The following is a 72089-nucleotide window of genomic DNA, read 5'->3' as shown; positions in this document are numbered from 1 at the left end:
CCATTCTCCTATCATAAGGTACACTCGAGTTCGGGTATAGAACTCATCTCACAAAGATCACCAAGCAAGCAAGCAATTGATATATCAAGCAAATCCATCATTACAAACAATACAGTAATCCCAAATTGCACAAAAAATATGTCATAAACAAATATAATACAACAATTGTGAAAAGTAGGCAAACCCACTAGGAAGGATTTTGTCGTCCCCAGCAGAGTCGCCACTTTTCTGTAGCGGTGTATTCGTCACTTTATGATTTATTGACTAAATCAAAAGCAAAGCATACAAAGATAGAGTCGCCACCGCACTTCTATTTATCCAAAGGAATGGCTAGAAAGCGAACAAAAGCCTAAGAAGTTTTACAAAGAAAACTAATAAAAAAGGGTACAGAGATCTGGGTAAGGGGGTAATTATGCAAAGGGAAGGTGTTAGGCACCCAATGCATCCTAGGTACTCCTAGGGAACCCTTTTCACAACTTGTTGTAAAATTATTTGTTTATGACATTATTTTGTGCAAACATTGATTGAAGGGATGAGAAAAGAATATACAATTTTTATTATTTTTGTGTTTGGATGGATAAACCCATTGCCTACGTACCTTTCATGAAAGATAAGGATCAAAACGCCGTAGTTCGGCTAAAAGATTTCCAAAAAGTGAGTGGATTGATTTTAAACAAAAGCCTTAAGGTCTTTCATTATCAACGGGAGAAAACTCAACCTGAACCAACAATCCACCATGTGAGAACAGCTTCAGCATGCTAGTGAGGGGTTAACCCTATAATAAGCATGGAAGTCTTACAATTCAATCACTAAGGATGTGGTGAGATTTACATCAACCACTATGATAATTCATATCTATGGCTAATGCATGAAAACTTGATAAAGAAGTGGACAAGGGCCACAAAAGCAATTGAGTGGGTTGAATTAACCAATTAGAAATATTCACAAAGATAGTCAAAGTTGACATTAAAGTTCAATTCAAAAGAAGTATTGTGAAGATGAAGTTTGAAAATCAGAGGCTTAAGGCCTAGGTTTCTAGTTTTGAAAACAGGTGAGAATGTTTGCACAAAAGTTTTCTGGTTTGGGTTATGGATGAAAATAAGGATCAAGGTTATGCACAAAAGGGCGAGGGTTAAGGTTAAGGGACAAAGCCACAGGCAGGATTGCTTTCTCAAAATCATAGAAATGATTCAAGGAAGTTCCTTTGGAATTAGGCAACACAAGGCAAAAGCAAATAAGTAGGGTCTCAAAGGAGCAACAAAACTGGAAATGGATTGCCAATCAATGGTCTTATATCCAACTCCGACAACAAATGGGAAACGGAGTGCCAATAAATGGTCTTACGTCCAACTCCACAAAGCAACATGGGAAACAGATAGCCAATCAATGGTCTTACATCTAACTCCACAAAAGAAACAAAATAGGAAACAGATAGCCAATCAATGGCCTTACATCTGACTCCACAAAAAAACAAACACAGGAAACAAATGGCCAATCAATGGTCTTACACCTGACTCCTCAAACAAAACAAAATAGGAAATGGAGTGCCAATCAATGGTCTTATATCCAGCTCCCCAAAAGGAACAGGAAACAGATAGCCAATCAATGGTCTTACATCTGACTCCTCAAACAGAACAAATAACAAATGCAAAAGCAAAATGCAAACAATATGCAAAAGCAACATGGAGGATGCACAAGTAAGCAAACAAGCAAACACATCAATCAATTATACACGCTATACACAACCAAGAGGCTCATACAAGGCTGGGATTTAGTCAAGGGGTCATATCGACCTTGACAAACAAGCCAAATACTGGAAGGGGTGTTCAGGCTCTTAACCACTGACATTGACCGTCAGGGTGAGCAGATGAAATGGGAAATGAGGATTAGACCTCATAGCTCTTAACCCTGGCCGGGGTGAGCTTGAATCAAAGAAGGTGTGGGAGTCCAGAATGAGGAACTCTATTCCATAATGACTGACTCTATATATAAGATTTTGGGTGTTTATTCAAAATGCATCAGCACTTAGTGCGAGCAAGATGAAAGACTCAACTGATTAGCAGGGGATGGATTGCACATCCCTTCTATCTTCCAATTGCCTCTTCACTTAGGAGGACTTGAAGTACATGGCACAAATATAAACAATCACAGACATTGCCTCTTAAGGAGGACTTCAGCCAAATGCCTGTCAAACAGAAACGACAGGGCTTCCAGACTACATGGAGTTAGAGAAATTACCTATGTGGTAAACCAACCACAAGCAAAGCAAAGTAACTCAAGTAATGAGTTAAAGCTACTAAAGTACCTGTAAGAAAATCAAACAAGTCAATATTCACATTCAGACAAACCAAACAGACAGTCAACAGTGAGACAACCAATATACACAATGTGCAAGTCATAAAAGGCACTCATTCAAGTGAGTCCACCACCAAAAGACCTACAACACAATCAACATTAGTTAAACAAAGCAAATTGTATCTCAAGCAAGGAGATCACATCATCCATTAGGACTAATTGCTTGAACCTGAAAGGCAAAGCTCAAATTGTGAGTACAAACCCCTAGGGCAAATCCTAGGGTCAAAGGCAAAGCAAAAAGTCAAAACAACAACCAATATTCAACATGAAGCTCATTTAATCAAGTAAGAACATGTCCTAAAAAGGACCAAGTCAAAAGCATCAAGCAAAGTCATTACATGAGCAAGATATGGCAAAGACAATTTCAAAGCACACAATTGGTCATCAAGAATGAAAATTCCATATTAAAATAGAAATGAATCAAACAATCCTGGGAATTTTTATGTGCATACAACATGTCAAACATAATCATCCTGCCAAAACTTAGAATCAACAGAGTTCATTTGACCTAGAAATGAAAATGCACAAGTATGACATCAAATTGTGTGATACACATTGTCACACCATGCAATCATGTGCATAAAACAGAAATGGAAAATAAGAAAAATGCATAACCAAGCTTCAAAAATCAATCAGCATGTTAGGAATCATCACACCAAATTTCAAATCAATTGGCCAATGTATGAGCATTTCACAATAGCATGAATGAAGCATGTCACATTTCGCATACATGTCCAAAGAATCCAACACATTTAAAATTCCAGAAATGATAAAATCCAAAAATCAACACCATAAAATAATAGACAAATACATGAAAATGTAGAAAAAAAATTGGGAATTAATTGGAATCATTTTCAATTTTTAGTGATTTTTCAAAGTTGGAAGAAAATAATGAAATAAAATGTGAAACATGTACATGATATTTGGAGGGAAAGAAGAAATGTGAATTAATTTGAAAACACGGTCTCAGCTGGAATCGAACCGTGTATGCGCTGGAAAAAGAAAAGAAAATCACAAAAAGCAAATGCCAGGAATCGAATGGTGGAAAGGCCAAAACGATGTAGTTTCATTAATGAGGTGGCGCTTACAGTCAGCGAGTCAAAGGCCATGTGGAAGCGGTCAAAGGAATGGTAGCCTATGGATTCGCCACTATCGCGTGGATGCACACGCTGTCAAAACCCTAGCCAGCTCACAAAATTTGCAGACGGTGGCGCTAATGGTGGTTTCCACCGTCTTCTTCGCGAAGACGGCGGAGCTACAGTGGACGCGCATGAATTTTTTTCCAGAATCCACAAACAAGTATACCAATCGAAAGCTCTTGCATCCTACTTTCCAAATCCAGGCTCAAATCAACATAATTCCTCCTAATCAATGTGAATCGAAGAAATACATTTTGATCTACCAAACTTCTACTCAACATAACTCAGCCATTTCTCAACCAAATTTCATGAAATCTATACCAGAATTCTTAGCATGAGAAGCTCTACAACATTATGCACATAAAAAGGAGAATTAAGAGACTCGAAAACCTAACCTCTTGAAGAGCAGTCACTGAAAATTGCAGAATCCAGGCCTTGCAAGTATCCAAATCCAGTCCTGAGATGATGTTATGAAGCTTTGTGAGTGAATTGAAGCTTGGAGATGCTTGGATCTAGCTCAAAAGTCAGTTTCCATCTTCATGTTCTTGCTTGGAGTATGCACGAATTCTGGCCAAAATCATTGTTCCAATGCTTGATTCTTCATCCACTACACTCAATGAACCAGAATATGGAAGAAAATTGCTATGCTATGTGGAGAATTTTCAAGTTTTGATTGAGAGAAAATTTTGGAGGGAAGAAGAATTTAAGATCTAGAATGTGATGTTATGAACAATTCTGTTAGGATTTAGCATTTATACCATGTGTTAATCCTACTGAAAATGTAATTAGGCATTGGTTAATTAGAGATTAGTGAGAATAAGGTGTATGACAAAAATTGGAAAATGTGGAGGTGCATGGAGAATTGGACGTGAACAGTACCACATGCATGATCAATTTCACTTAAAATCATCTCATAAGCATAATGGCAATGGTATTTTGTTCGTATGATGCACCAATTTTCAAATTTGCAAATTTCCCTCCAAAATGAGCATGAATGAGCAAATGGTCATGTGATGAAATTTCATGCAATCTGATGAATGATTTGGAAAATATAGGTCATGAGAAGCAATATGCAAAAAGAGGCACTCAATTTGGAGTTATGAGTCAAAAGTTATGGCCTTTTGAAGTTCCATGCACACTTGGCAATTATTGGATCATATCTCCTCAACCATTCATCAGATGCTCATGATCTTGGACTTTTTGGAAATGGGAAAGAAAGATCTTCAACTTTCATGTTGGACAAAATTTCATTTGAAGCCTCTTTGATGTTGGAAAGTCAAGTTGAATTTGGACTGAAAACTTTCCATTTTTGGAAACTTGAAATTACAGGTCACTTTCCATTTTGGGAAACTTTTGCACTGGCTTCAAATTCTTCAACATAAGTGTTTGACATGATGAATAAGCTTTATTTGAACATGAATGGGATGAAGAAATTCAATTCCCACACTCAAAGCCTTCAGTTGACTTGCATTGGTCCTTAGATGACCTGAAAATGTTCTGATGAACTTGGGCCTTTGCCACTTGGGGAATTTGCTCCAAAATGGACCTATAACTCACATAAGCTCAAAATAATGATCACATGATCCATATCTCAATGGAAAACCTCATCTCTTGCTCAAAGGATTCACTTGAATTGCCTTGACCTGTTGACTGCTTAAGCTGCAAGACAAATGTTAGATGACATATTTTTGATGCTTTTAGTTAGTGATTAAAAGAAAAGCAATGATATACAAATACAAGCAATGCTTGGTGATCAAGAATCACTCTCAGGAAAGATCCCACCCACAGAGAAGGAAGCAAGATGTCCAATGATCCTTGAGGCTATTCAATGTTATGATATGATGCCATGAGGGATCTTAGGGACAAAATTGGGGTCTTACAAGAAGGATGCATTGATTGAGTTTCTTGAGCATCAGGTTATTGATGACCCTGATGATGTATGGACTTCTCTATTTCCTCAGTCTTCTAAGTTCTGGAAGAGGAAGTATGATCGACTCGCCAAAGAGAAGGCCGATATGGAGGCAGCCTACGAGAGGGAGGTGAAGAGGCTTTGCGCATCTTATCTTCCTGTGTCCCGAGCTTTAGATGATTGTTTCTAGGGATCCATAAGACGATTATTTTCCTTTCCTCTTGTATATGATTGACGATGCTGCACTTCTTTTCCCTGATATTATTTGATGAGATATTTCCATATGTGATAAAATGCTTAATATTTCCAGAATTTGCAAATAAAACTCTAAAGTTCCTTTGAAATAAAAAAAAAACAAATCATATGCACAAACATTGCATGCATCATATGCATAAGCAGGTTCTGTTTCTGGTCCCTTGCCCTGTGGTCTAACTCTGTGTCCTTCATTTATTTTGAAGACAAGCTGACTCACCGGTACTACACTAAAGCCAACATTTCAAGACTGATGGATCACTTAGAGCAAGAGAACCGCGAGCTGAAAGAGGAAGTGGCCAGATTGACTGCCCTAATGGAGTCACTCATGGCTGCCCAGAGCCAGTCTTCTCTGACACCTTCAACTCCTCCCCAGAGGACAGTTATCTCCGAGATTGTCTCCTCTACTGTGCCCGCTGCCAGTGCACACTTTGTTCTAACAGCCATGCCAACTGGGTTCCCGTGGGGGATGCCTCCCAATTTCATGCCTGAGGATCCTGTTCCTACCTTTGCTTCTCTGCCGGCATCTAGCCCGGTCCTTGCCGTTCCTCCTCCTGTCGTGCATACTTTGCCCAGGGTAGACGACACCATCTACCATTCTGAGCCGTCTGAGGGTCCAGATGTTTATGAGAAGATGGATGCTATGAACGATCAATTTCTTGAGCTTCGCAAGGAATTGAAAACTCTCAGAGGGAAGGATCTTTTCGGCAAGTCTGCTGCCGAACTCTGCTTGGTTCCAAATGTGAAGATCCCTATGAAATTCAAGGTCCCTGATTTTGAAAAGTACAAAGGAAATACTTGTCCTCTCAGCCAGCTGGTCATTAATGCCAGGAAGATGTCGACTCAAACCGATAATGACCAACTACTCATCCACTACTTTCAGGACAGTCTATTCGGTGCCGCTTTGCGTTGGTACATGGGTTTAGACAGCGCGAACATCCGATCCTTCAATGATCTCGGCGAGGCCTTCGTCAAGCAGTACAAGTACAAGGTGGATATGGCTCCCGATAGAGATCAATTGAGAGCCATGTCCCAGAAGGATAAAGAAACATTTAAGGAGTACGCTCAGAGGTGGCGAGAGGTGGCAGCACAGATCGTGCCTCCGCTAGAAGAGAAAGAGATGACTAAGATCTTTTTGAAGACTTTAAGTTCTTTTTATTATGAGCGGATGATTGCTAGCGCTCCTTCTAACTTCACCGAGATGGTGAATATGGGGATGCGTCTAGAAGAAGGGGTCCGTGAAGGACGGTTAACCAGAGAAGAAGGCTCTTCTGCCAAACGTTATGGGGCGTTTGCAAAGAAGAAAGATGGAGAGGCACATCCTGTGATCTCCCATGAGAAACTAAGAAGACCCTCTGTGAGGAGGAAGATTGTCCGTCCTGCCAGTAACCAGCACCAGGTGGCTCATATAGCACCTGTTTTTAGAGACAATCAACAGTATCAGCAACATAGTAACAATCAGCAACCACATCCGCAATATCAGCAACAACAGCACCGACCGCAGCAGCAAGCCTACCAGCCTCGAAACAGTAATCAAACCAGCACGAGTTACGAGAGGAAAAGGGTCACCTTCGATCCTTTTCCTATGACGTACATAGAGTTATATCCCTCTTTGATAGAAAGGAAGTTGATTACTCCGAGAGACCCACCGGCTATACCTGTTAACCCCAAGTGGTAGTATAAGCCTGAGTTACATTGTGTTTACCATTCTGGTGCTCCCGGCCATGACGTGGAGAATTGTTACCCTTTGAAGACCAAGGTTCAAGACCTTGTGAGGTGTGGTATTTTATGTTTTGAGGACGTAGGCCCTAATGTGAAGAAGAACCCATTGCCCGAACATCGGAAATCTGTCAACATGGTCCAGGGTTGCCCTGGAAAATACAAGGTCAAATATGTTAGTCATATTCAACAGTCTCTGGTCCAGATGCATAGTTTGTTGTGTGACTACAGTCATTATGAGCATGACCATGATAGATGCCGAGTCTGCTCTGTTAACCGATTGGGTTGTTGTCAGGTGCGCAAGGATGTTCAGGAAATGCTGGACGAAGGAGTCATTGAGATCCTTCAAAACAGGAATGTTGATGAAAATGAGCCTGAGGTCAATGTGATTTCCCCAGTGTTCTGGATACCCGAGCCTGTTATCATCAAGTACAATGGTAGCAAGCAGAAGGCTTCTCCCGCTCTGATCATTAAGCTTGCTGGTCCTGTGCCTTACTCTTCTGAAAAGGCAGTTCCCTATCGCTACAACACCGTAGCAGTAGAGAATGGGAAAGAGGTGTCCTTGCCCTCTTCTTCTGTTGTGAATATTGCCGATGTTAGCGGTTTGACCCGTAGTGGCCGTGTATTTTCAGCACCGCCGAAGCCTCAAATTAATGCTGATTTTGTTGAACGCCCGATCGGGAACACTGCGAATTCTCCGAATCCGGCACCTGTTGTTAAACCCTCCTCTACACTGAAAACTCCTACTTCTGTTGACCCGAGTGGAAATGTGAAAGAAGACTGTGATGACATGCTGAGACTCATCAAGAAAAGCGAGTACAATGTTGTAGACTAACTTCTACAAACGCCATCCAAAATATTTGTGTTATCCTTACTCTTAAATTCAGAACCACACCGAGAGGCTCTGCAGAAGGTGTTGGATGTGGCATATGTGGATCACGATGTCACTTTGGAGAAATTCGATAGCATTGTTGCAAACATTACTGCTTGTAACAACCTGAGTTTTTGTGACTCTGATCTCCCTGAGGAGGGAAGAGACCACAACTTGGCATTACACATATCTATGAATTGCAAAGACGATGCCATGTCCAATGTACTGGTGGACACCGGGTCATCATTGAACGTATTGCCAAAGTCCACTCTCTCAAAGCTATCATATCAAGGGCCTCCCATGAGGCAGAGTGGAGTAGTTGTGAAGGCTTTCGATGGGTCTCGTAAGACCGTGATTGGGGAAGTTGATCTCCCAGTCAAGATTGGACCAAGTGATTTCCAGATTACCTTCCAGGTTATGGACATTCACCCATCGTATAGTTGTCTCTTAGGTAGACCATGGATTCACGAGGTAGGCACCGTGACGTCCACCATACACCAGAAATTGAAATTCGTGAAAAACAAGAAGTTGGTGGTGGTAGGGGGAGAAAGGGCTCTCCTGGTTAGCCATTTGTCTTCCTTCTCTTATATAGATGCTGAGGTTGAAATTGGAACTCCTTTCCAAGCTTTATCTATAGCTGAGCCTATTCAGAAGAGAACTCCTTCATTTGCTTCCTACAAAGATGCAAAGTTGGCCATTGAGTGTGGTGCAACCACTGGTTTAGGAAAAATGATTGAGTTAGAAGACAACGAGTCCCGGGCTGGCATAGGTTTTTCTTCTGGTACTTTCAACAAGCAAGGGCTATTCAAGAGTGGAGGTTTCATCCACACTGGTCTAGATGAGGAGGCTGTTGCCGTTTTAGAAGAAGATACAAAGGATTCTGGCAATTTCATCATCCCTGGAGGGGTCTGCAATAATTGGGTCGCTGTGGATATTCCTACAGTTATCCATAAGTCAACGTAATAATCACTTTGTTTAAAAACACTTCTCCCATGCCAAAAGGAGGAGTGATGACATTGTTGGCGCATAAATACCATGATATTTTCATTCAATAAATTCATGTTAAATGTTTGTTTTTCCAATTATTTTCCCTTTTCGTTTTTGCATGAAATTGGTGATCACATAAAACCCTAAAAAATAAAATAAAATCAACCTTCTCATCTGCATAATGATTTGCCTTGTTTGAATTCTAAAGCTTTTCATATCCAAAAATCATTATGCAGGTTGATTTCTAAACCCATTGAACATAATGACCCAACACCATCCCCCAATTTTGAATTCCCTGTATTTGAGGCAGAGGAAGATGAGGTTGAAGAGATTCCTGATGAGATCACCCGGATACTTGAGCATGAAGAGAAGATCATTCAGCCGCATCTTGAGAATCTAGAAACAGTCAACTTGGGGTCTGAAGATTGTGTGCGAGAGGTAAAGATTGGGGCACTTCTGGAAGAATCTGTTAAGAAGGGGTTGATTAAGTTGCTACGAGAATATGTTGACGTCTTTGCCTGGTCATATGAAGACATGCCTGGTCTAGATACTGATATTGTGCAACATTTCCTACCTTTAAAGCCTAAGTGCGTGCCTGTAAAGCAGAAGCTCAGAAGAACTCATCCTGATATGGCAGTGAAGATCAAAGAGGAAGTTTAGAAGCAAATTGATGTGGGGTTCCTGGTGACTTCTATATATCCTCAATGGGTGGCCAATATTGTGCCCGTGCCTAAGAAAGATGGAAAAGTCCGGATGTGTGTGGACTATAGAGACTTGAATAAAGCTAGTCCGAAAGATGATTTCCCTCTACCACATATTGATATGTTGGTAGACAATACAGCTAAATTCAAAGTCTTCTCGTTTATGGATGGATTTTCCGGATATAATCAGATTAAAATGGAACCCGAGGATATGGAGAAGACAACATTCATCACTCCTTGGGGAACATTCTGTTATCGAGTGATGCCCTTCGGTTTGAAGAACGCCGGAGCCACGTATCAACGAGCTATGACCACCTTGTTTCATGATATGATGCACAAGGAGATTGAGGTATATGTTGACGATATGATTGCTAAGTCAAGAACGGAAGTTGAACATGTAGAGCATTTGTTGAAGCTTTTCCAGCATTTGAGGAAATATAAGCTTCGTCTGAATCCCAACAAGTGTACATTTGGAGTCCGTTCTGGCAAGTTATTGGGCTTCATTGTTAGTGAAAGAGGTATTGAGGTTGATCCTGCAAAGGTCAAAGCAATACAAGAGATGCCTGCGCCCAAAACTGAGAAGCAAGTCCGAGGCTTTCTTGGCCGCTTGAATTATATCTCCAGATTCATATCCCACATGACTGCCACATGTGCGCCTATATTCAAGCTCCTCCGGAAAGATCAGTCCCATGATTGGACCGAGGATTTCCAGAAAGCTTTCGACAGTATTAAAGAATATCTGTCTGAGCCTCCGATTCTGTCTCCGCCTGTAGAGGGAAGACCTTTGATCATGTATCTGACTGTTCTTGAAGACTCGATGGGTTGTGTCCTTGGTCAGCAAGACGAATCAGGGAAGAAGGAGTGTGCTATTTACTACCTGAGTAAGAAGTTCACTGATTGTGAGTCTCGATACTCAATGCTTGAAAAGACATGATGTGCTTTGGCTTGGGCTGCTAAGCGCTTACGCCAGTATATGATAAATCATACGACTTGGTTGATATCCAGAATGGATCCAATCAAGTACATCTTCGAAAAGCCTGCTTTAACAGGGAGAATTGCCCATTGGCAGATGTTGTTATCTGAGTATGATATTGAGTATCGAGCTCAGAAGGATATTAAAGGTAGTATCTTGGCTGACCATTTGGCACATCAGCCTATTGAAGATTATCAGTCAGTTCAGTATGACTTGCATTGGTCCTTAGATGACCTGAAAATGTTCTGATGAACTTGGGCCTTTGCCACTTGGGGAATTTGCTCCAAAATGGACCTATAGCTCACATAAGCTCAAAATAATGATCACATGATCCATATCTCAATGGAAAACCTCATCTCTTGCTCAAAGGATTCACTTGAATTGCCTTGACCTGTTGACTGCTTAAGCTGCAAGACAAATGTTAGATGACATATTTTTGATGCTTTTAGTTAGTGATTAAAAGAAAAGCAATGATATACAAATACAAGCAATGCTTGGTGATCAAGAATCACTCTCAGGAAAGATCCCACCCACAGAGAAGGAAGCAAGATGTCCAATGATCCTTGAGGCTATTCAATGTTATGATATGATGCCATGAGGGATCTTAGGGACAAAATTGGGGTCTTACAAGAAGGATGCATTGATTGAGTTTCTTGAGCATCAGGTTATTGATGACCCTGATGATGTATGGACTTCTCTATTTCCTCAGTCTTCTAAGTTCTGGAAGAGGAAGTATGATCGACTCGCCAAAGAGAAGGCCGATATGGAGGCAGCCTACGAGAGGGAGGTGAAGAGGCTTTGCGCATCTTATCTTCCTGTGTCCCGAGCTTTAGATGATTGTTTCTAGGGATCCATAAGACGATTATTTTCCTTTCCTCTTGTATATGATTGACGATGCTGCACTTCTTTTCCCTGATATTATTTGATGAGATATTTCCATATGTGATAAAATGCTTAATATTTCCAGAATTTGCAAATAAAACTCTAAAGTTCCTTTGAAATAAAAAAAAAACAAATCATATGCACAAACATTGCATGCATCATATGCATAAGCAGGTTCTGTTTCTGGTCCCTTGCCCTGTGGTCTAACTCTGTGTCCTTCATTTATTTTGAAGACAAGCTGACTCACCGGTACTACACTAAAGCCAACATTTCAAGACTGATGGATCACTTAGAGCAAGAGAACCGCGAGCTGAAAGAGGAAGTGGCCAGATTGACTGCCCTAATGGAGTCACTCATGGCTGCCCAGAGCCAGTCTTCTCTGACACCTTCAACTCCTCCCCAGAGGACAGTTATCTCCGAGATTGTCTCCTCTACTGTGCCCGCTGCCAGTGCACACTTTGTTCTAACAGCCATGCCAACTGGGTTCCCGTGGGGGATGCCTCCCAATTTCATGCCTGAGGATCCTGTTCCTACCTTTGCTTCTCTGCCGGCATCTAGCCCGGTCCTTGCCGTTCCTCCTCCTGTCGTGCATACTTTGCCCAGGGTAGACGACACCATCTACCATTCTGAGCCGTCTGAGGGTCCAGATGTTTATGAGAAGATGGATGCTATGAACGATCAATTTCTTGAGCTTCGCAAGGAATTGAAAACTCTCAGAGGGAAGGATCTTTTCGGCAAGTCTGCTGTCGAACTCTGCTTGGTTCCAAATGTGAAGATCCCTATGAAATTCAAGGTCCCAGATTTTGAAAAGTACAAAGGAAATACTTGTCCTCTCAGCCAGCTGGTCATTAATGCCAGGAAGATGTCGACTCAAACCGATAATGACCAACTACTCATCCACTACTTTCAGGACAGTCTATTCGGTGCCGCTTTGCGTTGGTACATGGGTTTAGACAGCGCGAACATCCGATCCTTCAATGATCTCGGCGAGGCCTTCGTCAAGCAGTACAAGTACAAGGTGGATATGGCTCCCGATAGAGATCAATTGAGAGCCATGTCCCAGAAGGATAAAGAAACATTTAAGGAGTACGCTCAGAGGTGGCGAGAGGTGGCAGCACAGATCGTGCCTCCGCTAGAAGAGAAAGAGATGACTAAGATCTTTTTGAAGACTTTAAGTTCTTTTTATTATGAGCGGATGATTGCTAGCGCTCCTTCTAACTTCACCGAGATGGTGAATATGGGGATGCGTCTAGAAGAAGGGGTCCGTGAAGGACGGTTAACCAGAGAAGAAGGCTCTTCTGCCAAACGTTATGGGGCGTTTGCAAAGAAGAAAGATGGAGAGGCACATCCTGTGATCTCCCATGAGAAACTAAGAAGACCCTCTGTGAGGAGGAAGATTGTCCGTCCTGCCAGTAACCAGCACCAGGTGGCTCATATAGCACCTGTTTTTAGAGACAATCAACAGTATCAGCAACATAGTAACAATCAGCAACCACATCCGCAATATCAGCAACAACAGCACCGACCGCAGCAGCAAGCCTACCAGCCTCGAAACAGTAATCAAACCAGCACGAGTTACGAGAGGAAAAGGGTCACCTTCGATCCTTTTCCTATGACGTACATAGAGTTATATCCCTCTTTGATAGAAAGGAAGTTGATTACTCCGAGAGACCCACCGGCTATACCTGTTAACCCCAAGTGGTAGTATAAGCCTGAGTTACATTGTGTTTACCATTCTGGTGCTCCCGGCCATGACGTGGAGAATTGTTACCCTTTGAAGACCAAGGTTCAAGACCTTGTGAGGTGTGGTATTTTATGTTTTGAGGACGTAGGCCCTAATGTGAAGAAGAACCCATTGCCCGAACATCGGAAATCTGTCAACATGGTCCAGGGTTGCCCTGGAAAATACAAGGTCAAATATGTCAGTCATATTCAACAGTCTCTGGTCCAGATGCATAGTTTGTTGTGTGACTACAGTCATTATGAGCATGACCATGATAGATGCCGAGTCTGCTCTGTTAACCGATTGGGTTGTTGCCAGGTGCGCAAGGATGTTCAGGAAATGCTGGACGAAGGAGTCATTGAGATCCTTCAAAACAGGAATGTTGATGAAAATGAGCCTGAGGTCAATGTGATTTCCCCAGTGTTCTGGATACCCGAGCCTGTTATCATCAAGTACAATGGTAGCAAGCAGAAGGCTTCTCCCGCTCTGATCATTAAGCTTGCTGGTCCTGTGCCTTACTCTTCTGAAAAGGCAGTTCCCTATCGCTACAACACCGTAGCAGTAGAGAATGGGAAAGAGGTGTCCTTGCCCTCTTCTTCTGTTGTGAATATTGCCGATGTTAGCGGTTTGACCCGTAGTGGCCGTGTATTTTCAGCACCGCCGAAGCCTCAAATTAATGCTGATTTTGTTGAACGCCCGATCGGGAACACTGCGAATTCTCCGAATCCGGCACCTGTTGTTAAACCCTCCTCTACACTGAAAACTCCTACTTCTGTTGACCCGAGTGGAAATGTGAAAGAAGACTGTGATGACATGCTGAGACTCATCAAGAAAAGCGAGTACAATGTTGTAGACTAACTTCTACAAACGCCATCCAAAATATTTGTGTTATCCTTACTCTTAAATTCAGAACCACACCGAGAGGCTCTGCAGAAGGTGTTGGATGTGGCATATGTGGATCACGATGTCACTTTGGAGAAATTCGATAGCATTGTTGCAAACATTACTGCTTGTAACAACCTGAGTTTTTGTGACTCTGATCTCCCTGAGGAGGGAAGAGACCACAACTTGGCATTACACATATCTATGAATTGCAAAGACGATGCCATGTCCAATGTACTGGTGGACACCGGGTCATCATTGAACGTATTGCCAAAGTCCACTCTCTCAAAGCTATCATATCAAGGGCCTCCCATGAGGCAGAGTGGAGTAGTTGTGAAGGCTTTCGATGGGTCTCGTAAGACCGTGATTGGGGAAGTTGATCTCCCAGTCAAGATTGGACCAAGTGATTTCCAGATTACCTTCCAGGTTATGGACATTCACCCATCGTATAGTTGTCTCTTAGGTAGACCATGGATTCACGAGGTAGGCACCGTGACGTCCACCATACACCAGAAATTGAAATTCGTGAAAAACAAGAAGTTGGTGGTGGTAGGGGGAGAAAGGGCTCTCCTGGTTAGCCATTTGTCTTCCTTCTCTTATATAGATGCTGAGGTTGAAATTGGAACTCCTTTCCAAGCTTTATCTATAGCTGAGCCTATTCAGAAGAGAACTCCTTCATTTGCTTCCTACAAAGATGCAAAGTTGGCCATTGAGTGTGGTGCAACCACTGGTTTAGGAAAAATGATTGAGTTAGAAGACAACGAGTCCCGGGCTGGCATAGGTTTTTCTTCTGGTACTTTCAACAAGCAAGGGCTATTCAAGAGTGGAGGTTTCATCCACACTGGTCTAGATGAGGAGGCTGTTGCCGTTTTAGAAGAAGATACAAAGGATTCTGGCAATTTCATCATCCCTGGAGGGGTCTGCAATAATTGGGTCGCTGTGGATATTCCTACAGTTATCCATAAGTCAACGTAATAATCACTTTGTTTAAAAACACTTCTCCCATGCCAAAAGGAGGAGTGATGACATTGTTGGCGCATAAATACCATGATATTTTCATTCAATAAATTCATGTTAAATGTTTGTTTTTCCAATTATTTTCCCTTTTCGTTTTTGCATGAAATTGGTGATCACATAAAACCCTAAAAAATAAAATAAAATCAACCTTCTCATCTGCATAATGATTTGCCTTGTTTGAATTCTAAAGCTTTTCATATCCAAAAATCATTATGCAGGTTGATTTCTAAACCCATTGAACATAATGACCCAACACCATCCCCCAATTTTGAATTCCCTGTATTTGAGGCAGAGGAAGATGAGGTTGAAGAGATTCCTGATGAGATCACCCGGATACTTGAGCATGAAGAGAAGATCATTCAGCCGCATCTTGAGAATCTAGAAACAGTCAACTTGGGGTCTGAAGATTGTGTGCGAGAGGTAAAGATTGGGGCACTTCTGGAAGAATCTGTTAAGAAGGGGTTGATTAAGTTGCTACGAGAATATGTTGACGTCTTTGCCTGGTCATATGAAGACATGCCTGGTCTAGATACTGATATTGTGCAACATTTCCTACCTTTAAAGCCTAAGTGCGTGCCTGTAAAGCAGAAGCTCAGAAGAACTCATCCTGATATGGCAGTGAAGATCAAAGAGGAAGTTTAGAAGCAAATTGATGTGGGGTTCCTGGTGACTTCTATATATCCTCAATGGGTGGCCAATATTGTGCCCGTGCCTAAGAAAGATGGAAAAGTCCGGATGTGTGTGGACTATAGAGACTTGAATAAAGCTAGTCCGAAAGATGATTTCCCTCTACCACATATTGATATGTTGGTAGACAATACAGCTAAATTCAAAGTCTTCTCGTTTATGGATGGATTTTCCGGATATAATCAGATTAAAATGGAACCCGAGGATATGGAGAAGACAACATTCATCACTCCTTGGGGAACATTCTGTTATCGAGTGATGCCCTTCGGTTTGAAGAACGCCGGAGCCACGTATCAACGAGCTATGACCACCTTGTTTCATGATATGATGCACAAGGAGATTGAGGTATATGTTGACGATATGATTGCTAAGTCAAGAACGGAAGTTGAACATGTAGAGCATTTGTTGAAGCTTTTCCAGCATTTGAGGAAATATAAGCTTCGTCTGAATCCCAACAAGTGTACATTTGGAGTCCGTTCTGGCAAGTTATTGGGCTTCATTGTTAGTGAAAGAGGTATTGAGGTTGATCCTGCAAAGGTCAAAGCAATACAAGAGATGCCTGCGCCCAAAACTGAGAAGCAAGTCCGAGGCTTTCTTGGCCGCTTGAATTATATCTCCAGATTCATATCCCACATGACTGCCACATGTGCGCCTATATTCAAGCTCCTCCGGAAAGATCAGTCCCATGATTGGACCGAGGATTTCCAGAAAGCTTTCGACAGTATTAAAGAATATCTGTCTGAGCCTCCGATTCTGTCTCCGCCTGTAGAGGGAAGACCTTTGATCATGTATCTGACTGTTCTTGAAGACTCGATGGGTTGTGTCCTTGGTCAGCAAGACGAATCAGGGAAGAAGGAGTGTGCTATTTACTACCTGAGTAAGAAGTTCACTGATTGTGAGTCTCGATACTCAATGCTTGAAAAGACATGATGTGCTTTGGCTTGGGCTGCTAAGCGCTTACGCCAGTATATGATAAATCATACGACTTGGTTGATATCCAGAATGGATCCAATCAAGTACATCTTCGAAAAGCCTGCTTTAACAGGGAGAATTGCCCATTGGCAGATGTTGTTATCTGAGTATGATATTGAGTATCGAGCTCAGAAGGATATTAAAGGTAGTATCTTGGCTGACCATTTGGCACATCAGCCTATTGAAGATTATCAGTCAGTTCAGTATGACTTCTCGGATGAGGAAATTCTGTATTTGAAAGTGAAAGATTACGATGAGCCTACACTTGATGAAGGGCCAGAGCCTGGTTCCAGATGGAGTATGGTGTTTGATGGCGCTGTAAATCAGTATGGAAATGGTATTGGGGCCGTGATTATTACTCCTCAGGGCGCGCATATTCCTTTTACAGCAAGGCTAACTTTCAAATGCACGAATAATATGGCAGAGTATGAGGCCTGTATTATGGGATTGGAGGAATGTATTGATCTAAGGATCAAGCATCTTGATGTATATGGTGATTTGGCCCTCGTTGTTAATTAGATTAAGGGTGAATGGGAAACGAATCAGCCTGGCCTCATTCCATACAGAGATTATGCGAGGAGGATTTCAACGTTCTTTACTGAGGTTGACTTCCATCATATTTCTCGAGATGAGAATCGGATGGCAGATGCTCTTGCTACGCTTGCTTCAATGATTGTGGTTAAATTGTGGAATGAAGTCCCCAATATCACCGTGATGCGCTTGGACATACCAGCTCATGTATTTGCAGTAGAAGAAGTAAAAGATGATAAGCCGTGGTATTATGATATCAAGTGTTTCCTTCAAAGCCAGATTTACCCGCCTGGGGCATCTGTAAAAGATAGGAAGACTTTGAGGAGATTGTCAGTCAGTTTCTACCTCAATGGCGAAGTGCTTTACAAAAGAAATTTTGACATGGTTCTGCTCAGATGCGTGGATAGACACGAAGCAGACCTGTTGATGACTGAGGTCCATGAGGTTTCATTTGGTACTCATTCCAATGGACATGCCATGGCTAGAAAGATGTTGAGAGCAGGCTACTATTGGCTGACCATGGAGTTTGACTGCTGCAAATTTGTGAAGAAATGCCACAAGTGTCAGATTTATGCTGATAAGATTCATATTCCCCCGACACTTTTGAATGTGATCTCATCACCATGGCCTTTCTCCATGTGGGGAATTGACATGATTGGCATGATAGAGTCGAAAGCGTCCAATGGATGCAGATTTATTCTCGTAGCAATTGATTACTTCACCAAGTGGGTTGAAGCGGCGTCGTATGCAAATGTGACCAGGCAGGTGGTCGTGAAGTTTATCGAGAATCAACTCATATGCCGATATGGTGTGCCAGATAAGATCATTACTGATAATGGATCTAACTTGAATAACAAGATGATGAAAGAGATGTGTAGTGAATTCAAGATTGCACATCATAATTCTTCTCCGTACAGACCCAAGATGAATGGGGTTGTTGAAGTTGCTAATAAGAATATCAAGAAGATTATCCAGAAGATGGTTGTCACGTATAAGGATTGGCATGTGATGTTGCCATTTGCTTTAAATGGATATCGTACGTCTGTCCGCACTTCAACAGGGGCAACCCCTTTCTCTCTTGTTTACGGCATGGAGGTTGTACTCCCTGTAGAGGTGGAGATCCCATCAATGAGAGTCTTGATGGAAGCCAAGTTGAATGATGCTGAATGGGTTCAGAGTCGTTATGACCAGCTGAACTTGATTGAAGAGAAGAGATTGACTGCCATGTGCCACGGTCAGTTATATCAGCAAAGGATGAAGAAAGCTTTTGATAAGAAGGTCAAGCCTCGTGTGTTCCGAGAAGGTGACCTTGTGCTCAAGAAAGTCTTGTCTTTCGCGCCCGATTACAGGGGCAAGTGGACTCCAAACTATGAGGGTCCGTATGTTGTTAAGAGATCCTTTTCAGGCGGTGCTTTGATACTTATAGCTATGGATGGGGAGGATTTCACTCGTCCTGTGAATTCAGATGTAGTCAAGAAATACTTCGCCTAAAAAATAATATAAAAAAAACTGAATAGCTCGCTAAGTTGAAAACCCGAAAGGGCGGCTTAGGCAAAAATGAGCGTCTCGGTGGATTGAAAACCCGAAAGGGCGGTCCAGGCAAAAGTTAGAGACATGAAAAATGAATATAGGTATCCCTCTAGATTGAGTACCTCATCCTGGGGCAATCTAGGAAAAAATTAGGGATTTGGCAAGTAACTGCATCCTGACAAGACTTTGTTCTACAACTGTCGTCCGTCAGAGATCCTTGCTCATTATCAGCCAAAGCTTCAAATACATCGGATTCAGAATTGGTGGAGAAATGGTCATTATGTTCAATGTAGCCCTTTTCTAATATATATCACCAATTTCAAATTTGTAAAGATCTATGGAGTCTTGCCATCCGCAGACTACCATTCTATCAAATAAATTTGAGCCTTTTATCCAATTATTGGCACTCTTATCTGTTTCTATTCAACAAATGTTTTGCATGTTTTGATTAAGAAAATATTATTGTTTTAAACGATCAAATTTTTTATAGTTTGTTTTTAAACAAAGTGAACATTCACAATGACGAAAGAATACTTAGGAGATCCTCAGTGCTCTCCCAAGGGTGGTACGATCCCCAACAGTGTAAGATTTTTGTCCATATTCCTGGCATGACTGTATCTCCTTCCTCCGGAACCCCTTGTGGTTTATCCTACCAAGTGGATTGCTTGTTGAGAGTCACATCTCTTCCCTTCAGCAGAGTAGCAATCTTTCTTCCTCAGTATCTTGGATCTCTTTAGGCAAGAGCGGTATTTGGTGGTTGATCCTGATAAATCCTTTATCTCCTCGGATAAATTCCCCAGTAGAGTTGTTGGTGTGGTAGACCTTGTCTGTGATAACTCTCGTCCCCAACTTGGAATGATTGATGATTCATCCCCTACAGAGTTCTTTGCTTCCTGGTATCTCTGATCCCTAGCAGATTGGATACTCTCCGGTGAACTTGGCTTTCTCTCTTGAGATGTAGTATCGGGTGGTTGATTCCTGGACCTGGTTGTGTTAGATATGTTTGTTTGTCAGCATACATCATACATAAACCACGCATATACATGCATAATAATAATAACACTCAGATATTCATGTTGCATTCTTTGCCATATATCGTTGTTTGTTGTCTCCTGCTATTTGGTGATATATTTCCCCAAGCAGATGTGTGTGTCTGATCTCTCCATATAGAGTCAGCTCCATAAGAAGAAAGCGTCTATCCTTTCTTCCATATTCCCCACCGGGTTATATCCTCGTGGATGTTGATTGTTTTTGTTCCTTCCCAACACATATACTGGGATGGTTTTCCCCATTGAGTTATATCCTCACCGAGACAAGTCTTGATTTGGTGTGCCTATCTAGTTTGATTCTAGATCGGTCTCTTGAGACTCTTTTCCTGTTTCCCCGTGGTAAATGAATAATTGCTCAATAATTAGTAATTATTATCCCCGGCGGAGTCTGTGTTTCTCTACCCTCATACCGATAGTTGTAAACCCTATTTCTTCCCTTTTTGCAGAGTAACTATTTTTGCTCATCTTTAATTGGTGACAGTTATCTTCATCCAATATTCAGTGATGATATCCTCTCATCTGCTTGGATAATTTCCTTGATTATGCAATTTATCCCCAGCGGGTTATCTCTCGTCTACCCTGTTGTTGTTGGTGACGATTGTTTCTCTCTTGAATTGGTCATCATTATATACCTAGTTTCGGTATCCCGATGCCTTTTCTTTTCGGTCGATTTATCCTTTATTAACCCAGTAACCGGTTGTGGATAATCATCCATGCGAGTATATTATCTACGTTCTGACGGTAATAGATAGTATATCTCATGCACTCTCGGGTCTGAAGCCTTTTGTTCTTCCCAGTTGAGTAAGATTCGTATCCCCTTTGTGGAGTCGAATATCCATCCTGTAATCGAGTTTGCTTTTAGCCCTCTTTTGGATGATGAGTGTTTTGGGAATATTCCCCAATTCACGCCTTGGTTGGTCACCTATTATATGCCCAGTAACCGGTATCCTGGTGTTCCTTCCTCTCTGCTCCCTATTATGACTTTTTGTCCCCTGTGGAGTCAGAATCCCTGAGTTGAAGTATACCTTTTAGGTTTTCCTCAGATGTTTTGAAGTTTTGATATCTCTCACCCTTGTGCCGGTCTTGGATATTCATCTCTTCCTGAGCATGTTGTATCTCTCACCCTCATACCTAGCGTTCAGATCACATGTCTCCTTGAGCTTATTACCCAGTAACCGGTAATACCTCGTCCCGTTGCTTCCCCAGGAGTGTCCTTGTGGACATCCCCAGCGAAGTCCCTTAGTGGATTTTTTTCATCCGGATTTTCTCCGAAGTATCTATTGTGGATAGTTTTTGCTGTATTGGCATATTCCCCAATAAATGCATCTTCGAGTCAGCTCGAGTCTTTCCATTGGATCTTTTCCCTTTGGAATTCTGTTCCCCACGCTTTAAGTCGTGACCTGCTCGCGCATTTTTATCCCTTTTCTATCCCCAGGAGAGTCCCCAGGGTCTTGGTCCCATGGAGTGAATTGCTCATATGGATTATCAGTGGCTTCTGATTTCTTTGCTTTTGTGGACACATATCTCCACAGAGTGCTACCATTTTTCATACCTACATTTGCATCATGAGGTCTCTTAGGGACCAAAATTCGTCTCTTTGTTATTATTTAAGCCCATTCTACCCCGTCGAGACGAAGATTTTAACCTTCACTTCTCCGGCTAGAATGACCTTAAATAGGGGCATCTGTAAGACCCCAATTTTGACCCTAAGATCCCTCATGGCATCATAACATTGCATTTGCATTGCCTCAAGGATCTTTAGCATTTTGGTTCCCTTTGCCTTTGGGTGGGACTCCTTGTGATTGGTTTGAGATCACCAAGCATGCTTGAATTATACATCATTGTTTCTCTTACTTTTGTTTACTAACCAAAAGCACAAAAATGTGTCACTAACATCTTTTGTTTGAAGCTTGAGTATCATCCAAGACACTTTGTAGGTTCTATTTAGATGATCAGTCAACACAAGGGAATGGCTTGAGATACTTCCAACAGGTTCAAATGGGGTCTATTCGTCAGTCAAAACGTTAATCTTGAAGGAGCAAAAGTTTGTTCATGAGCTGTCATGCTCGCTAGGCGAGCAGAATGGGTCGCCTAGCGAGTCCCAAGAAAAGCCACCAGAATCACCTACGCTCAGAGGAATTTCTTGAACTGTCATGCTCGCTAGGCGAAGCCCACGTGTTTAAAAAAAAGAACGAAATAAATAAATAAATAAATAAAATATAACAGAAAAATTTTGGACTTGGGCCTCTCTCATTTGAGCCCACAGGTCCACAAAAATCAGGTTATAAATTCAGAGTTTCAGTGAAACAAAAGAATTTTATTCCTATTACCCTGGCAGGGAAAAAGATAGTGAGAGAAGAGCTAACAGAGTTCAGAGCAACCTCCAGAGACTGAAGGGAACTCATCGGCAAAGAACCAATTCCCTCTCATATAAACCCTCAGATTGCTTTGCAAACCCAACCGGGCAATTCAATTTCATTCGATCTCTCCAGTCAGGTTTGCCTTATTCCCATTACTTTATGCTTTTAATTTGAATTCTCTGAATGTATGAGGTATTATGGGTGAATTTGATACCCTTTTGATGCATGTGTTTGACAAGAGGTTTAGGCCTCCTACCCTTGGTTGCTTTTTGTGAATTTTAATGGCATGATTCATGTGGTTACATTTTGATTTGGGGGCTACTCTTTATTACCCTATCTTGTTTCTCTAACCTGTTTGTTGAGTTTTGTTTTGTGAGGGCTCATATGACTCTTGTAGAGATGGCTTGCCTGGCGTTCCACTTTATTTGTGGGATACCACCTGGAGGTTTATTCCGATTACCTGTACTGACTCACTTTCTTTGATGGTGCTAGCTTGAGAGATCTTTGGGTTTCTTATTTATCTAATTGTTGTTACTTTGGATCTTTTCCATACGGTAGATCTCTCGATCCCTTTACTTTTCCCGCATGTTACCAATTTCTTAGGTTTCGTATAGCCTCTCGTGGCATGTCAATTAAGGTTGCGCGGTTCCTTCATCTAGGACTGCCTTTTTGCATAAGCATCCCTAAAACCCCAAACTCATTGATTTTTCTTCTCCTAAGAACACATTATCTCCTTCTACTACAGGCGAGTAAGTCTCCAAAGGTCGAGCATCCGGTAGATTGCATAGTAACGTCGTTCACCCCAAAACACAACCCTTACCCTGTAGTTAGTCGAACTACGTTTTGCTCTGATTTTCATCCCAGATGAGATACGTAGGCATAAGATGCGATATCTTAGCGAGCACACTCCCTTTAACCCCTAGGTAGCCGAGCTACGAAGACTCTGATTCTCAAATTCAAATGAGATAGGTATGCAGTGGATGCGACATCCGTGCGAGTCATTTTCTTTTGACCCTTCTTTTAGTAAGTAGTATATTAGATAAACATACACGTTTTTCTCATCCCTTCAATCATGTTTGCACAAATAAATTTTCAAAAAAAAAAACAACAACCTTTGCAACAAATGTGAAAAGGGCTCCCTAGGAGTACCTAGGATGCTTTGGGTGCCTAATACCTTCCCATTGCATAACCAACCCCCTTACCCAGATCTCTGACATTTTTACTAGTTTTTGATTCGATAAAACTTTTAGGTTTTTGTTTGCTTTCTAACCATTCCTTTGGATAAATAGAAGTGCGGTGGCGACTCGACTTGTATGATTTACCTTGGATTTAGTCAATATCTCTAATGGTAACGAATACCCCGCTACACTTACCTCATTTCCTGATTAAATTATTCAGTGGACCCTTCGTGTGCATATTTTCATCTGTTTGATTCATCTTTATCTTTTATACTTGTTTCTCTCATTCATGCTTTCTATTACTTGATTATTTAACATGTTCATACTCCCATGCATTATTTAAATGCTCCATTATTTGATTCTTTGGTTTGATTATATATTGTTTATTTATCCGATCTGATTGATAACTGTTGCCTACTTGTATGATGTATGAGGCATATATTCTTATTGTTTGTTTGCCATGAACAATCCCCATTCATAACAAATGTACCCCTCTCCCATAAAGTGTATAATATTTATTTCTTTATTTCTTTAGTCACCTGTTAATATAAGAATTAAAACGAACATCCAATAACCATTTCAAAATAAGATCAAAAGCTCGATCCAACGTCGAGTAATCATTTTCAAAACTTAACAGAACCAGCACGCATTCATTCATCCTCTTGTAAGTCGATTGCCTCAGGAATCGCCATCTACCTGTAAGTCGATTGCCTCCGGCATCGCCATCTACCCTTATCCGTAACTCCTCTCCGCGCTCCATCCGTCGACTCTTGTTCCGTTTAGGTAGCACCCATTAGGTAGAACCCTTTGTATGATAACATAGGTAGAATTCCCCTATTATTTGCATGTTAACATTAGGTAGATGTTCCCCTTTGTAAATCCTAACACATAGGTCCATATTGCATGACAACTCTAGAGCAGAGCTTCCCCACTTTTAGACCTTCCGTGCGTCCTTGTGGCATGTCAGTTCGTTCTATTGCAAAGACGTAACTGCCTAAGACTCGATTCAGCGAGCTGCGACACCTACTGCTAGGACGTTGAACACATTGCCCACCCTCCTTTGACACAGCTGGTGTCCTCTTTTGTAAGTCCATGTTCAGATGGCAATCCTTAACCCCTAGTTAGCCGAACTACGTTTTGCTCTGATTCTTATTCCATATGAGATACGTAGGCATAAGACGCGACGTCTTACCGAGCACACTTCTCTTTAACCCATAGGTAGCCGAGCTACGAAGACTCTGATTCTCATACTCATATGAGATACGTAGGCAGTGGATGCGACAACCTTGCGAGTCATTTTCTTTTAACCTTCCTTTTAGTAAATAGTACTTTAGATATACCTGCACCCTTTAGACTAGAACAACACTTATGAAAAGGGGCCCCTAGGAGTACCTAGGATGTTTTGGATGCTTAAAACCTTCCCATTGCATAACCAACCCCCTTACCCAGATCTCTGACATTTTTACTAGTTTTTGATTCGATAAAACTTTTAGGTTTTTGTTCGCTTTCTAACCATTCCTTTGGATAAATAGAAGTGCGGTGGCGACTGGACTTGTATGATTTACCTTGGATTTAGTCAATATCTCTAATGGTAATGAATACCCCGCTACAATGTGCATCATAATCCAAAACCAAATAACATACAAACAAAGCCTATCAATAATCATGGACATGTATTCCAAAAATACAGAACATACACAGTTTATTAACAAAAATGCAACTCTTTAGTCATAGGTTAATCTTGAAAATAGCAGGGAAGGAAACAATCCACAACATCATCAAATTCAAACGACGCCATACAAAAACAAAAACCAACATAATGTAATAGTAACGGGAGAATGGTCATCACAATGTCATTGGATTGTACAAAATATATAACAAGTTTGATGCTTATGCTTTATTTGTAATACCTATGTAGGAAATCAAAGGTGCAGCAACAATACGGCGCAACCGACTCGTTGTTCCCGGCTTTGAAACTCTATTTGGACTTGGTAATAACTTGACTCGTTCGCTAGAATGGAGAGCTTCGTCGAGCTTACGATGTACTCTTGAACCGGTGTTGTCGGCAACCGTAAAAAGTTTTCAACTCAGAGGGTGTTGGATCCAAAACTACAGCAAATAAAATCACCTGCAAAAAACAGCACCCATAAGTGGAAACAGATTACAATAAACGATGAGTCTCAGAAACATTGGATCGATATTTTCCGAAAGAGTATCAGTTGATATCCGGCACAACTCAGCAGTTGTGTTGAAACTAAATCGATGTCGAAATTGTAAAGTAGACTTGTGAAGGCCGCAAGCGAGTTTACGGCGTGGCAGGAGTTGTCGTGGGCGGTGGTGGTTGAACAATTATGTTGCAATTTATTGGTGGAGCTGCGAAATTGACGGAAATCTTGTGGAGGTGGAGACGGAGCGGAAAGATTTTGAGGTTTATGAGGTGTAGGAAGGTGGGTTTCCGGCGGAGGGAGATGAAAGGGTTTGGCGACACAATTTGTGTGGTGGTTCGGCGGTGATGGTGGTTTGTGGAGAAGACGATGGGGGGTGGTGGTAGGTTAGGTTTGCCGGCGGCGAAGGTGAAGGGTTGTTGATGACGGTGTGTGAGCGAGCTTTTTGCCGGAATTGGTGGCGGATGGAGAGAGGATGGTGTTTGGTTTTTAAGGTCTGTTTTCTTTGTGTTTTTGTTTGTGAGATTTTCAATGAATAGTTGGCTTTTCAGTAGAAAAAAACAAGGTTGTTGTTGAGGTTAAGGAGGAGAGATTGGGTGGTTTTTTTTTTGTTCTATTAGAGAGAAAAAAATGAATATATAAAGAATGTGTTATGGTGTTTTCAAAGTGAAGGGTAACATGTGAGAGAGAGGAAGCGTGAGGGAGAGAGGAAATGTGTTTCTGAAAAATGGGGCGGCCAAGTAATGATGGGAAATGAGTGTGCTAAGTACCAGCTGTAAAACAAATAGGAATCCAATGCCAATTTCATTTATATTTTTTTTAAAAACAATTACTATTATTTAGAATTTCCTATTTAAAATTTCTAATAAATATTTTGATTTGAATAAATTCTAATTATTTGAGTTGAATAATTAACCTAACAAAAATAGTGATTGATTATAAATATAAGTCGGATAAAAATTTGCTCGAAAAATTAAATCAGACACACTAAAATGATCAGCACAAAATATACTTATTGAAAAAATACAGCGTTTCTTCAAATTCTGAAATAAGTTTGCACCGGTTAAAAGGCTCAGGCGGGTCAAAACGCAACTGAAACAGCTGCTGAAAAATACAACGAACACACCAGGTTAAACTACATGAACTGTAGATTAATAATACTGGTGTCTGTAATTTTAATTCTAAAACTTTTTACCCGCTGATTTTACATGTTCTTGAGAAATGATTTAACCAATTTGTCTGTATTTTTAATAAATTTATTCTGACTGATATTTTAGGTTTTATTCATGATGAAATGCATGTCATGCTGTGCGTATGATGCAAATTAAAAATGAAATCAGATTTACGAAAATTTAAATATGGCCGGACAAAATTGGGGTATGACAACAAGCATAAAGAAAAAAATTAAGAAAATCCAACATTTATCACAAAGTTAACTAAATTAGGATTGACTCTCTCTTGCTTGGAGAAATCCCCAGCATATTCATTAGCTGTCGCATCTCGAAAAATACGATCTTTCCCAAAGTTGCAGAAAAATAGTTCGAACAGAGTCGCCACCAAACTTTATTTTATTCCAATTAAGGAAAGGGAAAATGTCGATAAAACCCTTAAGAGAAAAACAAAATGGTCATCGTAACCATATTCGGATTCGGGAGTCGATTACACAAGGGGGAGGTATTAGCACCCCTCACGTCCGTTGTACTCAACGGGAACCATTAGTTAAATTTGCGATTAAATGTTAGCTTATGTTAATTGTTTATTCAAACCGTAAAAATGTATAAGGAAAAGAAAAGGAGTCACAAAAATGTTTTTTATTAATGTGCTTGACAAGATTGTGGTTCTTGCTCCTACGTATCCTCGGGTACAATGAGGAATTCAAAACGATGTAGTTCTGGGCAAGACAAAAGATATTTTTGGTGCTTTTTATTATAGTGCTTGATGAGATGTTGGATCTCGCTCCTACGTATCTCTAGGTGCGATGGAAAACTCAAAGCTACGTGGTTCTTGGAGGCAAATAAGTTTTGGTTGATTTGTTTTAATGAACGAATTTTTAGGTCGCATTCTAACAATTAAAAATGGCCTTGTTTTGCTCTCGGTGGAGACTTAAACGTTAGTTTGTATACACATTAGAAAGGACTAAACAATGTTATTTTGTGAAAAGATTTCGATCGCATGGGGGCGAGAAAAGATATGTATGATTGGTTGAAGTTTATTTTATTGAACAAGTTCTTAGATCGTATTCTAACAATTAAACGTTGGCTGGCATGCTCGCAGGGGAGACTAAAGTGCTAGTTTGTATACACATTAGAAAGGATTAAACAATTTTCTCTTGAAAAGGAGTTGTTGATTGCACGAGGGCAAGAACATGAGTTTGATGTGTTGAGTTTTTTTAGGCAAATGATGAATGCTCGGTGAGAACGAGAGTGAGCCTTAGAACCAATTACTCGGGGATTATTGGAATGCTAGACTCAAATGATCCTTTTTCATTCAAAGTATTTATTACATTTATTTGATGGATAATGAACATTCAACAAGAACGAGACGTGTGTCTCATAGTTGATTGTTCAAAGGTTCCACTAGAATGCTAGACTCCAACGATCCCTCTTTGTGTCCAAGTTTACATTTGAGGCTTCATGGAATGTGAGACTTCAAGGATCCTCCTTTTCGCATTTGTTAAGAAAAGAGTTTTAAAGTTATGCATATTCAGAAGAAAAAAAATTGAATTGTGTCGGATCGATTTAATCAAGTTTAAAAAGATCACTTGGCGTTGAACCAAGTTTTTGCTTATTGAAAATGACTGAGAAGTTGGGATAGTGGAAATGATTTTGATTTGGAAAATTAGTCGATGTTAGATCGGGCGTTTATTTTTTCCTTTTTGAAAGCAATTTATTTTAATCTGGAGTTAAAATTTAACTAAGATAACAAAGCAATCAAAAGAAAGGCGATTAAAATATAAGTCCATTAAACAAGTATATGTAAATAAAAAAGGAGCTCGTTGTAAGAAGGCCCAAGAGAAAGCCAAGAGATCAAAAATAAATCGGAGTCTAAGATAATGAATTTAGAACTATGTTAAGCTAACTTAAAGTGAGTTCATGCAGGAATCGCTCTATAAGATGTCAGTCAACAAAATCTATGCATCTAAGTGGTTTCTGAAAGCTAAATTGAATTTTAAGCTCTGAAATTGCGACACAGTAAAATCCAACAATCACTTAGTGATAAAAACAAATGATTAATTAAGAACTAAATGACTATTAATAAAAAAAACATCAATTAATCAGACACTAAATTAATTTAATTAAGCAAATAATTAAAAAAAAAACAATAATAGCACAAGGGAGGTATAAATTATATGGAGTGTGCAAAGATCAACATGGTCCAAGGCCCAATCAACCAAAACCTTATTTTAAAATTTAATTTTAACAACAACAATAATAATAATAATAATAATAATAATAAATAAATACAAAAAAATATAAAAAAACAAAAAATAGAAAAAAGAAAAAAGGGTGGGATGACTGCAAATGAAAGAGAGAGTGAGAGAGAGAGAGTGAGAGATCATGACTTTTTTCAAAATCTATTCTGGCTCCAATAAGAATGGGACATGTGGATCTTAGAAAATTGAAACCAAAATCTCCTCTCACTCTCTGTGAAGGTGATTCCCCTTTCTCAATATAAACTTTTGAATTTTACTTTTTTAAAAGAAACAAGCAGATATTTCATCAACAAACAAAGAAGGGAAGCTCTCCCAATCATCACACATGAAGCCAACATAATTTTCAAAAACTAATCAATGGATAAACAAAGAAACAACGAAAACGGAAATAAGACCTCACATGGAGATGACGAAAATGGTTTATGGTTCGAAACAACGGGCATGACAGATGTTTTGAGGTGATGACCGACGGTGTATGGCGATGGTGGTGAACCTCGATTACTCGAAGGTGTAAGATGGAGAGGTCGCGGTGTGATATTCTACAACGTCGACGATGACTTTAATGGGTGTTACACGGTGGTACTGAGTGGAAAAATAAGAAATGGTTTTTTGAGAGTGATTAGAGGATATGAGGGATCTTATGTGTTCAGCATGAGAGCAAAAAGAGTATCCACATTTTTTCAAAGAGAGTATATCAAGAAAAATGTGAGGTTGAGTTATTTTTGCAGGTTAACATGAATATTGAAAATGAGTGAAAAAAATAGAAAAGGTGGAGAGGTATGTTTTTGTATGTTGGTTTGTGTGAAAAGGTGAAGAAAAGTTTGAAGAGGAAAGTCTGTATGTTCACGTTTCTTCACATGAAGAATAACCCTTCCTTTCTTCTTTTCTTGTTCTTTTTTTTTGTATTATTCTGAATTCAAAGAGAAAAATAGATCAGAAAAAAGTGATTGGGCGGCGGGTATGAGCCCTCCTCATTTGCCAATATAAAGTTCCCACTTATAGAAGACATTTAGGGTTCCATATTTTAATTAAATCCAATAATCCCCTTTGGTCCAAAATGTGTGATCAAAAATGTAATTAATTAATAAAATAAAATCCAAATATATTTTTAATAAAAACAAATAAAACAAAATAATTATTTTTTATTTCTATTTAATTTTTCTAAATCATTTGATAAAAGAATAAAAATAAAAGGGATTAAAATGAATACAAATTGGGCGCCAAAGTGCCCGGAAAAATAAAATGAATGCACTACAATGATCAGCGTAAAATATAATTCTAGAAATGTACAAGTTTTGATCAAATTTTAAAGTAAAAATGCTCGGTTGAAAAGGCTTGGGCTGATCAAAATACAATCGAAAAAGTAGTCGAAAAAATAAAACGAGCATGCCAGGTAAACTACACAAACTGTAGATTAAACTTGGATCATGATCATCTAATCTCAAATCTATATCCATCTTCATTTTTTAGGTGGGTTCTAGATAGTTTAGCTTTTGGGGGAAAGATTTACATGAAATGGGAAATTAAGGTTTAGGTATTGTTGTTATGATCATGGAAATTGATATTGATACATGTTCTATTGATTGTTTCATGCTTGTTTTTTAGTTTTACGTTGTTGAATGTTATGTTGATATTATGTTGTTGTTATTGATATGTTGAATATATTATATGTGAATAAAGAAGAATCATGGTTGCATATATGTCTTGCTCTTGAGCTTATGGCTCATAATCATAAGAAGTTATGATGGTCTGTGAAAAATTGGATGGAACGACTAGACCAATCAATTGGCCATCCTAGGCAATCGATTGGTTCCCTTGTGTCTTGCCAAAATCACTTCTTTGATGATCCTAAGCCATTATAGGTGTATTATAACTTATATTATGATATGATATGTATACATTGAATTAACAATAATGGATTGAAATCCACGAAACGTGTGAGCTTTAACCTAGAATCTTGATTAGGTTAAATGTTAGGAAGATAACTTATGGTATGAAGATGAATTAGATGGTGATGCTTGGATGCGAAGGTACCTCGGTGTGTACCATGGACGAGTAGGCGTTTGATATGTGAATCAATAGGCGTTGTATGGAACATTTTTTGATGATATGAGAATTTGGTGAATATAATCACCTAGTGATTGATGAGTGCAAACACGGTGATGTTGGAACCTAATCACATATTCGAAAATAACCTTTGATCATGCACATCCCAATTGAGATACTTATATAAAGTAAAATTAGGATGTATGCACCAACGATTCGTGCCTCATAATGGAGTTGAGTCCCAACTATGAATTGAGTTCATAGAGAAGAGGTGGACCTCTAAGTGGGTTCGAGTCCCATATGAGGAAAGATACCCTAAGTGGGTTCAAGTCCAATATGGATGATGGTTCTTGAAGTGGGTTAGAGTCCCATGGAGAACCCGAATCCACATGAAGTTCAAATCATACAAACATATATGACTCGAGCCTTGCCCTAGACGTAGGTCTGGTTGGGGAAAGATGTTTTGTGACATTTTTCGGATAGTGATTTATTGAGTTATGTGAATTCAAGTTACATGTTTCCATAGAATGAGATTATCCTTTAGATACTTAAGTCTTTCTCTATTGTCTAAGTGTACACAAGTAGTATTTTATCGAGAAACTTAAGTTGAGGATTTGATATTAACCCTTTAGAGTCGAGTGGACCCATAAGTTAGAGAACCTATTAAGATTATTATCACACCCCATTATTATTGTTGCATGTGGTACTATGCAGGTGAAGGGAAATGGTAAGTTTTTCTGATGATGTTTAAGAGGTTTTTGATATGAAGATCCTTCCCTGTAGCTTGTGTATATATATGGATATTGTACATAGATCTTAGTTTTGTCTAGGCAACTTTGTATAGCATGTGTCATATTGTATATTATTATTTTAGATATGTATATATAATATTATCGATAAGCAGTTATGTGTATCAGTACCAAATTAACTTATATGTTGCAGTGTGCTTTCCATAGTCTTAACTATTCTTGGTAATATGACACATTTTTTTGTTAAGGTTGCTTCATTTGGGGGGGGGGGGGGGGGGGGGGGGGGGGGGGGGGGGGGGGGGGGGGGGGGGGGGGGGGGGGGGGGGGGGGTGGGGGGGGGGGGGTGGGGGGGGGGGGGGGGTGGGAGGGGGTGGGGGGGGGGGGGGTCTTATTCAACGAAAAAAATTCTTTATAATGTTTCTGGTTTAACTATGAAATATTTGTCTAATACTCGTTGAGAAAGTCAAATCAAGAGTGTTAAAGCCATTCGATTTCAATATCTTCAAATAAGATTGACTTTATTAAAATTATATGAATATTGTGATGATGTAGCAAAGACAAAGAGTGAGGGGGGACTTTGATTAATGCACTATAAAATTTTGAATTTTTGATTGGTATGGTTATTTGGTATGATATTTTATTTTCTATTAATATGGTGAGCAAAAAGTTGCAATTTTCTATTAATCAATTTTGGTGTATTAGTAAAAATTATTTTTAATATCTGAACGTATATTAATCAATTTCATTATTTTATTAATCAACTTTTTATATTTTATTAACCAATTTTATTTCATTATTTTAAAATTATTATTCACGATCATTGTTCATCGATACTGTTCACATACTGTTCATAAAAAATATTTTTTTTATTTCAAAATATAGTATTCACGGTATAAATACGATGAAAAATTTAGACAGAATATTTATTTAGTGTAACAAATGGGATAGGAATAACATAACCGAATTCAAATATATGGACATGTTTTAGAGGCCTATAGAGGACAACATAGTATATAAACACTCACAAACCACATACAATTAAGATGTACTTTTGGCTAACCAGATCCCACATGTCTATATCAAGGCAATAAATAGTATATAAGGCAGAAAAATCTTATCCATGTATAGTTCAAAGAATGACCAAAAATTTACATCATTAGACCACTTTACATTGTTTCATGATTCATATCCACAAAAATCAAAACCGAAATATCTCGACAAAAATTATTACGAGAAAATTTGATAGGACTTGATCCTATAAAAAGCAAAGCTAACCCGCCTAAACCCGGTTTTAAATCCGGGTAAAAATCCATGCAACCCGACTCCCGTATGAAAATATTTAGAAACTCCATAAAAAGGAATCATGAATTATAAACTCATCCATGTTCTCTTGTTCATAATCAAATTTTGTGAACTCCGGCACGTAAAACTCGCCACAAAAATCATCAAACCCCGGAAACATAGTGTAACCCGACCCGGTGTCTGAAAACAAATCACTAAACAATCCGTTATCCGTTATGTCACTCTCCGTTTGAACAGTAACATCGGAGAGAGCAGGAGATGGCAAATCCATAGGCAACAATGGAGTGATTGGTGTTCCCACCGAAGAAGACGGTGTTTGATCTGGAGTATTATCGGGTCGACACGAAAACTCAATACAGGGCTCAGAATTGGCAAAACGGGCGGCGGCGGCTTGAATCTCAGAATGGGTCATGGACCTTCGTCCGGCAATTTCCGGTGGATTATTTGGGAAATTAAACCTGGCACCACTGCCACGTAAGCAGAACATAGCCGCGTCAAATGCACGCGCCGCTTTTTCTGCGGAGTCATAAGAGCCTAACCATATTCTTTGACGGCTGTTTGGTAATCTAATTTCCGACACATATTTTCCCCACTTCCTCTTCCTCACTCCTCGGAACAATGAATCACTTCGTTCCGCCGCATGTTTCTCCACATTCGATTTCACCATATTGACAGTAGAAAGTTAATGTTGTTAGAAAGGTGTTTTTTTAAGAGGAATATGATCTGTATTGTAGTATGATGTTTTGGCTGCGTTTGATAGTTGAGTTTTGCGGCTGAAGATATATATATAGGTTGCATAAGTGAAGTGAGTGATGAAATTTGACTAGTTATGAAAGGTCAGCTCAGTTCGAATGCGTGTTTGATTGTACACGTGTGAGATGAGGAGAGAAGAGATGAAGCTCACTACGCGGCCAAGGAGACAAGAATTGCAAGATTTGGACCACCTTTACTTATTTTTATAATTATTAATGATGATAATAATAATCCACGTGAACATATCTATAAAGTGTAAAAGGGTTGGTTGATGAAGCTGATGGTATATTACGCTTTAAAATCATAAAAACGATAAGGTTGGATCACTCTCACTCTTCACTATATATATATATATATATATATATATATATATATAATTCTTATATATATATATATATATATATATATATATATATATATAATATATATATATATATATAGATATATATATATATAGATATATATTATATATGAGAGAGAGAGGAAGAGGAGATAGGAGAGAGAGAGATAGGAGAGCAGAGAGAGATACTATATTAGATATATAGAGGAGTAGAGAGAGAGGGAGAGAGAGAGAGAGAGAGAGAGAGAGAGAGAGAGAGAGAGAGAGAGAGAGAGAGAGAGAGAGAGAGAGAGAGAGAGAGAGAGAGAGAGAGAGAGAGAGATAGCGAGAGAAAGAGAGAGGAGAGAGAGAGCGAGAGCGAAGAGAGAAGAGAGAGAGAGAGAGAGAGAGAGAAGGATAGAGAGAGAGATCAACGAAGTTTATTTGAGCACATGAGTTCTTTGAGGACAAGTTGTCACGATAATCGAGTATGGTAGGGTTAACAGATCAAATAATTGGGTTGTCATCAAGCAATCAGATTCCGACTAGGACATCATATCTATTAATTGAAATCCGATCAGGATATTCGAATAAGCAAGGTGGAGTCGATCTCCTATAGAGCCGAGAATGGTCCAATTAGTAAAAATCAGATCCGATGACAAGGCCAATATGTCATTTGAAGGGTCATAAGAAACGATTACAAGGTGATACATTATGACAGAGAGTTATAATTAGTGAAAAGGAAGACGTTACATGACAATTATAAATGCGGCAAACGTTATTGATAGATGAATTTATGGAGGATATGGAGAGTCGAGCAAAATGGGAAGAGAAAAAGATGGAGACCTATAAATAGGAGGAAGTTTTGAGGATAAAGGATAAGCAAAACCGAGACAAACACACATTACAGACACCCTAACCATTCATTTTAGGCTCTCATTGACTTAGAACAAGGAAGTCAATCTTTTAGTGTTTTTAGCAAAAACATTTGACGCCCATCGTGGGGCCTCGGTAAAACTTGCCCAGGCTACACAAAACCATCATCAAACCCACGCATTTAAACTCTTTAAAACAGGAAAATCTGGCTTGTTGGTGGATTCGGTCTTCCAGTTGTTGCGTGCGACCTCCTTTATGACTCTGTTTGTGGCCAGTCATGAGGCAAAATTTTCAAAATTTGAAAGGGAATGTTCTAGGATGCGCCATCGTTTGGATCAAATGTCTCCCTTCTTGGGGGAGGTGAATCTGGTTGGGTCTCTCACGACTTTAGCCTTCCGTATGGCGTACTTAAGGGTTTTCTTAAAGAAAAGAAGTGAGGCTCCTAAAAGGCGGGGCTAATGCTAGAGGCTTCGTCTTCGAGCACTTAGGAAGTCACAATGAAGCTTGAATAAGAGAGAGAGATACCCATTCTAGAGAGGTGGGGGATTTTCGAGAGGAACTTGATGATTGAAAAAACAACTAATGGGCCTTTATAACAATAGTCTAGAAGATGTTACCTTCGGAAAAGTTGTACATCAATTAGAGTCACTTGACCTAATTCATTGTAATTTTCTATTACTATTATGTACATCAAATGATGTTATTTTTAGTGTTTATTGATTGTATTTAGCTTTCACGATGTTTATGTGTTGTTTTCCTTTCCCTAAGTGGGGATCAGAGAGACGTGGTCATAACTTTGCAATTATATTCTGATGAGTTTTCTACGTCATAGAGGATCGTCCTCGGGAAAGGGTAGGATCCTCGTCCCTGTCCCTGAGTTATGACTCAGATTGAGGTGGACGTTTCCAGACTCCACCGCCTACATCCTTGGAGTGACTAGTTCTGAAGAGGGGTGCACCAACTATGCAGAAATGCGTTTAATACTTCTCTTCTTTCGTATCATAAAAAGGGAGAAGGACAGAAAGCAAGCAACATAAATAATATAAGAATAATATTCTCATTCATAAATATGTGAATCTGTTACATGGAAACAGTAGGACAAGTAGATACTTAGTCCTTTTAGCTCTAATATCGTTTTAGTTTGGCGACGTTCCAAGTCGTTGGTACTTGTTTTCATGCGAGGGATTCCAAGACGTGGGCTCCTTTTCTCAGTGTTGGATATCACCCGCTAGGTTCCTTTCCAATTTTCTTCCAGTTCGCCATCCCGAGCATTTTCCCTTCCTATGTCAATTCTTTGCAGCACCAAGTCTCCTATTTGGGATTCTCTTGGTTGGACACACCAGTTGTACCTAAAGACCATGGTTTGCTTGATGGTGGTGCTGGTGAAGGTGGCTAGCATCCTTTTTTCATCTAAAAGATTGATCTCTTCTCTGATTGCTATGTTATATCACCTACTAGCAAAGGGTTAGTCGTCCTCCAACTCAGTTCTTCAATTTCCATTAGAATTGTACATGAGCTAGAATGGATTTTCTCATGTTGTCTACTAGAGAGTTGTACGTTAAGCTCACCGGAAGTGTGGAAATTCGCCTTTCTAGTTACCATTGGCCTTCTATAGTCTCCGCTTTAGGCCTATAACTAACACCTGATTGATCGCTTTGACTTGATCGTTCGTCTAAGGATGCTCTATCGACGTGAAGTTTTATTTGATCCTCAACTCCTCCAATAAGATTTTCATCCTTTCATTAATAAACTATATTCCATTATCTGTCAAAATTCCTTGGGGGGGGGGGGGGCTATCCTAGCCAATATGTTTCTCTTAAAGAATTTAGTACATTCATTGTCGTGATATTTTCCAATGCCTCTGCCTTGATCCACTTGGTAAAAATGTCAATGGCTATGATCAAGTTCTTGAGTTGCCCCCTGATCAGTGCATTTCGATGCATATTATTCTACTATTATACTTAGGCATTTCTCTAGTTTGTTTTAATAATTTTACTATTTTATTGTGTTTTTTGATTTAAGTTTATTTTTGTCTTTATTTTAATTTCATATTTTATTTTCAGCATTAACAGTTATTTGATATTTGTTCATTATGCATACCATAACTTGAGCTCCGAAAATCGGATTGACGCGTTCTAATTTGCGTTGGAAAGCTAATAGAAAGAGATACTAGTTTCATTTTGAAGTTGTTGTAATTGGAGTTTTCTTTCAATACCTGCTTGTTTAATCTATTTTCGTTTGCTATTTTCAATTTTAGCGGTTATTTAATACCTGTTCACTGTTCAGATCATAACTTGAGCTACAACTTTTGCATTGAAGCCAAAAGCAGATTCGGAGTGCAGAAGTCTCACATAATTCGTTGAACTTTCATACTTTAGGAAATAATTTCTTTTGGCCATTTGTTGGGCCGAATTTAGGTTTTTCGGCCCAATTTGAATTATAAGTGAAACCCTTATTTTGTTTAAAAGGAGAAGCCGCGGTACTGTAGCAAATTACACCTTATTCACGATAACTTTTTGCTTTGTGCGATCATGAAGAGGAACTAATCTTCTAGAGTCAATATGCTGTAACCGAATTTCCAAGGCTTTGAGGTTTTTATCCTATCAATTTAATTTCGTTCTCTTTAAATTCAATTCTATGAAAATTAATTTTCTTAATCTTTATTTTATGGAATGGTTTTGATTAAATTCATATGATTGCATTCCTAACTGTTGAACGCCGTTTTTGTCGCTTTGTCGTTAAATCGCGTTTGTAAATCGTATTTGCTTAATCACATCAATAAGCGGAATGTTTACCGCCACTTTTCTGAATACATCTAAAATCTCTCTCTCTCTCTCTCTCTCTCTCTCTCTCTGTATCCATCATCAGTCCTTTTATTTGTCAGTATTCTATGTGAGAAGGGAACTGGTGGCACATACTCCTTCTCTTTTTCTTTTTCAGTTTCTACCATAATAGAAGGTTCAGTTTCTATCACAACGGAATATGGTTCAGGTGTTACCTCAAGAATTTTTATTTTTTTTGGGCTGGTTCTGTTACCTTCCCGGATCTCAAGGAAATTGCACTCACATTAGCATTGGGGCCTTTTGGATTCACAAAATCAAGAGTGATGTCAAATATTATGTTTGGGATGATTCATATCTTTGGAAGTTTGGTAGTGATCGGGTAATTAGGAGATGTGTCTCCGACTATTAGATTGAATTTATTTTGCATCTTTCTCATGTTTCTCAAGTAGGGAGCACTTTGGTCCTCAAAGGACTACAAGAAAAGTCTTATACTCAAGTTTCTATTGGCCCACTATTTTTAAAGATACCTATGAGACCTATCGAACTTGTAAATAGTGCCAAATAACAGGTACATCCATTACTCGTAAGAGTGAAATGCCTCAGCAACCTATGCTTTTCTGTGAGGTATTTGATGTATGGGGAATCAACTTCATGGGCCCCTTTCCTATATCATTTGGTTTTCTCTATATTTTGCTTGTTGTTCATTGTGTTTCAAAGTGGGTGGAAGTTATCCCCACTAGGACTAATTATTCTAGAGTTGTTGCATATTTTGTCAGGTCTAATATTTTTTGCAAGTTTGGAATCCCCCGATCTATCATAAGTGACCCAAGCACTCATTTCTGTAACCGCACCATGGAAGCTTTGCTACGGAAGTATGGAGTTGTGCATAGAGTCTCTACCGTATATCACCCACAAACTAATGGGCAAGCTGAAATCTCAAACAGGGTGATCAAACAGGTTTTAGAGAAAATGATGCAACCAAACAGGAAGGACTAGAGTCGTCGTCTAGAAAACGCACTTTGGGCTCAAAGAACAACTTTTAAGACACCAATAGGGATGTTTCCCTATCGACTTTTTTTTGGTAAGGCATGTCGCCTTCCTGTAGAGATAGAACACCGTGCTTATTGGGCGGTAAAAAGTTGTAATTTGGAGATGCAACAAGCAGGTATTGAAAGAAAACTCCAATTACAACAACTTGAAGAACTTATGCTAGAGGCTTATGAGAGCTCTAGGATTTATAAAGACAAAACTAAGCACTTCCATGATAAGATGATTTCTAGGAAGGAATTCTCTGTGGGCCAACGGGTTTTACTGTTTAACTCCCGCCTTAAGCTTATGGTTGGGAAACTTCGACCCAAGTGAATTAGCCCTTTTGTTGTTACTAATGTTTTCCCTCATGGTGTAGTAGAAATAAAAAGTGCAGGTACTGACAAAACCTTTAAGGTCAATGGATAGCGCCTGAAGATATTCCATGAAAGTTTGGTGCCTGAAGATGCCCCCTTATAAGAGCTTTATTTGGAAAATCCCACCCACCCTACAACTTGACCAGGGAGAATCTTTTCCCTTTATCTCACTCTTATTTAATAATTATGTCCTTTCATTAAGGATAATGCATGTTTAAATGTGGGGAAGGGAGCCATTTATTTGTTTTGTTTTCTTTGTTTTGTTTTTAGTTTTTCTCTGTTTTGGTTTTTGTTTGCTTTCTTAAAATTAAATTGCATGCTATTTCCTTTGGTTTTTTAGTTACAATTATGAGTATTTTTCTTAGTTCTCTTGACTAATGTCTTGTGGTGTGATGTGAAAATTTTGTTGTGCATTTTTAGTATGATATGTAGGATTAAACTCTAAATTGTACATCATTTGTGGTAGATCAATTAACCTTGTGAGCATTTGTGGTACATCATTTGAGTCTTATATGGACAACATACAAAAATCCGTCTCTTTATTTCTTGTGTGATTCACTCATGTCTGTTAGTCTCTAGAGCTTGAATTGAGTATTGTTGATGCTGCTGTTTACTTGTGCACACTGATATGGTAAAGATAGTTTTGTTTTTTGTTTTTTTAGTCAGTTAGCCAAAAATCCAACTCTGAAATAATATCATCCCTTGTTTGAAACCCCCTTAAGCCTATTATCCTTTTTTTGTTTAAACCTCATTACAAACCGAGAAGTGAAAAACAATGTTATCACCATATTCAAAGGGTTGAAAGAGTCTTGTTTGGAGTTGCGTGGGGTTGAATAGTTATGTATGTAATATTTCAGAAGTTGGTAGAAAAAGAAAATAAAAAATAAAAAAAATGAAAAGAAATAGAAGGATGTATACATGTCAATACATACTCCTTATGAAAAGAAAAAAAGAAATAAAAAGAGAAAGGAGAATAAAAATATGAATGAAAAAAGTTACTATATAGTTGTTGAAGTGAATGAATCATTTTGTAAATTCAACTCTCGCAGTTTATTTGATATCTGTTCATTATGCAGACCATAACTTGGGCTATGCAAATCGAATTGACGCGTTCTAATATGCATTGGAAAGCTAATAGAAAGAGATACTAGTTTCATTTTGAAGTTAGAAGAAGATTCAGAGTGAAGAAGGGTCAAATAATTCTTTAGTCTTATATGTTTTAAAGACTCAATTCAAGTTCTAGAGACTAACAGACATGAGTGAATCACACAAGAAAGAAAGAGATGGGTTTTTGTATGTTATCCATATAAGGCTCAAAATCTCACAAGGTTAATTGATCTACCACAAATGATGTACAATTTAGAGTTTAGTCCTACCTATCATACTAAAAATGCACAGCAAAAGTTTCACATTACACCACAAGACTTTAGTCAAGAGAACTAAGAAAAATACTCATAATTGTAACTAAAAAACCAAAGGAAATAACATGCAATTTAATTTTAAGAAAGCAAACTAAAACCAAAACAGAGAAAAACTGAAAACAAAACAAATAAATGGTTCTCTCCCCCACACTTAAAACATGCATTGTCCTTAATGAAAGGACACAATTATTAAATAAGAGTGAGAGAAAAGGAAAAGATGCTCCCTGGTCAAGTTGCAGGGTATGTGGGATTTTCCAAAGAAAGATTTTATAAGGGTGCATCTCTAGGCACCAAACTTTCATGGAATATCTTCAGGCGCCATCCATTGACCTTAAAGGTTTTGTCAGTACCTGCACTTTTTATTTCTACTACACCATGAGGGAAAACATTAGTAACAACAAAAGGGCTAATCCACTTGGGTCGAAGTTTCCCAACCATAAGCTTAAGGCGGGAGTTAAACAGTAAAACCCGTTGGCCCACAGAGAATTCCTTCCTAGAAATCATCTTATCATGGAAGTGCTTAGTTTTGTCTTTATAAATCCTAGATCTCTCATAAGCCTCTAGCCTAAGTTCTTCAAGTTGTTGTAATTGGAGTTTTCTTTCAATACCTGCTTGTTTAATCTATTTTCGTTTGCTATTTTCAATTTTAGCGGTTATTTAATACATGTTTACTGTTCAGATCATAACTTGAGCTACGGGATGTTGTTTTGTGCGTTCTGACATCTATTGGAAATCTAAGATAAAGAGCTACAACTTTTGCATTGAAGCCAAAAGCAGATTTGGAGTGCAGAAGTCTCACATAATTCGTTGAACTTTCATACTTTAGGAAATAATTTCTTTTGGCCATTTGTTGGGCCGAATTTAGGTTTTTCGGCCCAATTTGAATTATAAGTGAAACCCTTATTTTGTTTAAAAGGAGAAGTCGCGGTACTGTAGCAAATTACACCTTATTCACGATAACTTTTTGCTTTGTGCGATCATGAAGAGGAACTAATCTTCTAGAGTCAATATGCTGTAACCGAATTTCCAAGGCTTTGAGGTTTTTATCCTATCAATTTAATTTCGTTATCTTTCAATTCTATTCTATGAAAATTCATTTTCGGAATGTTCATTTAATGGAATGGTTTTGATCAAATTCTTATGATTGCATTCCTAACTGTTGAACGCCGTTTTCGTCGCTTTGACGTTAAATCGTGTTTTCTTAATCACATCAATAAGCGGAAACTTTACCGCCATTTTTATGAACACATATAAAATCTCTCTCTCTCTCTCTCTCTCTCTCTTGTCTCCATCATCAGTCATTTTATTTTTAAGTATTTTATGTGGGAAGGGAACTGGTGGCACATACTCCTTCTCTTTTTCTTTTTCAATTTCTACCACAACAGAGGGTTCAGTTTCTATCACAACGGAAGATGGTTCAGGTGTTACCTCAAGATTTTTTTTATTTTTTTCTGGGGCTGGTTCTGTTACCTTTCTGGATCTCAAGGAAATTGTACTCACATTAGCATTAGGGCCTTTTAGATTCACAAACTCAAGAGTGATTCCAAATATTATGTTTGGGATGATCCATATCTTTGGAAGTTTGGTAGTGATCAGGTAATTAGGAGATGTGTCCCCGACTATGAGATTGAATCTATTTTGCATCTTTCTCATGCTTCTCAAGTAGGGAGCACTTTGGTCCTCAAAGGACTACAAGAAAAGTCTTAGACTCAGGTTTCTATTGGCCCACTATTTTTAAAGATGCCTATGAGACCTATCGAACTTGTAAAGAGTGCCAAATAGCAGGTACATCCATCACTCGTAAGAGTGAAATGCCTCATCAACCTACTTTTTTCGCTGAGGTATTTGATGTTTGGGGAATCAACCTCATGGGTCCCTTTCCTATATCATTTGGTTTTCTCTATATTTATCTTGATTTTCATTATGTTTAAAAGTAGGTGGAAGCTATCCCCACTAGGACTAATGATTATAGAGTTGTTGCAGATTTTGTCAGGTCCAATATTTTTTGCAGGTTCGGAATCCCCCGAGCTATCATAAGTGACCAATGCACTCATTCTGTAACCACACCATGGAAGCTTTGCTCCGGAAGTATGGAGTTGTGCATAGAGTCTCTATTGCATATCACCCATAAACTAATGGGGAAGCTGAGATCTCAAACAGGTTTTAGAGAAAATGGTGCAACCAAACAGGAAGGACTGGAGTCGTCGTCTAGAAGACGCACTTTGGGCTCAAAGAACAACTTTTAAGACACCAATAGGGATGTTTCCCAATCGACTTGTTCTTGGTAAGGCATGTCATCGTCCTATAGAGATAGAACAATGTGCTTATTGGGCGGTAAAAAGTTGTAATTTTGAAGATGCAACAACCAGGTATTGAAAGAAAACTCCAATTACAACAACTTGAAGAACTTAGGCTCGAGGCTTATGAGAGCTCTAGGATTTATAAAGAGAAAACTAAGCACTTCCATGATAAGATGATTTCTATGAAGGAATTCTCTGTGAGCCAACAGGTTTTACTTTTTAGCTCCCGCCTTAAGCTTATGGTTGGGAAACTTCGATCCAAGTGGATTGGCCCTTTTGTTGTTACTAATGTTTTCCCTCATGGCGCAGTAGAAATAAAAAGTGCAGATACTAACAAAACCTTTAAGGTCAATGGGCAGCGCTTGAAGATATTCCATGAAAGTTTGATGCCTAAAGATGCACCCTTAAAATAACTTTCCTTGGAAAACCCCACCTACCCTGCAACTTGACCAGGGAACACCTTTTCCCTTTCTCTCACTCTTATTCAATAATTGTGTCCTTTCATTTAGGACAATACATGTTTTAAGTGTGGGGGAGAGAAACATTTATATGTTTTATTTTCTTTATTTTGTTTTCAGTTTTTCTATGTTTTGGTTTTTGTTTGCTTTCTTAAAATTAAATTGCATGCTTTTTCCTTTGGTTTTTTAGTTACAATTATGAGTATTTTTCTTACTTTTCTTGATTAAAGTCTTGTGGTGTGATGTGAAAAATTTGTTGTGCATTCTTAGTATGATAGGCAGGACTAAACTCTAAATTATACATCATTTGTGGTAGATCAATTAACCTTGTGATATTTTGAGCCTTATATGGATAACATACAAAAATCCATCTCCTTTTTTCTTGTGTGATTCACTCATATTTGTGAGTCTCTAGAACTTGAATTGACTCTTATTGATGTTGTTGTTTACTTGTGCATACTGATATGATAAAAATAGTTTTGTTTTTTGTTTTTTTAGCCAGTTAGCAAAAAGCCAACCCTGAAATAATATCATCCCTTGTGTTGAAACCCCCTTAAGCCTATTATCCTTTTTTGTTTACAACTCATTACAAACTGAGAAGTGAAAAACAATGTTATCACCATATTCAAAGGGTTGAAAGAGTCTTGTTTGGAGTTGTGTGGGGTTGAATAATTATGGTTGTAAATTTTAGAAGTTGGTAGAAAAAGAAAAGAAAAATATAAAAAGAAAATAAAAAATAAAAAAAATGAATGGAAAAAAATAGAAGGATGAATACATGTCAATACATACTCCTTATGAAAAGAAAAAAACAAGAAATAAAAAGAGAAAGGAAAAGAAAAATATGAATGAAAAAAGTTATTATAAAGTTGTTGAAGTGAATGAAATATTTTGTAAATTCAACTCCCGCAGTTTCTTTCAAGTTCTTTTTTCTCTTTGAATTTTAGCCTAGTACCCCTTAGGATTCATCTCACCCTTACCTTGGCCAAATTACAACCAAATGATAGTCCTTTTGATCTTTGTGTGCATGTATTTCAATTATTGATGTTAGAGTTTTTTCAAGCTTATGGTAGTACTAACTTTCATTTGTGCTTTGAGTGTAAACAATTAATGTAAATACTTGAGAGTTGAGTGAATTATATACTGTGAGGATCTTATTATTGTTGATGTACTCTTTGGTAATCTATTTTCCTATCTGCTTTGAATGTCATAAAAAGTGGCTTACTAACACCATATTCTTGAAGCTTAGACTTAGAATTATGCTTGTACTTTGCATCTTGAAAACTTTTGGAAGTGCATGCTCTATTTTCTTTTCTTTTGTTTTGAAATTGTAATTTTGCTCGGAGTGCAAAAGTTTAAGTGTGGGGGAATTTGATCAGTGCATTTTGATACACATTCTTCTATAATTGTACTTAGGAATTTCTCTAGTTTTTTTTGATTATTTTACTATTTTATTATGTTTTTATATTTAAGTTCATGTTTGCCTTTTATCTATTTTCGTTTGCTATTTTTCAGTTTTAGCGGTTATTTGATACCTATTCACTGTTTGGATCATAACTTGAGCTACGGGACGTCGTTTTATGTCTTCTGACATGCGTTGGAAAGATAAGATAAAGAGCTACAACCTTTGTTCTGAATCCAAAAGTTGATTCGAAGTGAAGAAGTCTCACATAATTTGTTGAAGTTTCGTACTTTAGAAAATAATTTCTTTAGGGACATTTGTTGGGATGAATTTAGGTTTTCCGGCTCAGTTTGAATTATAAGTGCAACCCTTATTTTGTTTAAAAGGATAAGCCACAATACTGTAGCACTTTATTCACGATAACGTTTTGCTTTGTGCGATCATGAAGAGGAACTAATCTTCTAGAGTCAATCTGCTGTAACCGAATTTCTAAGACTTTGAGGTTTTTATCCTATCAATTTAATTTCGTTCTCTTTCAATTATATTCTATGAAAATTCATTTGCCTAATCTGTATTTTTTGGAATGGTTTTGATTAAATTCGTATGATTAGATTCCTAACTGTTGAACGCCGTTTTCATCGTTTTGTCGTTAAATCACGTTTGTAAATCGTGTTTGCTTAATTCACGATTGTATTAATCCGTTTGTTTAATTCGGAATATAGGAATATAAATATGTCATATATCTATTACGCTTGTCAATCAAAATTGAATCGAATAGAGATCGAAGCTTCTTAGGGAATTAGTAGGTAAAAACCAGTGATTAGCCGGAAACCGAAAATAGTAGATTGGCTTATTTTATAATCGCTTATTTTAATCACTTTTTTTGCTTTGTTTTCTAAATCGACCACTAAAACATAAATCCCCTCCCTAAATCGATTTCATTATGTTAACAATAATACAAGAATCCTTGCGATACGATACTCGAGTTTTCGCTTCCGCTAAACTACAGTTTTCTAATTACTCGTTTTGACCTGTGCACGACAGCGAATCAATTGATATTGTGATCGAACAGGGATAGATTCCGCTTAGGGAAGTGAAGTTGTAATAACCGATGATAGGTAGGAACCGAGTCAGTAGATCAACTTATTTTATAATCACTTTTCATAATTTCTTATCTTATAATCACCTATTCTTAATCGAAAATATAAACCCCACCAAATCGATTCTAGTAGGTTAATAATAATCCAAGAGTCCTTGCGATACGATACTCGAGTTTCACTTCCCTTTTTACTATGTTTTGTCTTAAACTTGTTTTGACCCGTGTGCGACAGCGGATCACCCCCACACAAGAGAAATGGGTACAAGGATGTTTAGTCCTCATTGCAGAAATGACCATGGCGACGTTAAAACATGTAGCTTTGTGGATGAGGCGTTAAAGATATCCCCATGCCACTAACATTGGTCGCACTTTTTCACATATTTTTTGGCATCTTGAACCATAGTCAACTAGGAATACCCTGGCCTTAGAATCTTTTCAGCCAATGCCCTGGCCCCGAGATGTTACTTAGTTATACCCTCGTGTACTTCTAAAAAGGGCGTAAACAGATTCCTCCATTCTTAAGAATTTCAACAATGGGGTAGATAAGCCTCTTTTATAGAAAGTTCCTCCAATCACAGTATACTTACAAATCCTTCTTTTCACCAGGTCAAGTTAACTATAATAGGTGATCAGTTTTGATGATAACAACACTTGAAGTCATGCAACTGCTGAAGATAGCTCAATCGATCAATGATGCACAAATGGTTGGTAAAGATATCCTCTTGAATCAAGCTAGACATCTGGTTTAAGTCAAAATTGTAGTCCAACGAATCTCAAGTGAAGACTTAGGCTCACCGATGGTTTAACATTTCAAACTCTTAAACGATGGTAGTCAACGTCAAGATATATTTTCCTAATAAAAAAGACTTAAGATTCTTGTGTGATGAAAAAGTAAAAAATATTGACGTCAAGACTTGAAGCTTCAGAGTGTGAAAAAGAGAACTTGTGAAAGCTTGTCTAATTGTATCTGACTGAGTGGCCAGTGTCTTGTAAAGACACAAGGGTATTTATGAAAACAATATGTATAAATCACACACACTAAAAATATTGAGAAGCCTTTCAGCTTTATAACTCACTATGTGTGAGGAATTCTATCCCTTGATAACTGCTTTAAGCCTTGTTCATTGTTTGGTTAAAAGTTAGTCCGAAACTTCATTTTCTTGTATAAGAGGCTTCATGAGCATAACTTTCTAAAATAATTCAAGCATAATGGAAACTCTCAAGAATAATTCGTGGGGACAAGTTTTGGTCTTATTGGTCAAATTTTTATAACTCTCCAATGTTATTTCTCATCCCTTATCTCTTTTTATTTTTCAGTTATTTTTCTTTATTGTTAATTCTCGTTGCATATATTCAACTATTTTATAAAATGATTTTAAAATATGATTTCTCAAATGATTTTTTAAACCAACATTTTTTAAACCTCCATAATTCACCTTTCTCTCTTGTGTATGGAGTTATATGTCTAACAATGCTAACTCTTTTTTCTCTAGGGCTTTTAACAAAATCTCTCTAGACACTATATGCTACGTCTTCTCCAAGTAAACAAAAATTATGTGCAAGTCATGTTAGTCAATCTGATACTGTTTCATCACATGTCCTAATATATAAACTAATTTTATTATCTACCTCACAAGCATAAAACCAATTTAATTCTCAGTAACAAGAGTATTTTGTCTTACTCTTCGCTCAACCATTTTTCCCATAACTTCATGTATGACTCATAAGTTTAATCCCTCTATAATTTGCATAAGTTTGTATATCCCCTGTAAGTTATAAAGTGTCTCTTCTCCATACATCTAAAATTTGCTTTGACATCATAATTTTGCTAAAGAATTTGGTGAGTCACTCAATACTTCTATCTCTAAAAATTTCCCACACATCAATATGTATGTTGTCTGGTTTAATTGTCTTACTATTACTCATCATTTTCAACACTTATTTTACTTTTTGTTTATGAATATGATAGTAGTAATTATAGTTTTGTTCTTTTTCTCTAATGTCGAGTATATTCAAGTTTGGTGAGATATCATAAAATTTATTAAATAAATATTAGAAATATGTCTTCCATTTATTCTTTATATCATTTTTTCTGAGCCTGATATATAAAATTTTCTATCTCTTCACTTATCCTATATATATATATATATATATATATATATATATATATATATATATATATATATATATATATATATATATATATATATATATATATATTATTGGAAGTCCTTAATAATTCAAATGCTTGATAGAAGCTTTAAAAAGCACTGCAGTGAAAACAACTTATTGGATAAGTTGTTTTGGAAATAAGTTGTTTTTGCAATTCTGTTTTTTTCTGTTATTCTTGGGCCTGCTTGTGGTTCCAATTTGTATCCTATAAATAGACATTGTATATCATAGTTGAAAGGTTAATGCCATATGATTCAATTCTCTCAATCTTTCTCTATTTCTCTATCTCTCTCTATTCACATTATCATCTTCATCTTTCCCAAACACACTGTTTTTCACCACTCCATTTCTGGTTTTTTCCAACATTTGGCATCAAGAGCCTTGGTTCTGATCCAATTCCGCTGCAATCATGTCCGTTTCAAACGATAAAATACCTACCAATCTTCCAATCCTTGACTCGAAAAACTATGACAAATGGGCGAAGCAAATGAAGATTTTGTTCGGCTATCAAGACGTTCTTGAGGTGATCAAAGATGGTGTTACGTCTCTCGTCGAAGGAGCTAAGGATGCTCAAAAGGCTACGTTCAAAGAAGAGAATAAGAAGGATTACAAAGCGCTGTTCTTGATCCATTCTTGTGTCGATGGTGACAACTTTGAAAAAGTAGGCGATTGCGATTCCGCAAAGCAAGCGTGGGAGGTTCTTGAGAAGGCTTATGCAGGGGCTGCCAAAGCCAAAGTGGTGAGGTTACAAACTCACAAGCGACAGTTCGAGTTAATGCAAATGGAGGACAAGGAGTCGATAAACGATTATGTGATGCGTATTACACGTGTGGTGAATCAAATCAAGTCGTGCTGGGAAACTACGGTAGAGCAGAATGTTGTGTCAAAGATCTTGCGTTCTTTAACGGCAAGATTCGACAACATTGTCATTGCGCTTGAAGAATCGAAGGATTTATCGTCTTTGTCGAAGGAGGAGCTTTAAAGCTCACTAGAAGCTCATGAACAACGAATGTATGAGAGGGGAAACGATAAAGCGAAGTCGGAAATAGCATTGCAAGTGCGACTTCGTGAGAAGAGTAAACGATCGGAGAGGAAAGGGAATCCGAGAGGGAAGTCCAATTTCCAGAATTTTGGTGGTAGAGATTCACAAAATTCAAAGGGGCAAAAAGGTGAGGGAAGCTCCAAGGAGGGTGATCAAGGAACCCACAAGCCATTCGACAAAAGTAACGTGAAGTGTTACAATTGTCAAAAGCTTGGGCATTTCGCAAAGTATTGCCACGCGAAACGAAGAGAAAATCGCGCGGATGAGGCGAAGTTTGCTAGGGAAGAAGCGAATGATGATAATATGCTTCTTGTGATGATCACGGAAGAGAATTATGGCATGAGAGAAGGGCTGGACAGCAGTGGCAGCAGTGCAGACAATTCTGCAGAAACGCGTTCGGAGAAAAACGCAATGGTAACGGTTCGAGATGGAATTCAAAGTAGCGATGAGTGGTACTTGGATTCTGGTTGTTCGACTCATATGACGGGAAGAAAGGATTGGTTTGTCAAGATCAATCAAGCCACGAAGAATAAAGTGAGATTTGCCGATGATACGACGTTATCCGCCGATGGCGTTGAAGATGTCTTGATCGTGAAGAAAGATGGTGGTCGTTCATTGATCAAGGATGTGCTGTACATTCCAGGAATCAAATGTAATCTTTTGAGCATTGGCCAACTACTCGAGAAAGATTACATTATTCGCATGGAAAACAAGGTATTGCGCGTTTTGGACCAAAAGGGAGTTTTGGTACATAAAGCACCGATGGCTGCCAATCGAACTTTCAAGATAGCATTGAAAGTAATGGAGCATCGATGTTTAGCTACAGCGGCAAGTCGTGAGGAGTGGTTGTGGCATTACCGTCTTGGTCATCTCAATTTTCGAGACCTCGACGCGTTGCATAGACATGGTATGGTGACCGGGCTGCCAAGAATCGTGGTTCCAACTGAGTTGTGTGTTGAATGTGTTCAAGGGAAGCAACACAAGAGTGTTTTCAGCAAGGATACAGGTCATGGGACCAAGCATCTTCTTGAGGTGGTGTATTCGGACGTGTGTGGGCCGATGCAAGTCAATTCGTATGGAGGTAACCGATACTTTGTCACGTTTATTGATGATTTCAGTAGGAAGCTGTGGATTTATCTAATCAAGAGGAAGGATGAGGTGTTTGATATGTTCAAACGATTTAAATCCATGGTTGAGTGACAAAGTAGTCACAAACTCAAAATTCTCAAAACCGATGGAGGAGGAGAATTTACTTCGAGGGAATTTGGGAGTTATTATGACGATGAGGATATTGTGCGTGAGGTTGTACCACCCTATACGCCTCAGCAAAATGGTGTTGCCGAGAGAAAAAATAGGACGATTATGAACATGGTGCGTAGCATGTTGAAAGCGAAAAATCTTCCGAAAGAGTTGTGGGGAGAAGCTGTTTCTACAGCTGCCTATTTGATAAACAGGTGTCTTACAAAGAAGCTGGACAAGGTTACTCCAGAAGAGGTATGGTGTGGACACAAGCCAAGTTTGAGTCACTTGCGTGTTTTCGGTTCGGTAGCGTTTCGACATATTCCGGGTCAGATTCGAAAGAAATTAGATGACAAGGGTGAAATGATGTTGCTGGTTGGCTATCATCCTACTAGAGGCTACAAGTTGTTTGATATGAGTAACAAGAAGATTGTGATAAGTCGAGATGTGATCGTGGACGAGTTTCGGCAGTTTGACAGCAAAAAATCTGCCATATCAGTTCAGGAAATCGATTTGCCTCAAGATGAAATCGATTTCATGCAGGAAAATCAGCATTTTGGAGCTGCTGGAACTGGTTCTGGTGAGGTTAAAATCGATTTGCCTCAAGGTGAAGTCGATTTCATGCAGGAAAATTTGAATTCTCAGCCTGCTGAAGGTACTGTACAACAACCTTTTGTAACCGAAACAGGTGAATCAAGTAGACGACCAACAAGGCAAAGAGGATTGCCTCAAAGACTCTGTGATTGTGAATTATTCCGAGATAACGAGATCAACAATGAGAGTGATCTTATTCACTTCGCTCTAATGGTCGAATCCGAACCGGTGAATACGGAGGAGGCATTAAGCGATCCAAAGTGGATGTGTGCGATGAAAGAAGAACTGAATTCGATTGAGAAGAACAGTACTTGGATGTTGGTTGATTTACCGAAAGGTAAAAAGGCGATAGGTGTGAAGTGGGTCTACAAAGTGAAAGCGAATCCGAAAGGCGAGATAATCAAGCATAAAGCTCGATTAGTAGAGAAGGGATTTTTGCAAAAGGAAGGGATAAACTTCGATGAAGTGTTTGCTCCAGTTGCAAGGCATGAAACCATTCGGTTAGTTGTTGCGATGGCAAATAACAACAGTTGGCCGTTGTATCAAATAGACGTCAAATATGCGTTTTTGAATGGTCCACTTGATGAGGAGGTATATGTGAGACAGCCACCTGGTTTTGTGATCAAAAATCAAGAGGCAAAGGTCTATAAGTTGAGGAAGGCACTCTATGGTTTGAAACAAGCTCCAAGAGCTTGGAACAAACGCATAGATGAATTTCTTAGCGATGTTGGTTTCAAGAAATGCGTATCCGAACATGGAGTTTATGTGAAACCGATTGCAAGTGAGGGGAGTAATCATTCTTTGTCTTTATATGGATGATTTGTTGATTACCCGCAACTGTGAAAAGAACATTTCAAAGTTCAAAGGAGAGCTTATGAAGGAATTTGAAATGAGTGATCTTGGTATCATAAAATACTTCTTAGGCATAGAGTTCCAAAGGACAAAATTGGGACTGCTCATGCACCAAAGAAGGTATGCCATGGAAATTCTGAAGAGGTGTGATATGGAGCATTGCAATGCTGCCACAACACCAGCCGAGACACGGTTACAGCTGTCCAAGAGTGAAGAAGAACAAGATGTGGATCCTACTCAATACCGGAGATTGATAGGATCATTGCGTTACTTGTACAATACGCGGCCAGATTTGGCGTTTAGTGTCGGTATTGCGAGTAGATTCATGGAGAGGCCGAAGGTATCACACTTGGCAGCAGTTAAGAGGATCCTTAGATATGTGAAAGGTACTCTTGGTTGTGGAATTTTGTTTCCGGCAAGCAACATGGGCAGAAGTTGTGAGTTAATCGGATACACCGATTCCAATTGGTGCGGAGATAAGGATGATCGGAAGTCTATGGCGGGGTATCTCTTTATGTTCGGTAAGGCACCAATCTCTTGGTGTTCCAAAAAGGAACCAATTGTAGCCCTCTCTTCTTGCGAGGCCGAGTATATAGCAGCGTCGATGTGTGCATGTCAAGCTGTGTGGCTGGTGAATCTATGTAAGGAGTTGGACAGCAGTAGAAATGAGGTTGTTTTGCTACTTGTGGACAACATTTCAGCGATAAACCTTGCTAAGAATCCCATAGCACATGGGAGGAGCAAGCATATTGAAATGCGATTCCACTATTTGAGAGAATTGGTGAGCTCCGGACAGTTGCGTTTAGGGTACTGCAGAAGCGAAGAACAAGTCGCGGACTTGTTAACGAAAGGCGTGACAAGTGATGTGTTCAAGAGACTTGTGAAGAAGTTGAGCATGATGAGTGTGGAGCATTTGAATTAAGGTGGTGTATTGGAAGTCCTTAATAATTCAAATGCTTGATAGAAGCTTTAAAAAGCACTGCAGTGAAAACAACTTATTGGATAAGTTGTTTTGAAAATAAGCTGTTTTTGCAATTCTGTTTTTTCTATTATTCTTGGGCCTGTTTGTGGTTCCAATTTGTACCCTATAAATAGACATTGTATGTCATAGTTGAAAGGTTAATGCCATATGATTCAATTCTCTCAATCTTTCTCTATTTCTCTATCTCTCTCTATTCATATTATCATCTTCATCTTTTCCAAACACACTGTTTTTCACCACTCCATTTCTGATTTTTTTCAATATATATATATATATATATATATATATATATATATATATATATATATATATATATATATATATATATATATATATATATATATATATATATATATATATATATATATATATATATATATATATATATATATATATATATAATTTTCTATCTCTTCACTTTAATAAATGATAGAAATATGTCTTCCACTTAATCTATATACATTTTTGATAATATATTTTGATAAATTTAAATATATGAATACCGAAATGAGAAAGTTTTAATTTAATTTAATTTTATAAATTCTAAATACTAACTCAAATTCAAATATATTGACATGTATTAACCGAGCTAAATGCCCGTTTGCATATGTAATTTGAAGACATAATTAAGAGGCCTACAGAAAGCAACAATATGTAAAAACCCTCACAAATCAAATACAATTAAGATGTAGTTTTGGATAACCCATGTCTATATCGTCAAGGCAATAAATAGTATCTAAGGGAGAAAAATCTTTTCCATTTATAGTTCAAAGAATGGCAGAAAATTTACATCATTAAACTTTACATCGTTTCATGGTTCATATCCACAAAAATCAAAACCGAAATATCTCAGCAAAAGTTATGACAAGAAAATTTGATAGGACTTGATCCTATAAAAAGCAAAGTTAACCCGCCTAAACCCGGTTTTGAATCCGGGTAAAAATCCATGCAACCCGACCCGTATGAAAATATTTAGAAACTCCATAAAAAGGAATCGTGAATTATAAATTCATCCATGTTTTCTTCTTCATAATCAAAATTTGTGAACTCCGGCACGTAAAACTCGCCACAAAAATCATCAAACCCCGGAAACATAGTGTAACCCGACCCAGTGTCTGAAAACAAATCACTAAACAACCCGTTATCCATTATGTCGCTCTCTGTTTGAACAGTAACATCGGAGAGAGCAGGAGATGGCAAATCCATAGGCAACAATGGTGTGATTGGTGTTCCCACCGAAGAAGATGGTGTTTGATCTGGAGTATTATCGGGTCGACCCGAATACTCATTACAGGGCTCCGAATTGGCAAAATGGGCGGCGGCTGCTTGAATCTCAGAATGGGTCATGCACCTTCCTCCGGCAATATCAGGAATATTAGTCGGGAAATTAAACCTGGCACCACTGCCACGTAAGCAGAACATAGCCGCGTCAAATGCACGCGCCGCTTTTTCTGCGGAGTCATAAGAGCCTAACCATATTCTTTGACGGCTGTTTGGTAATCTAATTTCCGACACGTATTTTCCCCACTTCCTCTTCCTCACTCCTCGGAACAATGAATCACTTCGTTCCGCCGCAGGTTTCTCCACATTCGTTTTCACCATATTGACACTGTAGAAAGTTATTATACACACACTTTAAACGCTGTTACAATTTTAGTGTTGTTTGTGTTAGAATTGAAAGTTGTTTTTTTTAAGAGGAGAATGGTCTGTGTTGTAGAATGATGTTTTGGCTGCGTTTGATAGTTGAGTTTTGCGGCTGAAGGTATATATAGGTGGTGGATAAGTAAAGCGAGTGATGAAATTTGACAAATTATGAAGAGTCAACTCAGTTCGAATGCGTGTTTGATTGTACACGTGTGCGATGAGGAGGGTAGTGAAGAAGTTCACTACGCGGCCATGGAGACATGAATCGCAAGATTTGGACCACGTTTACTTATTTTTATATTATTATATGATGATAATAATAATTATCCACTTGAACATATCTATAAAGTGTAAAAGGGTTGGTTGATGATGGCATGTGCATATTTAGCTATAAATCAGAAAAACGACAGAATTGGATCACTCTCACCTTTCACTGAATTATAACTTGACACACATGTGCCTCAGAATTTGGATGTGATCAGGGCCTTACTTAAATTTTTTGAAGGTCCGGTCCTAATTTTTAAAATTAGGTCATAAAAAATTCTAAAACTATTTCTTTTTTCTTTTTTTTTCGTTTCCTTCTACTTGTGAAAAGAGGGAGAAAGAAAAATGTATCATTAGAAAAAGAATAACATAGCCACAATTCACATTTAGTTTTGATACGGGATAGGTATTCGATTTTACGGTATACAACTCTAAAAAATTAAGATATGAGGTGTAATTATGATTGAAAAAAAAAAGTTAAAACTAAAAATTAATTCAGTTTTAAAAAATAAATCTAATTACTTTTTATTTTTAACAAAAAATTACTATTTTTAATTTAGCAGTCCTACTTCTTCCTTGAATAGGTGTGTTAACATATTATTAGTAATTTGGAGTTTATAATTCTTATACTATTGTTAGAATCACTATTGTTAAAATCTAACAAAATTATCTTTAGTCTACCACTTATAGATTTCATATTATTTATTCATTTATAAATTAGTAAACCAATTTATAGTTTTTAGTAGAATAATAGGTTTATTCCTAGGCACCTTTCATTTTTTTAAATATATTTTTTAGGTATATATTTTTTTTTTGGAACTGAGGCCTATTAGAATCTCGGGCCATGTGCAACAACACTTGTTGCACTTGCTTATAATTGGCTCTGGATGTTAGTTTTCGATGTTAGAGAGTGAAAGATGTACATGCAAGGTTAACACTACAACACTTAAGTCAGTATGTGAGTGAGAAATAGAGTATTTAAATTGTGTTCGAATTGTTATCTGAAATAACGTCATCGGTATATATAGAGGACTTGAATAACTAACTTGCTAACTAGCTGTCGTGAGATGCGGAGGGCCATTGGGTGCTTTGGAGAGATGGATCCTCTATTTTTAGCTTACTTAAGGTACAATAGTCAGAAGAACATTCTAGGGGCTTCAATATGTCCTCGAACTAGATCTAGAGTGTTGCGCATGGAGGCGACCAAATTGGAAAAGAATCATGCTAGGATAAGATTATTCTGAGGAGTTCTTTCTATGTGGATGTCAGACCTTTGGGGATAGGCCGGATTGTCGAGGGTATGGTCAGCCCATAACATTTTCCCTCCTAAACCCCTACGTTTAAGGAATAAGTTCGAGGGTTTAAAGGATTCTCACACATCGGTAATTGGCTATACCTTTTTTACTTCAACCACTTTGTGATTTCAAATATCTTTTAGGGGAGTGATTATGATCGTTCTAGTGAACTAGAGCACTCAAATATTACATGCAAGGGAAGTGACTGATAAGACACCTTTCGCTTAGTAAGACCAGTTCATAAATCCGGTAAGAACTAAAGTCACCTTTAATCTAGGTTTTTCTTCCCTCTTGCTTTCAAAACGTTTTGTCTTTCATCATCCTCCAAAGTGTCTTTTCTTTTTTCTTAAACTCGTTGTCGTGCTATGGCGAAGAGACCTCGAAACACTTTGAAAAAGAATACGATAAACCCATCCTCGCCATGGAAAGGCTCTGTATTTTCTTCAACCGTCTCAATTTTTACCAAAGAGGGGAACTTAGATAGGGCCTATTTGATATTGGCAAACTGTCGCTTATGGGGCTTACCATTCCTGATGATGAGGATATGATTTGCGACGAGTATAATAATTGCACTATCCCTCTCTACGGGTATCTATTTTCGTCTCTAAGGGTCTGTTTTCCCTTTACTACTTTCGAAGAGGGTGTCCTCAATTATTTGATGGTGGCTCCCTTTCAACTTCATTCCACCAGTTGGGTGTACGTTAAAGCGTATCAGAATTAGTGTAAGTATCGAAAGAGAAAGTCTTCTACCGTTTTATTCTTCCACCTATTCGATGCGATCAGAGTACTCCTACCTGGCCAATGGGATGGAGTCTGGTGAGGCTAATGATATGGATTTTCGATGCTTTCCCTGAGCCACCCTCTTTCGTGGATTGATTCTTTTTGGTTACCTCCTTCACCCTAAGGCTCATGTAACTGTCTGTATAGTCGAGTCGGAGGTGGGGAGTAAATGTAAACTGTTGTTTCTCAGTGTTGGTCGGCACATCACTTTCTCTTAGAAAATGACTCCTATGTTTATAAAGAAAGTGACTTTACTGATGAGGATTCTTATCAAAAGGGGAAAGTTGTTAGATTTTGTAAACCGTTTGGGTAACATTTACAAGGCAGTCCCTTCGGACGAGGTTGAGAAGAAATGTTGGATGCATTTGATAGATGTTACTATGATGATGGAGTCCCGATCTCGTGAAGGTCTTTGGGATTCCCTTGGTAAGTTCTTAATTTTCTTTATTCTTCACCATTGACTTTCTTTTGTAGTATTTGTCTTGGAATAGCAATTGTATTTTTATGCAGATGTGATGCAGGATAAAGTAAAGGTTCAACTTTTAAGGTGAGGAATACAACCACCTGGTCCGGCCGGAAATCTCCACCCCCTTCAGGGTTTGCATGTGAATTATGAATCTCGCCTCAAACCTTCTTATTATCGTCACGATTCTCCTTTTGATGATGACTGAGAATTTTTTCTGGCCTTTCCTGATAGTCCTTACGGTAAGAGTTGTATGCTTTGGCCCGTTCTGCTAAGAAGACTTATGTTTCTTTGTCCTTGGATGGATTCGGTTGTCGGGAATCTCTTCGGTCCGAGCAAGTGCGTGGAGAGAAAGTTTGATTAGAGAGGAGTGTGACCAGTTTGGTATCCCAACGAGATACTTATTTGAGGGAGCTGAAGAAAACACATGCTTACCTACAGGAGGTACGTAGACTTTTGGCTCCTTTCAATCTTATGTGTATGTTGGTAGTCAGGCAGTCCATTTGTCGAGGGCATTGGAGGAAAAAACCTAGGCTCTTAAAAATCTACTCAAGGGAGTTGGAGCTCTTGCACAGACATAATGCTTCTATGGCTCGACAGTTGAAAGAATTTGTCTCTATGAACCTTGGGCACTTGTGGAGTCTTTTGAAAATGCATTGCAACAAGTGGAACGTTTTCATCATCCACTAACTGTCTCGAGGGATTGAATTCGCTCAGATCAAGAGTTCAAGATGGTCAAATTGTTTTCAATCCTCGAGTAAGAATCCCGTGCTCCCATTGTAACACCCTAAAACCCTGACTCTTAAAAGAATAAAATCATACATTTTAGGATGTTACTCAAAACATAACATGCATTTTCCAATTAATTTTAAAACTCACAGCAAAATTAACATAAACTTCAATTATCTCATCAACGGAGATACTTAATGAAAATAGTATAATCCAATGGTTAACTTAAAAACAAATAAGACGCCATGTTCCCCGATGTTACAGATCAGAGTATTAAGCCAACTAAATAGCGATAAATGATAAAATAAAACTAAAAAAGCTCCAAGTCCATCTTCCAAATCACAACATCATTTACTCCTCATGAGTATTTGTACAATAATGTATAGAGCAACACAAAACAAATAAAAAATAAGTAAGAATATGCTCAAATATATTAATAGTGTAAAAGAATGTAAGGGTAGGTTAATTCACATAATCAACAAACACATTCAATTACATAGCAACACAATAATTCAATTCACATAGCCTTTATGTATGTAATGTGACTCACAACTCGAATCTATACATGTGATACCAATTTGGACATCATACATTTCTTAATGATCTCGTTCACTCATCAACGGTTCCTTATTCGAATCGGGTCCCCACTTCTGAACCTCGGACAATCATAGTCCCCACTTTTGAACTCATGACTTACCTCTTTCAACACACTGATACAATATGATGCGTGACATATAAGTAATGCAACCACAAGAATTGTGGTTCCACTTATAACCAAAAAAAATTACAATATATCATTCACAGTAGTCCCCACTTCTGAACTACACACCTCAATATAACACATACAATTACATTCACAAATCATAATTGTATTTGCAACCTAACAACTCATACATATAATCATAATTCACCACTTATAATTATACAAATCAATTCAATTATTATTTCATCATCATAATATTCACCTCGATTAATTAATCATATCAAATACCCCAAACAACCGTCAAACATCGACCACAAGAGAAAATAACATCGAAAACCAAACCGATCACTCAAAACCGGTCCTTGACAGTCATGACGGACAACTCGTTATCTGGGTGACGACCGTCACCCAACGCGTCATCCCTTTCCTTCATCACCTGTCACCTCTGTGACAATCGGGAGAAGAAATCTCGCCTGGAGACCATGACAGTCTCCCCATCACCTTGCTGATGACTGTCAGCCAACCCAGATGCATGACGGGTAGCCTGTCACGCTTATGACGCCCGTCATGTTGTTGCATAAGGTATTTTTTGCATTTTCCTCCATGGGAGCTCATTCAAAGCTATGATTTTGACTACCAACATTCCAATTCATATATAAAATAATGGAAACATATTATGTAGGGATCAAATCATCACATACTCATCGATTATCATTCAATTTCATCAATTAATCCCAAATTCAAGGTTATGTTCATAACACCAAAACACATCAATGGCAACAATCAAATTCATAATTCATACCAACATATTCTGCATAATATTCAACATATAACATAACACTAATTCACACATCAAACATGGAAATTAACATGGATAATCACACAATCATCATCAAAATCCATAAAGCACAACAATGGTGAAGAAAACCTATAGGAGGGTGATGATCCTTATCTATGCTTCATGTAATACATCTATATTCAAGTAGTCCCCCCCCCCCAATTTACATGAACTTCCAGCATCAAGCTCAAAGCTTTGGCTATGGTTTCTTCGTCTCTCTCAAATCATTGTTTTGCCTATTATGTCCATGTCCCCTATGGAAACGACAATATTTCGATCTATCTGTCAGTGCGGATTCTCGCATGGTGTTGGGAGGTCATATTCTCGCCTTTCTGAATTTGGTATTAATACATTCTTAGTATATTCTTCTTGGGGAAGTCTTTAGAGGGGTATATCTATCATATCGGTTGCACATCCCTTTATCGGTATCCTTTCTTTGCCTACGGGGGTCTTTTATCGCTGGGTGCTCAGGACGAATATCGACAGATGAGGCCGGATTATCAAAGTCAGTGTTCAGTTTCTTCTCTAGTGTTATATATGGTTGAGCTAAGTTTAACATCTCTTGAGTTATCCTAACCTTTTTCTTTCCCAGTTTGGCATGAAAAGGATGGTTGCGAATGAGGCTATTTTCTAAGATCCAACACTGAAGAGATTCTTATGTTCCTTTAACTTATATTACAACTTGAGTGAATCGATCGATGTAGGATCACATGCTTTCTTTCGCTCCTTACATGATACAGTTCAGGACGGCTATAGTAATTGATTGTCTTTTTCATGCAATAAAATGTGTGGTAAGTCGATCGCAGAAATCCATCCATGACTCGATGAACCCGTAAGAAAGGTCGTTGAACCATGGTTGTGTTGGTCTGACCAGAGTCATTTCTAATAACTTGCATTTGAAGGGGTTATCGATACAGTAGTAGTTGAGTCGATCATTTACAAGTTGCATATGCTCATCAGGATCCCCTTTCCCGTTGTACTCCTCCAATTTTGGAGGTTTTGCATGGATTTAGGGATTTCTCTCTCTAGAATCCGAGTACATAAAGGATGTTTAGGTTGTTCTAACTATGGTTGACGCTTATCACGGTCCTGGGATGGAGCGTAACTCCCTCGATCTCCTCTTGGACTCTCAGGAGGAGAATTATGCTTACCACCTTTGAAGGATTCTTTGAATTTGTGGGTTTTCCATCTTATTTTGTTGCATACGATTTCGGTTGTTCAAACCAATTTCTCCTTGAGTCAACTTCTTGTACTGTATTAACTCGGGGTTGAACGTATTGGAGGCTTTCTTCCAAACAAAGGAACTTTTCTTCCACCACCTTGGAGTTTTATTCTCGAGTGATGTTGTAGATGTCGTTAGCTAATGCGTTCATATATTTAGATTCAAGGTTCTCTTAGAGGTTTCCAAAATATCGCGAGATCTCAGGTCGTTCCATTGGAATTAGAGACGGAACCTGACACAACGGTGTTTGGACTATTCCTGTTTGGCGTGGAAGGAGAATTACGTTCATTCGTTGAAGAGTGTTGGTGTCGAGGTTTTCACCACCAGATAGATGTGTAGTATTTGGCAAACTAGTAGTTGGAGGTACCACACTAGCGACTACCAAAGTAACTTCGTGTGCGGAGGTGGAACGAGTGGTTCTCGATCCAGTCATTTTTGTAGTTCGATGAAGTTTTCAAGAACTGAAAAACAAAGATATGAAGAATCAGTGTATATCTATCGATGTTTGCCTCGATTTTCCTAATCGAGAGAGAATTTACTTCGATCCATTGGATTCTCTAGTTTGAATTCAAGGAGAACCTCACACTATAGGAATGACCTTGGAATTAGGAAATTGTGAGTTATGCGGGAATCAGAAGTCAGTTCCCACAAACGACGCTATTGTTCCGTACTAGAACCAAAAATAGATGTAACCATGGAACATACATTGAAGGAGAGCTTTCGATGCAAAAGAATGGCGTTGGGGTGTACCTGCAAGGTTAGCAATCCAATGGTCAAGTCATTATGTGAGTGAGAAATAGAGTATTCAAATTGTGTACGAAAATTGTTACCCGAAATGGTGTCATCTGTATATGTGGAGGAGTTTAATAACTAATTCGTTGACTAAATAGAATGAGATGCATAGGGTCGTTGGATTCTTTGGAGAGATGGGTCCCTTGCTTCTAGCTTATTTAAGGTAGAATAGTCAGGGGAACATTCCATGGGGATTCGGTATATTCTCGAACTGGATATGAGGTGTTGCGCCTAGAAGCAACCAGATTGGAAAAGGATCATGACATGATCAAATTATTCTGAGGAGTTCTTTAAGTATAGTGGTCAGATCTCTGAGAATAAGTCGAGGATATGATTGGCCCATAAATGTGTGTATGTGTGTGTGTGTATGACCTTGCGAAGCGCATCGCACGCTCGTGGATGACTAATAGAGCCGCCACTGAATTTTATTTATTTCTAAGGAAAGGGGAAATGAAGATAAAACCATAAGGGAAAGAAAGGGATAAGATGGTTGTCGCAACTAAATAAGAGTTTGGGAGTCAGTTATGCGAGGGGAATGTATTAGTACCCTTCGCATCCGTTGTAGTTAATGAGAACCTTCTCTAGTTCTAGGGTTAAAGTGTTTGTTAAGGAATGTTTACGATTCTTTTATTTTATTAATTTGAATATTTACAAAAATAGAAATTATTTACAAAGGATAAATGAAAAAAAAAATTAATTAGTGTGCTCGCCAAGGTTACAAAATCTCGTGCCTTCGTATTCTCATATTATAATGAAAAAATTAGAGTATCGTAGTTCATAAAAAATAACAATAATAATAATAATAATAATAATAATAATAATAATAATAATAATAATAATAATAAGAAGAAGAAGAAGGTTTGGCACGCGACATCCTTAAAAGGCTCGACGAACTTGCCCTTCATGAGCTTCATGCTCCGGTTGCCAGATACTTGATTGAGTTCAAAGCTTTATTCACCCAACTGGTCAAGGATCTTGCTCTTCATCGGAATGCTGATTTTCAAATTAAAATGAAGATCAACGAGATAAGACTAGAGTGGGATTTTAGTGAAGACTATGAGAAAAAACTCAATGACTTCGAGGCCAAGAAACATGATCGTCTCAGGAAACAGCAAGTCTTCGATCAAAAAATCTCAGACTATCAAGCTCAAACAGCTGAACTCACTAAGAAGATTGTTGAGGTTGGGGCGCAAAAGCCTCTTTAGATACAACTGAACCTCTTCCTACTCAAGATGTCGTCGATCGGGAGGTTCTTAAAGGGATTTCACATGGCGAAAAGGCCCTTGAAATCAAAGCAAGGATTAACTAGTTACGAGAGAAGAAAAGCCTCCTTGACAACATTATTGGTCATGAGAAGAACCTTTTCAAAGACTTTAAGTCTAGGTTTCCTGCTTGATGTATTTCTTTTATCGAGGTAATTGTAGTGTTGGCTGACCATTTTGTATGCCATCTTGGCTTTAAACAATTAATGATTATTTTCACTGTGTTTGAATTTGAATATCTTATAGCATAGGTTTATATATTTTCAAATATTTCCCATTTACCCTTAAGATTCTTCGATCAATACCCAACTCCTGAATTTCATAGGCATTGTTAGTAAACATTTGGATTATTTGAAATGGTCCTTCCCACTTTGGTGATCATTTTCCTAAAGTTCGATCTCTTCGATCCATAGGTAAAATTACCTTCCAAATATAATCATTTATTGCAAAGGTTTTCATTTTAATCCTTTTATTGTATACTTTGGCCACACACACCTTTTGTCGTATCAACACGTCTATTACAACCAACCTTTCTTCGTCTAAATCAGTCAGTTCATCGAACATCAATTTCTAATACTGTTTCGATGGAATTTCATTTTTTCGTTGCACACTAACTGATTGTAAACAAATCTCTGATGGTAACACAACATCGTGCCCAAATGTCAAACGGAAAAGCATTGAATTTGTAGCCTCTTTTGGGGAAGTTCGACAAGCCCATAAAATTTGGTCTAATGTTTTGTGCCAATTCTTAGGTTTCTTGGCAACATGTTTTTTGATTAAACCAATTATCACTTTGTTGGCTGCCTCGACTTAGCCATTTGCTTGGACGTAGTAATGTGTGGAAGTAACCAACTTGAACCCTGTTTCAATGACGAATTCTTTCATCTTTTGTCCCACAAAAACTGAGCCTTGATCTGCAGTAATGGTTTCAGGAATCCCAAACCTATACACGATATGTTTTTGAATGAATTCGATCACAGACTCTTGATCCATTTTCCCCAAAGGGATAGCTTCTATCCATTTTGTAAAGTAGTCTATTCCGACTAGGATAAACTTTTATTGTTTCGACGAGGCTGGTTGAATCTCACTGATGACATCTAATACCCAACCTCGAAAGGGCCAAGGCTTGATAATTACATGCAATTCGCTTGCTAGTATATGTTGGATGCTTGTATGCAGCTGAAATTCTTGGCACCCTTTGGCGAAATCAATATAGTCTATTATTATACATGGCCAATAAAATCCTTTTGGGATTGCCATATTGGGTGACAGCGAGACGTTCGTCACCATCTTTTCCTTTACCTCAATAAAATCCTTGAGCTTTTCTTTCGATACCTTGTACCCAGAGGAAATTTGTGCTAATTCATTGGCTTCTTGATTCTCCATTTTGGGCACATGCTTGATGCAGACAACCTCGAAGCACTCTAATAGTTGCATCGCCGTTGTGAAATACATCAACAAATTTTCTTTAGTGCACTTGTATTCTCGTATGATTTGTCTGATCATTAGCTACAAATCTCCTTTTATTTCGACCTTCTTGGCCCCTAAATCCCTTAAGATTTTAAGACCAGTTATTAGGGCTTCGTACTCTACTTCGTTATTGGAACACTTTCTATCGACTTTACATTTGAACTTCGTCGAAATGTCTTGTGGGGACAATATTAAGATCCCAACTCCTATTAATTTTTTTGACTTGACCCATCGAAATATAACCTCTAAGGGTTCGTGTCAACCATGTTTAGTGAAGGTTCGATTATGGCGTGATCTACAACAAAATCTGCCACTATCTGGACTTTCATAGCCCTCAAAGGCCTATATGTTAAAGAAAATTCTATTAATGCTAGTGCAAATTTCCCAATTCGACTATGTAGAATGGGTTTAGGCAACATATGTTTAGTAACATCATAATGAGACGAAACATAAACTGGTTTTATATATTGCTTTAATTTCATACATGGGAAGTATAGGCACATGCACAGTTTTTCAATCACATTGTACCTAGTTCCAGCCTTTATCAAAATTCGACTGAGGTAATAGATGGGTCTTTCGATACCATTGACATCCTCTTGAGCTAACATACTTCCTATGGCCGTATCCGACACAGCAATATACAAACCCATATTCTTATTCCTACTAGGCGGTAACAAAATAGGAGGATTTGTGAGGTACTCCTTGATGGCGTCGAAAGCCTCCTGCTGCTCTTGCCCCCAGAGAAAATCGCTTACCTTGTTGATCTTGAGTAGTGGCAAAAAAACCTTCATCTTGCCACTTAGGTTCTATATAAATCTTCTAAAGAAGTTTATCTTCCCCAATAAAGACTGGAGTTGTTTCTTTGTTGATGGAGGCTTGAGATCCAAATTGCTTTTGTTTTGTTTTGGTTGATCTCGATGCCTTTCTTGTGTACCACGAAACCTAAAAAGTCTCATGCATGTACACCAAAAGCATATTTTAATGGATTCATTTTCAATCCATATTTTCTCATCCTCTCAAATGAGCGTCGAAGATGATCCAGATGATCATTTTTAGAAGACGAATTTATCACAATATCATCAATGTATACCTGCATAAATTTTTCAATAAAATCATGGAATACGGACTTCATGGCTCTTTGATAGGTTGCTCCAGCGTTTTTTAAACCAAACGGCATCACAACCCATTCGTATGTTCCCAAAGCTCCATGACATCGAAATGCCGTCTTGGGAACATCATCTTCCACTACGAGAATTTGAATATAGCCAGAATAACCATCAAGCATACTCAAATATTCGAAGCCTGCGGATGAATCGACTAGCCTTTCTGCCACATGCATTGAATACTCATCTTTTGGAGTAGCATTTTTTAAATCTCTAAAATATATACAGACTCTAAGAGTTCCATTTTTCTTAATAATAGGTAATATATTAGCTAACCGTTCTACATACCTTGCAGTTTTGATGAACCGACTTTTGAGGAGTCTTTTGATCTCCTACTTAATCTTTATTGTGACTTCTGGAGCAAATCTTCGAGGATATTGCTTTACTGGCCATTTTTCTGGTTGAATAGGAAATCGGTGCTCCAACACACTTTGATCCAGACCAGGCATTTCGCCATAGTTCCAGGAAAAACAGTCTATATATTCTTTCAATACTTCGGTCAGTTTAACTTTCATCTTTGACTCAACTTTAATGCTTATTAATGTTGGTGTTTTTGTGACTCCATCTCCTAGATCAATATCTTCGAGTGGGTATTGTGCTTTCATTTTCTGCAACTCATTCAATGGGTTTTTCTCAAACCCCAAAGGCTCATTGTCATATATGCAATCAAGCCTCCGACTTTCTGAAGCTGTTGTTTGACCTTGTCAGCCATCTTCACATTCTTTGGCTTTGATAGCCGAATTATGTAGTCTCTCAGCTTCTAGAGCCAACTTTCGCTTATTCTCAGCCAAATAGGCCGAAATTCGAGCCAAACATTTTGACTCAGTAGTCATCTCCATCTACTGCAGGCCACCCTGTAAGTGGAATTACCATTTCTGGCTCCATTTCTTCTTCAGCATCCCAGATGAATCCATAGTCGAGATCGAGGTTCAGGACATGGCTCGTGTTAACTGAAGTATAGGACCCTGATTCGTCATCACAAGGTGTGATGTTTGTCAAATTTTGGTCGAAAGATTTCTTCGAGCTTGGCCTTAACGATCATGTAATGACTTTCGTCAGCTTCGATGTTTTCCATGATGTCGTCCTTTCTCTAGATTATGAGTCTTTGATGTACATTTGATGGGACTTCTCCTATTCCATGGATCCATTCCCGTCCTAGGAGTAGGTTAGAATTTTCTCTAAAGTTTATTACCATAAAGAGCGTCGATCGCATGGTCGTAGAAACGGCTAGGTCGACTTGGATAACCCCAAGTACATTACTGGTTTTTCCCTCATAGTTAGATAAAACCATATTGTGTTGTCAGAGATCATCGTCACATTTCCCCATCTTCTTGAACAAAGTGTAAGGCATTAAGTTGACGGTTGCACCTTCGTCTACAAACACTTTGTTCACTTCTATCCCGTTGATCTTCGCCCTTATGAACAAAGGTTTCAGATTGTACATCATCCATGGGTTAGGTTTTTCGAACATGGCTTTCTTCTCCTCGACCATGCCACTATTCATAACGTAATAGCACAATGGTTTACCTCCAACAGTTTTGTCTGGCATGAAGTCCTCCTCTGCTTCAGAGACTTCCGACACCATATTGTCGCAACGGGAAAAACAACCGGCGGAAAAAACATGTTTACAGAGCCGCCACCGACGCTATTCATCCTATGACGGAAAGGAAACGCAGGACTAACCTAAGAAATGGGAAAGGAACGGTCTTACGACCAGAGATTGCAAGGTACGGGAGTCGATTACACAAGGGGAAGGTATTAGCACCCCTCACGTCCGTCGTACTCGACGGGATCCACGCTCAAAAGAATAGGAAAAGGTTGCTAAATAACTGCTCAAAGAGAATGCACACACACTGGAATAAGAAACAGGTGGAAGAAGACGGAGGAAGGGGACTCGACAGGATGTCGCATCCTGGGCCTACGTAGTTTGTCAGAAACAATCATCAGAGTCAACGTAGTTCGAGGAAATGGGGAACATGCTCGCTAGGACATCGCATCCTATGCCTACGTATCTTCTCTATCCAGAGTAAGAATCAGAACACTCGTAGTTCGGCTAACGCACACCGAAACAAAACACCGAAAGGAGACGCTGAGACGTCAAAAGAAACACTCAAAAGGAAACAGAATGCCAATACATGGACTTACATCCGACTCCAAACACACACACAAGGAAACAGAATGCCAAACATGGACTTACATCCGACTCCAAACACACACACAAGGAAACAGAATGCCAAACCTGGACTTACATCCGACTCCAAACAAGCACACGCTAACCAGCAAACACCAAAGCAAAAGGGTATCAGATCAACAAACTAATAGGGAGTCTTGAACTCGGACCTAATAGCTGTCACAAAAAAGAAAAGGTTGAACAGACAAACTAATAGGGAGTCTGGAACTCGAGCCTAATAGTTGTCACAAAAAAGAAAAAAGGTTGCCCGGAGAGACCTCGCACGATCTCCTGCCTACGTATCTCATCTGGTATGAGAATCAGGGCGACGTAGTTCCCCTTAACAGGGGAGAAACTCTCTCCTTACCAGAGACTGGGGAATAACAAACTAAAAGTGAGACTGACTCGAGCCTAATAGTTGTCATGTAATCCACAGTAGCCCTAGGTTGAGGTATCTAATCAGAACCTAACTCGCACAGGAAGCAAGTCAAAACGAACAGCAAATAAACATACCAAAAGCAAACACACAAGCAACCATCACACTCTATATACAAACAAGAGGCTCAGACAAACGGTTGGGCTTTAGTCAAGGGGTCATATCAACCTCGACAAACAAGCCAAAACTGTAGGGGTATGCTGAAGCTCTTAACCACTAACATTGAGAGTTAGGGTGAAGCTGATCAAATATGGAAATGAGGATCAGACCTCATGCTCTTAACCCTGGCCTGGGTGAGCTCAAATCAAAGAAAGTGTGGGGGTCCAGAAAGAGGGACCATATTCCACTTGACTGACTCTATACAAGATCTTGGGTATGTGTTCAAGAGCATTAGCACGTAGTGCGAGCATAATGAACGACTCACTGAATAACAGGGGACTGGCTACTAGTCCCTTCTATCTGTCAATTGCCTCTTCACTTAGGAGGACTTAACAAGTAGCATGCCTCACTTGGAGGTCTTTAGCACAAACATAAACAATCACAAACATTGCCTCTTAAGGAGGACTTCAGCCAAATGCCTGCCAAAAAAAGCGACAGGGCTTCCAGACTACATGGAGTGAGAAGGCTAAACAACCTCAGTGGTGTATCAACCACACTCCAAAGCAAAGCAAAAGCTAGCTAGCAAGCGGATAATGTACCTGTACAAAAAGCCAGACAGTTAATATTGTATTCAGAAAACGAAGCAGACAACAGTGGAATCATCCAACAATTATACACAAGGTAAGTCTCAAATGCAATCACTCAAGTGAGTTCATCACATCAAGGGACCTACAACACAACAAAGGTTAGTAAACAAAGCAAATGGCATCTCAAATGATGAGGCCACACCAATCATTAGTGCTAAATACCTGAAACACAAACACAATTGGTGAGCACAAACCACTAGTACAAAGACTAGGGTCAAAGGTAAGTCAAATGACTAAAACAGAAGTCAACATTTCATATGAAGCAAATTCAATCAAACAAGAAGAAAGCCTCAAAAGGACCAAAGTCAAATCATTAAGCAAAGCCATCAATTAATCAAGATAAGGCAAAGGCAAACAATGTGATCACATTTAGATATCAAGAATAGAAAATCCACATTAAAACAGAAATAAATCCAATGATCATGAAAATTTTTATGTGCACTTAACATGTTATGGACAAGCATCATACCAAAAATTAAGTCCAGGAGATAACAAATGGTGTGTGAATGAAAATGCACAAGTACAAGGTCAAGAATGTGACACCAAATGTTACAACATATATCCATGTGTCCAAAACAGTGGTATTAAATGGTAAAAATTCCAAACAAAAGCCAAAAGATCATGTTTCATGTTAGGATTAGGCATGTCAAATTTCAAAGAAATTGGATAAACCATGAGCATTTTACAATCAAATGAATGCAACATATCATTATGGCATCATGTTCAAACAATCAAGCACAATTAAAAAAATCCAGCAGCACAAAAATCATGAAAATAACATCAAAAAATAAAAGACATCAAGACAAGCATATGGAAAAATGTTTGAATTAATTTGGATTAGTATGCTATTTTTTATGATTTTTGCAAATTGGAGAAAATAAAAATGAAATAATGCAAATCATGTGGAAATAATATTTGAAATGAGAAAACATAACATGCACCAAGCAAGAATCGAACCAAGGCTCCTAAGGTTACAGGCGCTTCATGGAAAACAATTGGAAATTAAAAGGTGCAAGCGCTGGAATCGAACCAAGGTCTGTTAGGTCACATGCGCGCTCAAAAATGAAATTAAACAAACATGCAAAGCGCAGGATCGAACAGAGGTTTGGAAGCTTGCAAGCGCGTTCAACATGAAACGCTGCGTTTGGCATGGCAAAGAAAAAACAAGTGGAAAATAAAATGCCAGCGCAAGGAATCGAACTGAAGACGGCAAGGTTGCAGGCGTGCTAACGTGAAACCCTAAGTCACGAACCAGACGGCCGGAATAGTAATTTCGGTCGTCTTCTCCGGCCAATTCACGGCGACATCCAACATTTTTTTCCAGAATTTATCATATGATACACCGTTGGAAAGGTCTTGTTACGTAGAACACGGATCTCACACTCACTAAGCCTAAAACCTAACGAATCAACCGGATCGAAGAGAAACATTATGAACATCAAAATTTCCAGTCAACATATCTCACTCATTTCTTAACCAAAACAAGATCTAAAGACATCAGCATCATCAGCATCAAAAGCTCTACCTAATCATGTGCATAAAAAGGCAAAACAAGAGATTCGAATTCCAACCTTTTTGAAGAGCAGTGTGTTGATTTCGTGGATTCAAGCTTCCTCCAGCTCCAGATCTCCTTCCTCAACCTTGTTATGAAGTTTGATGCACAAATTAACACTTGAAAAGGCTTGGATCTTGCTTAATTTCAGAAAACCATCTTCATGACCTTGTACTTGTGGAGCTCGAATCTGCACCAAATTCTTCAATCCAGGTGATGATTCTTCATCAATGATGCATTGTGAACATGATTATGCAAGAATATTGATGAGTTATGTGAAGAAAATTCAAGTTTGAATTGAGAGAATTTTTGGAGGGAAAATGGAATTCTAGATCTAGAATTGTGATTATGAGCAAATTCTGTTAGGATTATCTATTTATATGGTTCACTAATCACAATGCTAATCCACATTAAGCTTGGTTAATCTTGAATGAATTATGAAGTGTTTTGCAAAAAAAATGAAAAATGAGGTAGCATGCATAAACCATACGTGAATAGTGCCATGCAATGGTCCAATTTCACTCAAAATCATCTAATAAACACAATGGAATGATCAAATGGCTTGCATAATCAACCAAATTCAAATTGTCAATTTTCCCTCCAAAATGCATGAATGAACAAGTTATCACATGAGCTTTTTCCATGCAAGGCAATGGTTGATTTGGAAAATATTGGTCACAAGAAGCATTTTGCAAAAAGAGTGACTCAATTTGGAGTTTTGGATCAAAAGTTATGCCACTTCTAAATTCCATGTATACTTTGTGATCATTTGGCCATAACTCCTCAACCATTTATCAGATGATCATGATCTAGGACTTTTTGAAAATAGGAGAGAAAGATCTTCAACTTTTATGTTCACAAAATTTTCAATTGAAGCTTCTTTGATGTTGGAAAGTTAAGTTGAATGTGGACCAAAAACTTGCCATTTTTGGAAACTTTCAATTACAGGTCACTTTCCATTTTTGGAAACTTTTGTCCTGACTTCAAATTCTTCAAGATAGATGTTTGACATGAAAAATGAACCTCTTTTGAACATGATTGAGATGTTGAAACTCATTTCCCCACCTCATAGCCCTCAGTTGACTTTACAGTTGACTTCTTTGGTCCTCAGATGACCTAGAAATGCTCTGATCAGCTTGAGCCTGCACCACTTGAGCAAATGGCTCAGAAATGAAACCCTAGCTCTTGTAAGCTCAAAATCATACTCATGTGATCCTCATCTCAATAGAATGCCTCATCTCCTTGAGAAACCCTGGCTGGAAGAATACATTGATTAGGGTTGACCTGAGGTCAAAACCCTAATCCAAAGGAACCTGAGCCTGAATCATGAAGCCCTTGATGATGACATAACCATGATGATGGTGACATATCCCTGCAAACAAGATAATGCTCAACCTCCTTGAAGAACCAAGAAAACCCTAACTGGAGTGCAAACCCTCAGATGGTTGATGATCAA

General features: G+C 38.5%; 2 protein-coding genes across 2 annotated transcripts; both read right to left on the bottom strand.

Moving 5' to 3' along the window:
* Positions 1 to 33209: 33209 nt before the first annotated feature.
* Positions 33210 to 34274, bottom strand: LOC127136131 (ethylene-responsive transcription factor ERF017). Its single transcript, XM_051062730.1, has one exon. It carries the CDS (start codon positions 34077 to 34079, stop codon positions 33450 to 33452), a length of 630 nt encoding a protein of 209 aa, XP_050918687.1. The 5' UTR covers positions 34080 to 34274; the 3' UTR covers positions 33210 to 33449.
* On the bottom strand, positions 33210 to 54859 carry LOC127136124 (ethylene-responsive transcription factor ERF017). The gene is made up of 2 exons (XM_051062723.1): positions 54063 to 54859; positions 33210 to 33432 (listed from the first exon to the last, which is right to left on the bottom strand). Exon 1 carries the CDS (start codon positions 54704 to 54706, stop codon positions 54077 to 54079), a length of 630 nt encoding a protein of 209 aa, XP_050918680.1. The 5' UTR covers positions 54707 to 54859; the 3' UTR covers positions 33210 to 33432; positions 54063 to 54076.
* Between the last annotated feature and the right edge of the window lie 17230 nt (positions 54860 to 72089).

Source organism: Lathyrus oleraceus, chromosome 1 (genome assembly GCF_024323335.1).
Source record: "Lathyrus oleraceus cultivar Zhongwan6 chromosome 1, CAAS_Psat_ZW6_1.0, whole genome shotgun sequence".
In the NCBI taxonomy this organism is placed as follows: Eukaryota; Viridiplantae; Streptophyta; class Magnoliopsida; order Fabales; family Fabaceae; genus Lathyrus; species Lathyrus oleraceus.
Note: the sequence above shows the minus strand (reverse complement) of the source record. Positions and strands in the feature narration are given on the sequence as shown.

What these genes read in the sequence shown, in the direction of transcription:
- LOC127136124 (XM_051062723.1), bottom strand. Translation starts at nt 54,706, where the DNA reads ATGGTGAAAACGAATGTGGAGAAACCTGCGGCGGAACGAAGTGATTCA.
- LOC127136131 (XM_051062730.1), bottom strand. Translation starts at nt 34,079, where the DNA reads ATGGTGAAATCGAATGTGGAGAAACATGCGGCGGAACGAAGTGATTCA.